Raw genomic sequence first — 72,089 nt, forward strand, 5'->3', positions numbered from 1 at the left:
CTATTAATAGATATTTAGATTATTATAGGATTTTTTTGATTACTAAAAACCATTACACAAATAATTATTTCACATGAGCTGTGTAATCACATATAAACAGCTGATCGCTTCAATAAATGGAGTAAAAAAGATATTTTAAAAGTAGCAAATAGAATCTAAACTTCCAATAAGAATAGGTGTCCAATCTTTTTCTTTTTCTACTACTCATTGGAAGGACAAGAATTTTGGGGGGCCACACATTAAACACACAAACACTAAGGGAATCTAATGAGCAAGAAAAAGATCCATGTGAATAATCTTCTCGATATCCAACACCAAAGATAAGCAAAATAGATCTCAAGTAATTTGCATGTGGCCCACTGGCTACAAGTTGGACATGCTGGAAGTAGATCACTTTTATTTTTCTGCTTCAGTGAAATTGTCAAAGTATTTACTCAGACTTTGTCCCCTGAAGAAAAAGTCCCCTGAACTTTTTCAGTTCAATTTAGAATAAATAATTTTTTAAAAAAGGGATAATTGTGAATTGGGGGGCTGTATCATGTGCAGTGATCCAAAGATGAGATGGTTTTCGTCAGATGGCAACCAGCTCCTTGTTCTGCCTCTGAGTAGTTGAGAGACTTCAGCCAGTGTACTTAGCCACTTTGAATATCAGTTCTTTATAAGTAAAAATGGGGTAACTATTACACCCATTGTACTGCATTGTTGTAAATGAGATGTAACTGCATGAAAACTAAGGATATGCTATACACTAAGGAAGCACCAATAAACAGCCAGAAATTTGAGACTCTATTTTTAGGCATATACATATTTTAAATTTCAGTAATTTAACTAAGCCTTTTTTTTTCATTTCAAGTTTTTATGTGCTATTCACTCTTTTTTTTTTTTTATTGTTGGAGATTCATCGAGGGTACAAAGAACCAGGTTACATTGATTTCATTTGTTAGATAAAGACCTTCTTATAATTGCGTCCTGCTCCCAAAAGGTGAGTTACACACCATGACCCCCGCCCCTCCCTCCCTCCTTCCCTTTCACTGCTCTCCCCTTCCCCACCCCCCACCTTCTAACTAGGTCATTAATTGTCCTCATATCAAAATTGAATGCACAGGATTCATGCTTCTCCATTCTTGTGATGCTTTACTAAGAATAATGTATTCCACTTCCATCCAGGTTAATACAAAAGATGTAAAGTCTCCATCTTTTTAAATGGCTGAATAGTATTCCATGGTGTACATATACCACAGCTTGTGAATCCATTCCTGGGTTGGTGAGCATTTAGGCTGTTTCCACATTTTGGCGATTGTAAATTGAGCTTCAGTAAACAGCCTAGTGCAAGTGTCCCTGTGGTACAGGATCAAAAGGGAGGTCTAGTTTGAGTTCTCTGAGGGTTTTCCATACTTTCTTTCAAAAAGGTTGTATTAGTTTGCAGTCCCACCTGCAGTGTAAAAGTGTTCCCTTCTCTCCACATCCATATCGGCATCTGCAGTTTTGAGATTTTATGATGTGGGCCATTCTTGCTGGGATTAGGTGGTATCTCAGGGTGGTTTTGATTTGCATTTCTCTAATAATTCGAGACAATGAGCATTTTTTAATGTTTGTTATTCATTATCAGTCTTCTTTAGAAAAGGTTCCATTCATCTCTTTTGCCTAGTGATCTAAGGGATTATTGGCTCTTAATATGATCATTAATTAGAGTTCTCTGTAGATTTTAGTTATTAAGCTTTTGTCTGATTCAAACTATGCAAATATCTTTACCCATTGTGTAGGTTGTTTATTTGCTTTGGTTGTTGTCTCCTTAGCTTTACAGAAGCTTTTCAGTTTAATTGTTAGTCATGAATAACTGTTATTAGAACAGTAACTTCTGAAAGTGTATCTGGTTTTTATTTTTCTTTCTTTTTTTTTTTTTTTTCCGTGCTTACTCATTTTCTTTCCTCCACAGCAGGTGTATTTAGGTAGAAATGGGTCCCTAATTTCCATTTCCTACCGAATGACTTCAGAGAAGATGCATCAACACTTCCCCGTTGCCTGTGCAGGCTCCGCCAGGGCCGGTCCGCTCCGCCACCAGAGCGTGCGCAGTTAGGTAGCGTGTTGCATGCTCGGCGGTCTGGGATGGAGCACCATGTTATTTTCTAGTCTTCTATTCATTTTTCAGTAAAAAGAATATCCAAGGAATGTGCCAGAAAACCCGGCAAGAAAATGTGTAGAAAAGGAGGTATGTATAAAAGTGGATATAAAAAATGGGGGGAAAAGCTTGCAGAGGAAGAATAAGATACTCTCCCCAAGGATGATTTGCTGGTGCTGGAAAGTGAATGGTTAGGTGATACTGGGAATAATGAAGTCTCTCAAGGGATAGAAAGACGAGTAAGGAGAGCTCTAGCTGAGTAGATAACTTTGGCGAAAGTCATTGGTGGTGCCCTGTGTTCTGGTGCTAGCGGAATTGGTAAGACCTGAATCTCTGTTCGGATATAGAGGGAAAGTTATTTAGGCTGTTAGGATTCCTAGGAGAAACCAAACAAGGCTGTCTTACCAACTGGTTGCTCTGATCTCTGAACTCTTTTCTACAGATAGAGAGTTGTGTTTCTCATAAAACTGATTACATCAGTCAGAAACCTAGTTTTTTGGTGTATTCTTGACTCCTGTAAACCATATGAATTTTTCATCATAAGGGTAAATTTGTTACAACTATTGGGGAAGTATCATTATTAAGCAACAGGATTTTTTTCTAGTCTATTCGTTTTCAGTGACTCTTCCAGAAGAGAATGAGATTTTGCAGATTTTATACTGAATATTTACAGTCTTAAAGTTACTTTAACATTTTTATATTTATGTTAAACAATTTAAAACATAGGGAAGTGCATGATTCAGAAGCTACAATTAAATCAACCTTCAAATCATCTTCTAGTCAGATTGAGCACATGTAGACACTGACAGCTGCAAGCTTGCCTCTGAATGCAGCTTGTCCACACTTCAGTAAATCACTCATAGCAGAGTATGATTTTCTAAGGCAGTAAATCATCTAAGTGTTATTTTGACCTTATTCATAACATTGTGGAATTTCTGGTCTTCATACAGAAGTCATATTAATATTCTAGTGCTGCATATTCTCTCTCAATGCACATCTGATCTCCTGGCGGGAACGAAGTCAGTTTTCATTACAGCATCCTTGTGTAACCTCCTGGCAAGGGGTGTCTAAATTGTTCTGATTTACCAGGATTATGCTGCAAGGAAGACACTCCATACGACAAAATTCTTAATCATTGATCAGAAGTATTTGAAGTAAATTGAGTTTTGTTTTGTTTTCCTCTCTTTTCTCAAACAATACTGGTAGAATGAGATTTAACCTTGATTTTTTTATTGATGCCATGATTTGAGTTAAAAGCATAATATACTTAAGATGAGTATGGAGGTAACAAAGATGTTTTACACAACTTTAAAAAAGTCTCTTATTTTTCCCCAAAAGAAAACAACTGCAATAATTTACATGCCTTCAACTAGTGTAAGATACTGCAGTAGTTATTGCTATGCACCTTTCAAGTACGTATAATTAGCTAAATTTCTTTTGACTCTTATCACAAAGATGTTGATTCACAAAATCATAAATAAAGATGCTATAGAATAATGTGTAAGTAGAGCATAGTATGTTAAAATAAGTATGATCAAGAAAAAGATAAATACACAAAAAGGTAAGCTCTTAAATGAGAAAGTGACCTTTCTTCTTATACAACTGTACAGGGAAAAGAACTTCCTAGAAAAATCCTTTTTGTTGTTCTTTGCATTGCTTGTTCTGTGTGCTTTATAAGCGAGTTGGCAGACAGCATGGGCTGTGCTGCTTGCCCTCTCAAGCTCTGCACTTACTCATAATTTGACTGGGGCCAACATCTGTAGACATCCATTTGAGACTTCCTGGACTACGATTCAAATCTACTGTGCTTATGCATTATAAATTAAGCATTCTAAAATGTTATTTGGCCTCGGGAATTTAACATATCCTATTATTATTAAATAAGTTCTGCTTATATATTAACTTTTTGTATATTATCCCAAAGTCTAAATAACAAAAAAATCAAATTTAATTTTTTATATCAATAGTATTTTTAATTTAAAGAAAAACTGTAGCTTAGCCTTTAAGTAAAGTAGAAGAATTTTTTCCCCCAACTTTCAACTTTTTTTTCTTTTTTACTATGAAGTGTCTATTTTGGCCATTTTAGGAAATCATATTATCTTGGCCAAGAAATTGTTAGTCATTTTATACCTGTTTACACACTAATGTACATTTCGTATATACTACGAGTTCTCCATAATTCTAGTTTGTAAATAATGATTCAGAACTGTGAGAATAGTTGCTTTACCTTTTGTCTAGATGCTAATAAAATTCTGCCCTACTGTTATTTAACCTACTTTTTTTAAAGTGTGTACGGTCCCCTGCAGAGGATGGATTTGCATTTCTGTACCAAACATACTGCAATCTGTGCACACTGTATTCATTTAGAACTACCTTCTATTTGCCAATTATAAACCATGTACTATTCAAGGGGATCGGTAATGAAAGAAACAAAGAACGCTCTTTCCATAGATCTTACAATCAAGTAACTAAGAATTTTCTGTATTTTGGTCTGTATAAAAAAAGAGAAAGTCAGGTGGTACCTCTGGCTCAAGGAGTAGGGCACCAGCCCCGTATACCAGGGGTGGCGGTTTCAAACCCGGCCTTGGCCAAAAACTGTAAAAAAAAAAAAAAAGTCTGTCCCTTATCCAGGAAATGCTGTGTTATGATTTTTTAAATAAGAGCTTTTTACAGTATTTTCCTTTGCAATTGAAGTGGGAAACTCATTTTTATCAATAGGGTGATAAAGCAGGTCCCAGTTGCACGTTTTAATCTAGCTTTTTATATTTTCCATGATAGTTTTAAGCAGATGTTAATTACCCTCTAGATATTTCCTCAGGATTTCATCGTGACAAAATAGAAAAAAAAGGAATGAATTCTTAGAACAAGATGACTACCAACACGTGAACAAGTAGGCAGATACTGTGATAGAGACTGGAATTTTCATCTGGAGGATAGGCGTCTGCTTTTATATAATAGATGTTTTGCATAATTGATCCATTTAATCATCACAGCAACTTTATGAGCAAGGGATATTGCTATCTCTATTTTACAAGTAAGAAAGTAGGCTCTGAGAAATTGGGTATTCTGACCCCATTTCTGCAGCTTGTAGGTGGTGGAGGTAGGTTTGGCCTCAGTTCCTGCCTCTGTTGGACGTGTCCCATTATGCTGAATTACCTTCTGTGATGGTTTCTGTAGGAGAGAGTCGGGTCTCTCCACTCTTTCTGTACTCTTTCTTTTGCACATTCAAAGATGTCATGATTTTTTTCGATTCTATCAGTTGACCATATTTTAGACTAAGTCCATGCTCATCTTACTTGAGTTGAACTAAGTCAATGATAGCAATCAATTCCCCCTAATGTGCTTGATGCTCATTTTAGTGAAGACTTTAATAGTGCCGCACCTGCTTTCCCACTATCCAGACCAACATCTGGGCATGCTCCTCCCAGCTGTTATCCAAGAGGAGCTTTTACTTGTTTAGATTCCCTCTGTTTTTCTAGGTTGCTCTCTTGTGAGAGTTGCTAACAAACAGTGGAGTGGTCAAATATTAGGCAGTAAACAGCAGTAGTAGGAACAAGGGACCTAGAGAGTCCACAAACAAATCGATTGGCTCTGGATACTCTGGGGTTATATAGTCTTATATTTTTCCAGCACTTTGACTCTTATTTACATAACTCTTCTGAGATGAATATAGAATTAACTTTTATTTCTGTGGTTGTGAGACATTATTCACCTGTTTTTTGCTTAACCTCAATTTTTGTTATACAGAAATTTAAATCTTTATAGATGTCTCTGGTACAATTCTTTGTTCCTTGAGCCTTTCTTTTCTAGTTTTCAAAAGTATTTTACCTTTGCATCCTCTAGGTAAAAGCCTCTATCTGAGGTGATGTTGAATTCATTCCAGAGCCTTTTCCACAAATTTGGGGTAGGTTTATTTGGTTGGTTGTTTACATTTCACAGAGGGAGTGATTTTTTTTCCCTAATTAAACATGTATAGTAATGACTTGGATCGCCATCAATGGATTAAGACTTTTAAAGGGGATTACATTGCAGTACATTCATTCTTTCTACTCGATTATACATTTCTAACTTACTTATCCATTTGACAAATATTTATTGAGTGCTTACTTGAGCCGATTAAATGGTCTTGGCTCAAGGGAGACATCAATGAGCAAAAGAGGACCATGGAACCTCGCCGGCCCTCCTGAAGACATCCTAGCGTGTAGAGACAGCATGTAAATGAGTAGCACAATAAACAGCTAAATTAAAAATGTGCACAAAGGTGAAAAATAACCAGGGGATACAGGGAGGATCGAGAGCATCCTTTGTAGAGAGCAAAGATAATTTAAAATAAGATGCTCATGGTCATCTCATTTAAACAAAAACTTGAAGGGTATTAGCTGGATATCTGGAAAAACCGTGAAGCAAAGACTTAGTGCAAAGGCATTAATGTGGGAGTCTGCCTAGAATATTTAAAGAGCAGGTGGAGGTACAGCATATCTGGAAAGGGGGACAGAGAGGTAGACAAGGAGATTCCAAATGATCTGACTTCGTTCTTTACAAAACACTCTGGTGGGCATATTGAGAGCAGCTTGTCAGAGTTTGGAGAAATGAGGAGAGCAACAGGAAGCTGCCGTGCTCCGTGCAAGACCCACGCATGGTTCAGGCTCAGACTGGGGTGGTGACGATGTGCATGGTAGATTCTCTGTGTATTTTGAAAAATCACATTTTTCAGTGAATTTGTTGTTGTGTGAAAAAGAGGAGCCAAAGAAGATACCTAGACTTTTCATCTGAATACCTAGAAGAACAGAATTGCCACAAATTAAGTGGAAAAGGAGGGATGTGCAAGGGTTTGAGGAGAAGCAGAGTGCAAAGATGGTAAGTGTCAAATATGGGGCATGTCAAATTCAAGGTGACCCATAGGCATTCAAAGGTAGATATCAGGGAACCAGGTTCCTGACCAACACCTGAATTAAGTTCAGGAGAGAGGTCTAGGTGAAGATATAAATGGGGGAGTCACGTTGATATAGAAGGTAAGGATTTAAAATCTTGAGGTTGAATAAAAGTAGGAAGTGAATGAAAATAGAGAAGTAAGACACTAAGCATTAGTCCATGGGCCATTTCAACATTATGCAGTTGGGAAGAAAAGGAAATGAAGTGGAGACAGAGAAAGAGTGACATATGGGACTGGAGGAGAACCAAGATGTGTGTATTATCTGTAAATTAAGAAAATGCCTGCGAGTAGACACAGTAATCAACTCTGCCAAATTCTTTTGTGGGTGGTGTGGCCTTTACACAGTGGAATTGGTCTAATGGAGATTTGGAGTTGCTTAGCAAGGAGCTTTTCTCTTTTAAAAGAAGAGAATATGAGAGAAAGAGATCCCGCCTTCTCTTTTAAAAGAAAAATATGAGAGAGGACAATAGATGTTGATTTTGTTACTGTAGGGTAAACGAAAGAAAGAAGGAAATATTTGCACATAGTTAAAAGGGAACAATATAAAATATAGGCACAGAATGGTAGAACTGCTGGAACGTCGTCCTCGAGTGCATGAGAACCATGGGATTTAACACAACATTGCAGGGTTGGTATTCAAAATGATATGGGTAGATGACTTAAGTTTACATGTACATGGGGAGAAGCAGAGGTGGGACGCTATTTCTGGTCCCATGGTTTCTTTTTAATTGACGTGTAATATTAAGGGAAATTGAGACAGAATTAACACTGCTGAGCTCTTCCTATGGTGTAGGCATTGGCCTTATTAATTTATTTGATAACACAACAAGCCTGTGAGATTTTTATCCTCATGTAACAGGTGTAGAAATGGAGGACCAAAGTAGTTAAAGTATCTTACACAAATATTCATAATTTTTCGGTGATCAACAAACTGTTTCCTTTCAGAGGACTGTTTGGAATGGAGGAACTAAAACAAAACCAAAAACAGCACAAGAGCAACAATAACAGTCCTGCATATGTGGTATTCCACATAAATAGGTAATAAACTTGGTGGCCAATTTGCTAGTAGAAGAACCGCTGCACACTGAAATAATTAGAATGTGTGGTTTGTTTATGCAGTTTGAAGATGAGCAGGGAACTAGATTGAACCAGACATTTGGCTTCCTATTTGAATTAGTAGCCATCAACAGGATAGAGATAAATCTTTTAAAAGCTAGCCAGCTTAAGTGAGAGCTCTGAAATGAAGTAGAAGTAAAGGATTGTAAAGTTTTAAAAGAATAACATCAATTGTTCCATTGTTTATTGACAGGCAGGGAGAGTGTCCCTAAGCAGATGATTAAAAGACCATTATAGCTATCCAGTTCAATTGCTCTGGAGAATAGATACTTTTTTTCTTATAGAAACTGAGGTTGAAGTAGAAAACATTTAAGAGTTATGCTATACAGTAAATTCTTTGTAATTTTCTCCCATCCTTGTCGGGGGTGACTTTTCCTTAGGTGTTGTTTCCGCACATAGACCATCTTATGAGGTTAACATGCTTGCTTTAATTGACTTCTGTGTTACTTACCATTGTGGATTTCATTGGTAGTATCCTGGACTTACTATTTCTCCTATGAAAACTCTTCTCCCTCTGATCCCCACAGCAGTAGTTTAGGACATGACCAAATTCAAAAATCACACTCTGCGGTTATCAATATCCTAGTAGCAATTACACAAGCTCATTCAGGGTTTGGTAATCTTAAACTCTGGCCTGGAGGTGGAAGCATAATTTCTAATCATAAATCTTCACACAGTCCTTTCTAAGTGGACTAAGTACTTACAGTGTGACCCTTTCCACGTGAGTTGCCTCGGGCTGCAGTAACAGATGACCACAAACTGGCTAACAACAACAGAGACTCATCCTCTCAAAGTCTGGAGAACAGAAATTTAAAATCAAGGGCTGGAGGCCCTGCAGGAGCATGGACTCGTGTTGCTGACGGGCTGTGTGCTCTGTGTCCTGGAGTCCCATCACTCTCTCTCTGCCTGTTGTCACCTAGCTTCGTCCTGTGCGTGGGTGCCTGTGAGTGTCTGCGGCTTCACGTGGTCTGCTTGAGTACTCAGGCCCACCGCAGCCCAGTATGATCTCACCTTCATTACACTTGCAGAAATATTCTTCCAGATTAGATCATCATGTTAGTTTTCTGGGTTTTCAGAACAAGGGACCACAGATTGCTTGGCTTAAACAACAGAAATTTTTTGTTTCACAGTTCTGGAGACCGCAAGCTTGAAATCAAGGTGTGGGCAGCCCTGCTTCTTTCTGAGGGCTGTGAGGAAGAATTGCGTCTCCCTCCACGGCTTATACACGGCTGTGTTCTCCAAGTCTCTCCATACAACTTTCCCCCTGTGTGTGTGTCTGTGCTCAAAAGCTCTCTTCTTTATAAGAATACCAGTTACAGTGGATTGGGGCCCAACCCGATGACCTTGCCTGAACTGATTACATCTGTTACAAACCTGTTTCCAAATAAGGTCACATTCTCAGGTGCTCAGTTAGGAAGCTAATGTATGAATTTGGGGCAGACATAATTCAGCCTGTAAAGGTCACATTTTGAAATTCCTAATAAATATAAATTCTTTTTTAAATTTATTTTTTATTTCAAATTAATATAAGGGTACACATTTTTAGGTTAATTGTTCTCACTTCCAGAGTGAAGTTCTATTTGTAGAAGAGCCCTTCACCCAGGGGGCGTGTTATATACAATGTGCACATTGGGTGAGATCCCGCCTCATGCCCTCCCTCCTGTTGCCAATTGTCCAATAAACATAAATTCATGAGGGATACAGAAGACAGGTCCACTTTTTTCAAACTGAATCCTCAGAATGATCTTACCATGGTGCCATCCTTATGCCTATTGTATGGGTTGACAAAATGATTACTTATTGGGGTTAAATAATTTGCCCAGGTAACCGGACTGTCAGGAGTTTTGGGACCCCCATTCCTGTGGCACCTGCCTCCACCACGATGGCCCCTCCTACAAATGTGGATTCTCCCTCCTCTTTTGAGAAGTTTCTTCAATTTGCTTTTCTGTATTTTTCTGTTGATATAGGGTACTAGGCATTAGTCTAGAAGCTTTTAAATTTCCAAGTGTTTGACTTTGTGTCAACAAAAATGATTCCTTTTTAAAATAGATTTATTGAATTTAAACATTTTATCCAGATGGTTGCTTATATGCATACATGGTTTTATTTAAAATTAAGATGCTAGCAATTTAAAACTGTAGTACTATTGTTTTTCATTTCTGCTTCATTTGTCATATTTAGGCAATTGAAGGAAGTTTTTTGTTAAGAATAATTTTGAAGACCTAATAGTTTACTGTAATCCTATTCATCTGGAATCTATATAATGATAACATTAGAGAAATTTAATTATAATGTGTTTTTCACTAAAAAAAAGCATTGTAAAATGTTGCAAAAAACAGATTTAAACATTGAGCAAAAGCAATCTTAATAAAAGAGTCTGAAGTTATTGCAATCTTAATTATAACTTTGAAAAGTAGAAAAATATCTGATTTATCAACAGTGGTCTTAATTTTCTGCTCCTCATTTCAGGATTGAGGAAGAAGTATTCAGTATTCTCTCCCTCTCCCCCCCTTTTATTGAGGTAAATATCTTTGCAGTAGTTATGTCAAAATTAGGATATATTGTCTTCTAGTTTTATTTGTATTTATTTATTTATTTTGAGACAGAGCCTCAAGCTGTCACCCTGGGTAGAGTGGTGTGGCATCACAGCTCACAGCAACTTCCAACTCCTGGCCTCAAGCGATTCTCCTGCCTCTGGCTCCCAAGTAGCTGGGACTATAGGCCCGTGCCACAATGCCTGGCTTTTTTTTTTTTTTTTGCAGTTTTTGAACCCACCACCTCTGGTGTATGGGGCCGACACCCTACTCTTTTGAGTCAGAGGCATAGCCCCAGCCTGGCTATTTATTATTTGCAGCCATCATTGTTGTTTGGCGGGTCCAAGCTGGATTTGAACCCACCAGTTCAAGTGTATGTGGCTGGCGCCTTAGCCGTTTGAATCACAGGCACCGAGCCTGTCTTCTAGTTTTAGAAAAATGATACTAAACCTTTCCTTTCTTCTTTTTCTCTCACAAAGAGCTCACATTGTCTTTTCCCCTAAAAGCTTTGGGGCTTTTCTTATAAATCTTCTTTTCAGCATCTGACTTCAATTGGGAAGTGACTGGTGGAGGAGAGGGGCAGGGTATAAGTATGGACAGAATGAGCCCTGGACAAATGTCCTAATCTTACCCAGGACTTACAAATAAAGCTGCTCCCAGGAAAGCAGGAGGGAGCCCTGGGTAAAATGATTAAGAACATACATATACTTTGTGACTTGGACTTCTAGGGCCCCCTGGAGCAGATCTGTCCCATGGGGGTCTCTGGAGAGAGGAATGCCTGCAGCCTGCTCTAACTCTCCATTCCTACTGAGTTCCCACTCACCATCCTCCTCAGCTAACCACCTTCCCTGGCCATGAGCAGGCCAGGCCTTCCTTTGCAGCTCTAACTTCTCATCTAAAAGAACTGACATGCTTCTCTACGCAGTAACTTACAAGCCAGGCAGATCCTGAGGACTCCGGACCGCTCTATTCTGGGTGGTCTGGTAGCCCCTCAGTGGCTCTGTTTCCCCACGCTGACTCCCACCAGCCCAGCCACCCAGGCCCCCACCCCTGGGCAGCGCAGGGACCAGGTAACTTCCGTCCCTCACCCTCTCCCTTCTTCCTCCCTCTCCTCCCCCTTCTAGTTTTCCCCTGCCCCTCCCTCACTCCCTTCCTCCCTCAAAGGCAAAAGGGATGCTGTTGTTAAAAAAAAAGGAAGTGTTTTATATAGGAAATTATCTTCATTTCAGTGAAAACTGAAATAGTCATAAATTTGGATTCTGAGGAGGACATTTTTTCTCTAATGAACACTTACAGTATTTTGTAGTCCAAATGACTCGGAAAGGCCAGGGAGGAGATTTTTTTTCTGAGGTTCCCCCATCCCCCACCCCCCACCCCATGGTTTACCAAAAGGGCAAGGAAAGAAAACATAAAACTTCATGAAATGTTTGTTGGGGCTTCAGACTGTCACTAGGTGAAAATTTTGACTGTGACGATTAGTGCTTTTCCTATTTTTTCTTACTAATGCTGATTTTGGTGTTGATGTTGCTATACCTGCTTTTGTTTTCTGAGTGCGGAGGGCACTGCCTCCGTTTTCCCTGTGTTACTGTCCCTTCTGTCAGAGAAAGTGCCCGTCTGGGGGAAACATGTGCCTGTCTCGAGCTTGTCTTGCAATAATGCCCTTCTAATAACAGGAAACAGGACATTTTTGTTGATGACCATATTGATATTACCAAGTAAAAGTAAGCTTGATATGTATTCAAATCTCAAAACAAAATGAGGAAATAGCTGCTTCTGTTAAAGAAAAGGTAGTGATGCCGATTTTGGGCACTGTGGTTCCCTATAATAAAACATTTAATTAAATCTTTAAATGTGTATGGAACAAAAAATATGCCTGTACACCAGGCATAACCAAGGTTATAATTACATCAGACCTTATGCCTGAGCCCATTTTAGTATCTCTGCCAAGAGTCAATGGTTTAAAACTTTCTGTCCATCTGTTTATCTGTTTTTTTTTTTTTTTTTTAAGCCTATAGTGTACCTGTAGAAATGGAATCCTTTGGCTGCTGACACAACAGCTGCTGGAGTACAGGCTGCTGCTCTGGGCCCCGTCTCCTCCTGTTGAAGGTCTGCTCTGCGGGGCCCAGCAGGCCCTGGGGATGCTGAAATGGAGAGAGCATCCAGGAGCTGCCGGTAGGGATCCCACTGCCTCCTGTGGGAGGCGGCACCAACGAAATCGCAGCGGTGAGTGCCGGACTGGGGAATGCGCAGGGAAGGTATCTGTCTGTGGCTAAGAGATTTTCTGAAGTAGAAAGGGACCCTGACAGTGAGTCCTCAAGGACGAGCACTGTAGCCTCTCTGTGCCTTCGAAGGCTGGTGTAGTGTGTGAGGCCACCTTACTGAATTACTCCAGATGAACATCCCTTCAAATGCTCACTTGAAATGTTTGTTTGCTTGTGTGCATGTGTATAAGTCTCCTCTTACGTTTTTATTTGTGGATATTTTTACCTAGGTGGCAGTTGTTTCCTCATAATAACCTCACTGGGCCAGGCTTCAGAGACACTCCCTGCTCACTCACGAGGGACCGTATCTGCCACAGGGGAAGCTGAGTGCCCGCACTTTGAAAGAAACACGAATCTTGCTCACAAAATAAAAGATGTAGGCTGGAAATAAGAATCCCCACTGTGACAACCCATGGCAACTTAAATATATAGACTTGGTTCGAAAGTAACTTTTTCAGTGTTCCGTTCTGAACACTGAAGGTGCCGAGGGAGAAGGTTTCAAACAGACGAGGTGTTTCCTCTTTGGGAAGCTGGGTTGCCACCCTCCTCTCAGGACGTGACCCCCCAGGGCTGCACAGACACAGCATTGCTTCCTTCTGAGTCCGGACACCTCCTGTCCTCTTCCCACTGCCCCCCAGACATCCTACGCCCAGTCTATGTTCTTCACCCATCTGGCCGAACCACTCGACAGCCTCACAACAGGGCTTCTATTCCCTATCTTGCTCCTGAAATCTATACTACACATAGAAGCTTGGATTTTACTTTAAAGTCTGAAATCAGATTATATCACCCCTTTTGTAATCCCCGCAGAGATTCCCTGTTGCCTTTAAAATAAATGATAAATGTAGAACCCCTTACTGTGGCCTACAACTCCCTACATGACTTCTCTCTGCTGGTACCACCCCCTTCCATATATTTCTCCTTTCTTTCCCCTTTCTAGGCTTGCTGATTTCTTTTTGGTTACCAGAATGACAATCTCTGTCTAGCCTCAGGACCTTTGCACATGCAGTTCCCACTACATTTAATGTGTGATATTTGCCTCTTTGCCTGTCTTTTATAATTCAGCTCTTGGCAAGCTACCACCTTGTCAGAGCAGCCTTTGCTGACCACTCTATTAATGTAATATAGTCCTTTCCCAGCAGTCATTCAATTACTTCTCCCCATTTTCCTTTTTTAAATCACATTTTTATCTCCATTTGAAATTATCTAGTTCAGTTATGCGCTTAGTTATTTACTCTCCAACTGCCTAGGAAGAGCGTTTCTCTTGTTCACGGCTATGTGCCCAGCACTCACAAGACATTCAATAAATGGTCATTGAAAACATAAATAGCCTAAGAGACAATGCAATTTGTTTGCAAGAGCCTTCATCGCCCACCACCAGCATTTGTTTGAGTAATACTACACTCGCTATCATCCCTCGCCACACATAGTAAATCCTGTTCCTTTCTACTCTGCAATCACCATTGGCTTATGGCACAGTGCTCCTCAAACGACGAAGATTTCAAAGCCAACATCAGGATCCTTAACTAAGAAATAGCAGCGTTCAGTGGCTCAGTGTCTGACAGATATAACCTGGACTCTGTCGCAGGGGCCCTGGAGGCCAAGTGGCTGCTAACAGCCGAGCCTCTTGGCTCTCTGCCTGTGTGCATTACCTCCAGGCTTACTGCCTCCACACTGAGCTTCTATTTTAATGCATCTGTGTAACAGAAACACTGAGAGTGATTCTCTTTTTCCAGGCCAGAAGCTTCATTGTCCCTTCCCACCTTCTATTTTAATTTCCTTTTTCTCTTGCTCAACCCCAATTTACTTCCCCTAACAAATATATCCTCCTTTCTAATTATTTTCTTTTTTTCCCATTTGTCTACCACTTACCTCTGTGGTATGTGTAGGATGTCTTGTACCATTTTCTCTAAGGCAGTGTAGTTACGGTTCTGGAGGGGCAGATCAGGAGTACTAGATGATCTGAGAAGCTGTCTAATGGGATTTATTTCAAGAGTTTCTTATGTAGCATGAAACAGCTCCTCCAGTGGCCAGTGCTGGGGATTCATCCCTCACGATTTGCCCTTGTTGGTTCCTATCACCATTAGCATACACATGTGCGGTCACACTATTATTTTGCTCTTTTTTCTTTTATTAGATATTAACAACTATGGGCTTCCCTGAGAAAATCCAGAAATCCCAATTGTATGGACAGCATCTTAGGCAGAGTTTGGTTGATAAATGAACAACTTTTTCTTTTTTTTTATTGTTGGGGATTCATTGAGGGTACACAGAACTAGATTGCATTGATTACTTTTGTTAGATAAGGACCCTCTTATAATTGTACCCCCCAAAAGGTGAACCACACTCCTTGTCCCCGCACTGCCTCCTTCTCTTTCTTAGCTCTCTCCACCCCCACCCCCTACCGTGTATTAGGACCTTAATTGTCCTCATATCAGAATTGAGTACATAAGATTCTTGCTTCTCCATTCTTGTGCTGCTTTACTAAGAATAATGTGTTCCACATCCATCCAGGTTAATACAAAAGATGTAAAAGTCTCCATCTTTTTTAGTGGCTGAATGGTATTCCATGGTATACACATACCACAGCTTGTTAATCCATTCTGGGGTTGGTGGGCATCTAGGTTGTTTCCACATCTTGGCCATTGTAAATTGAGCCGCGATAAACAGTGCAAGTGTCCCTGTGGTAAAAGTATTTTTTTTCTTCTGGGTAGATGCTCAGCAATGGGATTGCAAAGTAGGCAGCTCAGATCCCAGAGATTTTCTAGTGGATGGGACAGGCTGAATCTTGGATAGTTGGGGATGGAAAGCCATAGTCTGAGCCTCAGAGACCTAGAACTTCTTGGTAAATCTGGCAGTGAGCTGCCCTGAATCTGTGTCTCCAAACACTGCAGAGGCGATATGGGCACAGACTCCCCCGGGCAGGGCTGCCTTCCTGGGATGGAAACCTGTGCAGTCAAACCAACCCCCACACCTCCCACCCCCGGCCTCAGAATGGCTCCACCCTTGATCACGTGGTCTACAATCTAGACATTCACAGCGATTTTTGAATAAGGGGTCCTGCGTTTTCATTTTTCACTGGGCCCCACAAATTCTGCAGCCAGTCTTGCTTCCTGGATTTGCTGGCATTTTCTTCAGACTGCATGCCTTGCTGGGGCTCATAAAATTCTGAGAGATAGTGGAATAAAAACTCCCCACTTACTCCGCACTGTGCACTTTGGATAGTTGGATGAAAGCTCTCAAGTAAAACACTGCCAACGTTTGTGTTTGTACCTTGCCAGTTCCTTTCGCATCTCAGGGGAACAATAAGAAAGGCACATGTTGTCACTTGGGGAAATAAAAGGTCTTTTATTCTCTTATTCTTGTTTTAATGTTTCTTTTCATCCTATCACCAAAGTTACTGTGGGCCTGATAAATTCTGGAACCTGTGCTGGACATGGAAGGTAAAAACATGGAGCCTACCCATAGGACAATCCAGCCAGGGAAATAGAAATAATTACTGCAGTAGCTACTCCTTGTGCAGTGCCCACTGCAGGCAGGCATTGTTTTATAAACTTACTTATGTAGTTGAAATAAACCCTGGAAATAGTTACTATTTGTGTTTCCACTTTACTGAGGGGAATGCACAAAGTTCCACAGTTACAAAGAAGCAGAGGCAGAATTCAAAGTTCAGCAGTTAAGCTCCACTGACCGTGCCCTTGGCTGCCAAGTGCAACAGATGCCAGAGGGGATATGAGGGGAATAAGTTTGTGTGTGCAGTAGGATGCTGCCCAGGGAGGGAATGGCCAGCTCTTTCTTGGGTAGGAGCTGGTGAGAGACACTTTTATCCTAGTCATCATGCTTGACAGAGACTGTGAATCAAGCAGGAGAGGTTCCCCCCCCCCAAGGAGGAGGTGTCTAAGAACCAGTTGGAGAGGGGTAGGTAGCAAACACCCTGTGAATCAGAGAATTCACTTCACAGGTGAGCCTGGAGCGCTAGCACCACCATACAGATCTTTGTGTGTGAGGAGCTGGGACTTTTTCTCTAGGTGACAGGAAGTCATTGAATATTTAAGTAAAGACCTGGCATGATCAGACAAGCACTGTAGAATATTCTTTCTGATAGCAATATAAATGATTAGCTCTAAGAATGGTGATAAAGCATGGTAAGGACTAATCAGAAGTTTTCTACAAGGATGTGTGCCAGTGACAATGAGGGCCTTCCCCACGGCAACAGCTGTGCGGTGGAAAGGGGACGTGAAGGTGAGAGATGGCTGTGCAGGTGGATAGTGTTTGAAGATTGCTTGGCTGTGGGGAGGGCTGGGCAAAGGGTGGACCCCAGCACAGAGCAGCGGTTCTCAACCTTCCAATGCCACAATGTATTTTCATTGTTATAAAGGGGTCGCGCCCCACAAGTTGAGAACCACTTCTCCAAGGGGTCTCTGCCCAGCACCTTCCTTCTTCCTTGCCAACCTGCTTCCTTTACTTTCCCTAACCAACCTTTTTAAACATGACTCAGGATAATAAAAAATTAAGCTGGAGAAAAGGCAAAACGTGTTGACAGCAGAGGGAAAAAGTCTCCAGAAAGCACAAGGGCTGGATAAACTATGAACAAGTTGTTAATCTCCCACCTGCCAGATTTAAGACAAATTCTTGAAAATAATACCACAAATATTAATGCATTTTACTGAGTCATCTTTTAAAAATAGAACTTGAGGGTGGTGCCTGTGGCTCAAAGAAGCAGGGCACTGGCTCCATATACTGGAGGTGGCGGGTTCAAACCCAGCCCCATCCAAAAACTGCGCAAAAAAATAGAACTTGGGAGAGGGATAACTATGTCAGAACAAGACAGAGGCAGGTCCCAGGGAAGCGGGGCAGCGACAGCATAACGGCTCTGCAGCCCACCCAGGGCTGGGCCAGCTGGAGACGAGAAGTATGTGCACAGACAGCAAAATCAAAACTGCCGGCTGTGAAGAAGCAGAAGCATTTAGTTAAATGTGCACTGCTAGAAAGAGCAGGCAGGGGCGTAATCCACGTAGATTTTTATTAATGACTAGGCACATGAACATAATTTTTGAGAACACTTCTAAGTCAGAACATACATATTGATGGAATTCGATGTGTTTTCTGAGCAGGTACTGTGTGGCAGGCTCCATACTAGGTACTGAACTACAAATGAAGTCTTTACAAATTAGAGACACACAGATGTGCAAATACTACACTCCCATGTGCAAGCGAACTACAAATAATCAAATATGTATCCTACAAGACTAGAGAGATCATTGAGGGGAGAGAAATGTCATAGATCTTCATAAGAATGCAATAACTCATCAGCTTGGGGGGATAAGATTTCTTAAAAGAGAAATGTTTAGATCAGTTGTATCTAAAGGAGGAGTAGACTTTCACCAGGTAGAGATGTAGAGCTTTTGTTCAGCAAAGTTTTGTACTAAACTTTTGTGGCTAGTAAAGTCTGGGAACAGTAAATGTCCAGTTGCTTGGATTATAGAAAATATTGAATTTGGAGGAAACACTAATTGTGGTAAAACGTTAAAGGGTCTAGAAGACCAAAATGAGGGGTTTTACTATCAACAAGTGTGAATTAATGATTTGGGGGCAAACCGTTATGATAACAAGAAGTATGGTGAGGAGGAATGGGAAAGGTGGAGAAATGGAAGGAGAATGGACAAGAGGGAGTGATGCTACAGCTCATATGCAAGGGGGCTGACAGGAGGGATGAAAGACGGAAAAGATGATAGATTGAGAGACATTTCAAAGCAGAAATGAGCAGATTGAAAGTGACTGCATAAGGGATGGACAATGAGCAAGGAGACATTGGTGAGGCTGAAAACAGATTGGAGCCAGGATGGCTGGGAGGAAAACTATGCTGTTAATAAATCGTATTTCCAAATCTACTCCACAGATAGACAAGCTTGTGAAATTTACAGAAAAAAATTGATCATATGAATGAATTTACCTTTATTTTCTTTATTCATATCAGTATAAAGCTATAAAACCTATGTATGCCTTTGTAGGATGTTCAAATAAAATATTAACCTCATCAATTCAAAGAAATGCATTGAAAAATTCTACTTTCATTTTATTATTAAAGAAGGGAAAAAGGTAAGGCATCTTCTACACTAAAATTTCTCTATTATTGTCATTTCTGAATTGTGTGTAGTAGTAGTTTTCCAAAAGGGAAAGTGATAGGATGTATAATACTCCTTGGAAAAAAAAAAAAAAGTAACAAAAAATAAAAGGCTACTCACTGCCGTAGGCAGTGTGAGTATAATTCTCTGTGACATGCCAAGATTGGGGAACATATACAAAGGCAATTACACAGACTCAGCCTGTTTTTCCAGCTATTTAACTGTTCCCAGCAAGTGCTGTGTTTCTCTGCATGGAAGTGGAATGGACCAAAGAATTTGAAAGCAGCAAAACCACAAGTCGTACTAGAGAATTACAGATGGGATTGGTGAGGACTTTTCCAGAGACTCACACATGTAGATCATTGAAACCACATAAACCTCAGAGAAAGACTGAGAAGACAGAGGTGGGACATGAAGCAGAGAATTATCTAAAGCAGTAACAGAAGCGTCTGGGAATATTTGGGCATGACAGAAGGCCCAGATTGTGCTCCATGCTGGAAGGAAAAAAATAATCTCAGGAAAAAAGGGAGGGAAACCTAAAACTAATTGTGAGAGCCTAGGAAGATGGATACGAGTATATGCTTGTCAGCTGGTCATGCTAAAGCCAGGATTGCATCAGAAACGTGTTATTTCACCTTATGTAGTCTAATGGGGCAGATACCACACCCACGGCATTTAGCATTTTGAAGAAGTATCTTTGAGGCACAAATTGTGAAAATAAATCACAATATGATTCAAGTGGAGTAATTGTTGTTTTGTCATTTATGAAAAATAAAAAAGAGAACAAAATTACTAACTGACCCAATTAGTAAATACAACAAGTTGCTGTATTTCCTGCCCAGTAACAGATGTGGGCCTTAGGGACGCGCTCACGGCCTTCCAGATCATTGAACAAATGACTTCTTCACTGCACTGATGATGCCGAAAGAGTTAACAGAGCTTCTAAATGTGTCCCCTTCCTTGAGGGAGTGTTGAGTCCCGGAGAACCTAAACTTAATGGAAAACCGGGCTATCACGATTCCTGAAACAAATAAACAAACAAAAAAGAGAGAGCAAAGAAAAAACAAGTCAGTGCCCTTCCTCTGCCCCTTCAGCCCTCTTCAGCAGCATGTGCACCATGCGGGATTTGCACCTGGCTGTTGACCTTGCGCGCTGTTTCCATGTTGCTCAGCTGCCTGTAAGATGGCCTCTACCTGAATCTCAGTGAAGGTTCATCTTAGGAAAGTTTAAATCATTCTCGCATTCCTGTGTGTTCTGTCTTAACTCCTTCTGGCATGCCGGGCAACAGTACTGCTGGATGCCGGCAGAAGTAGAGCCTCTGACTATCCTCAAGGAGCTCAGTCTAACGGAAAAGGGTGTTGGAACAGGCACATAGATAATGTAAATTAAGGCAGCGTGACTCATCCACGAACAAGAAAAACAAAACTTGGAGAGTTAAAGAGAGGAGGGATGACATCTCACATACATTTGCATGAAGTTAGAGTGGCCAGGTGCTGGGGCTCACGCCTGTAATCCTAGCACTCTGGGAGGCCAAGGCAAGATGATCTCTTAAGCTCAGGAATTGGAAGACCAGCCTGAGCAAGAGAGAGATCCCCGTCTCTACTAAACATAGAAAAACTAGCCAGGCATGGTGGAGCATACCCGCTTTCCCAGCTACTAGGGAGGCTGAAGCAACAGAATTGCTTTTGAGGTTGCCGTGAGCTATGATGTCACGCACTGTATCCAGGCTGACAAGAGTTATATTCTATCAAAAAAAAGAAAAAGAAAGAAAGACAAGATAGAGTGAAAATCAGAAAACACTAGGATTTAAGATGATCTGAATAATATAGACTTTGAGAGGTGAATGTGGGGAAAGAGAATGTGTGTCAACAAGAGAAAAGGGAAGTGTGGAGGCGGGAAAGAGCTGTGACAGTCACGTGGTTGAGGCTGAGCCTGTGAAGGAAGGACTGCCCGGGTGATATCAGGAAGGGCTCTCACACCAGTGAGGACTTTACATTTAATTTGGTAGGCAAAGGAGGCTACCAGACATTTGTGCATAAGACAGTGGCATGATTAAAACTGTTTTACGAAGATGAATCTGGCAGTTTTTAAACTGATATTGTAAGAAGCCAGAGCTTTGAACAAAATCGTGGGCTTTTGCAATTGTGTCATCTGACAAGTTGATCAGTAATTTTAAAAATCTTATAAATATTTAAATTTTCTTGAAGTCCCATTGATATCTATTTAAAAGGCTCCAAAGGATTGGCAATAATGATTAGTAATAGCTTTTGTTCTTTTTTTTTCTTTTTCAGTGAAGGACTTGCTTACAGTTCAGAGGCGGTCCTCTGGGCAAGGGGCAGGGCCCTGGCTCTCTGACAGGGGACGGCTGTGGCCAACATTTTCAAGTTTTTTTATAGGAAAAAAGGAAATTGTAATATGTAACCAGTTTAAGGTTTGTCTGCATTTCTCCTGCCTATTTCACTGACTGGGCAAGAATTCTAGTGAGGAGGATGAGTATTCTTCATGCATGGATTTAATGTAGCATGAGCTTGTTTCATTTGTTGCCACAGTTTAAATGCCGTCTTTAATGTTTTCTTGTCATGCCACTGTTGCTGTTTTCCCCTATTTCCAAGAAGCCAAACTCATGCAGATGCCTGCTCCCACGTCCTGCAGTGAGTTAAGGAGACATTAAAGAGACATTTTCTTCTTTATGTTTAAGAACACATAGAATGCCCATTTAAATAAATTAGCTGTGGTGTAATATTGCTGTATCTTAGTTTTATCTGTCAGAGAATAATTTAAAACAACCAGCTGTACTGTGTAGGGTTTAAAAAACACTAATGCAAGGCAGTTACTACATACAGTAAGAAAAAGTAGAAGCTATTTCAATTAACTTGATAAATTCTAATAGAATGTAGAGGATTTTAAGCAACCAATGATAGTATGCCAAAGACTAACGTATAGCTCACAGGTTGTTTGCTATATTTTTTTAAATAAGAAGATGATAATGCTTCACCATTTCTTTTCACATTTAATTCTATCTTTATTTATTTATATTTTTCATGGGGGCTTCTAGATAGTTTATAGGAGGATGATGGGACTTGAACTTTCCATTAATTGTCAATGATTTCATCCATGTCAGTTTGGTCAGACAGACATAGATAAGGAGTGAGTAAAATACTTTTAATTCTACCAACTTGCCATTTCCCTAGTTGTGATTAGGGAGTCATCAACTCTTTCTGGATTTACTGCACTGTGTTTAAATAGTATTTAGCAGGCAGAGTTCGAGTCATCAGGCAATTGGCATACCCCTGACAGATGTACCACTCTTCTTAAATTTACAGGAAAAATGGGCAGTAATATAAGGTGAAGAAGGAAAAGGGAAGGGATTTTATAATTTTGGGAAAATGCCTTCAGTCTGAATTAAAATTCATATGATGTGTTTTGATATGTGTGTAAGAGTTTTGTGATTGTCCCACTGCCCTGGTATTTTTGCTCAGATGGCAGTTGAATAAACGCATTTGAGCTTTCTAACTGATTTAAGTAAATTTGGCTAAATGGAGCTACATGGACATTTAATCATCATGTCTCTGCATCCTTTCCCGTGTAAGTGCCAAAGGAGTGTGGTATGGTTGGGAACTTGCAGACTCTCCCTTCTCTCAAGTACATGGAGTGTGGCACGGTTGGGAACTTTCAGACTCTCCCTTCTCTCAAGTACATGGAGTGTGGCACAACTGGGAACTTTCAGATTCTCCCTTCTCTCAAGTACATGTTTGCTCCAACAGTGCTTTGACATTCAATAAACAGTGTTTATTAAATCCCTGCTATGCACTGTTAATAGAGTAAGGAATAAATTTATGTATTGGTTACTGACAAAACATTGAGAAATTATTAACTAAGAAAATGATAAGGGGAAGGGGTATTTATTCAACTTGCCTGAACTATTCATTTGAATCTACTAGAGAAATCCCCGCATGCTTAATGCAACAAAAGAAATCTTTAAGGAATCTATAGATACAAATCAATTGACTTGTGCCATATTTCTGGCAATCAGTACAAAATAGAAATAAACTTACTCTTAGAGCCTTGCACTTCTTTATTCTAGAAAGGATGATAGAAACATCTTTGAAATTTAGTATATTTAATTTTTCATGTAACTAGCAGCGTAGATTTGGTGATTAAAATTTTATAAGCAACTATATCATAATATATTCAAATGTATAATGTTCATGAACCCATTCTAGAAAAATTGCTACATACCTTATTGCTACATATCACTAGGGTCAGCTTCAAAGTACTCCCCTTGGGAGGCTATGCTCTGATGCCAGCATCTAGTCCTCCCTTCAAAGCACTTTTTCCTAGCATAAGTTTACAAACTTAATTGTCAGACCTACGTGATGATGCCTCTGATGGCCACTCTAGGAAAGAGTTGCAAATTGCTGTGATGGGTGGACTAGGTCCTGGCATCGGGGTGCAGCGTCCTAAGGGGAGCACTTTGGAGGGGACCATAAGGATATTAGGCAATGACGTATGCAGCACTTTTTCTAGGGTGGGTTCATGAACTTAGTTCGCAGACCTTATGTGCATAAAATCTTAGTCTCTGTATTTTGACAATTTTTGGATTTAAAAGATAATAGCTAGAAACGGTCGTAGGAAAGGTGCTTGTTCAAGAGGAATATGTCAAGCGCAGTTTATTTTTATTTTCAGGCCTTTGTAGAATAGGACAATATAAAATTTGTTTCATCTGGCTCTTTGAATTTTCTTTCTTTTTGGCTGAAATCTTATCATCAATGTTTCAAAATTATACCAAAAAGCCTTTAAAATAGTCTGTTCTCTAAAGGCTTATTCTCATATAAGGCACTTTTGCAAATATTTTTTCATAGGTAACACTCATTTTTTTATTATTTCTGGAACTCATATTTGCCATATTTTCCTCCACAGTTATACTGGTGTGTGCCATATATCCCAGATAATCTAGAACAGGTCCTTAAAAAATGATTTCACTATTCAAAGATATTTCATTAGTTGCTTTTGTGATTCTTGGTTTATAAATTTGTCATATCTTTTTTTTTTTTGAGATTTAAAATCGACTATTATAACTATCAGCTTTTCGAATAATTTTCAAAGACTGTACTGATGATTCATAATCTGTTCTTTATTTTAAAAATTATCTGTTACTGGAAATAGCAACACTATCCTAGCAGGAGAGAAATGTAAATTTCACTTAGGGTCTCTTAAACATTGCTGACTGGGAAACAAAAACATTTTCATAGGGCTGGTTCACAAGTAGACTCATGTCTTTTTTCTTGTCCTATATCCTTTACAGGGATCTACCATGGGTTCTGGGTTCGATTGTTTTATTTTTCCAGAAATAGTGAGGTATAATTGACAAAACTTATACATACAGGGGCTGTCGAGAAAGTATCCAGCCATGTAATATGAAAAATAAGAGACATACGTGGCTGGCTGGGTACATGGCCTGTACCTTGTACAGTGTGATGTTCTGATGTACCTCCATGCATGTGAAATGATTACCACCGTCATGTTACCTAAACTTGTCCATCCCTTATAGTTACCTCTTCATTAGTATGGAAGGGCATCTAAGAACATTGAAGGTTTGCTCTCAGATGAGCCTGAGCATGAGTGAGACCTCATCTCTACCAAAAACAGAAAAATTAGCTGGGAGTAGTGGTGGTTCCTGTAGTCCCAGCTTAATGGGGAGGCTGAGGCAGGATAATCACTTGAGCCCAGGAGTCTGAGGTTGCTGTGAGCTGTGACGCCACAGCATTCTAGCTTGGGTGACAGAGCGAGAATTGGTCTCAACATAAAAATCTCTCCTGGAAAATTTTAGATCGGTTATAGTGTATTACGAACTGTAGGCACCAAGCTTCACAGTAGATCTCCAGAACGATCCCTCAAAATAACTGAAGGGCTGTGCTCTTGGACCAGCACCTTCCCTCCTCTAGCTCCCAGCCCTGGCAAGCACCATCCCACCCCTTCTTCTGTGAGCTTGACGTCTTGAGATTACATATGTGAGTGATATTATGTCGTATTTGTCTTTCTGTGCCTGGCTGATTATTTCACTTAGTATAATATTTGCCAGTTTCATTTATGTTGTTGCAAATGTCAAAAGGACAGGATTTCTTTCTTTTTTTTAAAGGCTAAATGGTATTCCATGGCGTGTGTTTATGTGTGTGTGTGTGAGTGTGTACATGACACACTTTCTTTACCCATCATTCATCAGCAGCACTTGGGCTGATTCCTGTCTGTGCTGCAGTGAGCTTGGCCGTGCGCACGTCTCCTTGAGAGTGACTTCATTTCCTTTGGGGATATATATACATATATATCCAGAAGTGGTATGCTGGATCATATGGTAGTTTTATGTTTAATTTTTTGCGGAATCTGGCGTGGTTTTCTGCTGAACATGTCATACAGAAACATTTGAGATGTGTAGTTTTCCAGGTTATCAGCCCGAGGGCCAGAGTTCTGCTTGCTGTGTGCATCTTCTCTCCCGCTGCTGGTGTTTGTTTGTTTGTAGCAAATGAGTTCATTTCAGCCTTTGGTGGGAAACCTCTTACTTTTAAAGCCATTATTATTTTACCCATGATCTTCTGAGTAATAGTCTGAGTTTTTCCTAATCTTTAGGAAGGAACATTTATTTGGCATGCTTTTTTCTGTTATTCAAACAGCTAACTGTATATTTCATCCAGGTGAGACTTTCCTGTTTTATGTGTCACCCATTCAGCAAAATAAGTCATTCCTGGAAATCTGTATGTATTATCTGAATTCTTTTGCTGTTTTCCCACAAGCTTATGTTGACCTTGCATCTGATGCCAGGATTTGCACATTGAACTTTTCCCCTCCGCATCTCCTCTCTGGTGTGGATGCTGGATCCTCTCCTGTCCGTTCCTGTACTCCCCTTCTATCACATACACCTGGTCCCGGCCTGCCATGATTCCCAAGTTTCATGGAGCCCTGCAGTCCTTTGTAAGGTCTCGGCTTCCTCCCTCTGGGACGACCTTGCTGTATAACATGCTGTTCTTACTGGAGACAGTTTTCTGTGCTTGTTTATAGATGTGAAAATGTCTTTTGTCATTAACCTCAGGTTCATCTCACTTAGGTGGTGGGGAGAAGGGAGGCTGGAGGTAGAAAAATCCCTACCTCTTATTTTGTGTTTATTACTGACATTTCTGCCTGTAATGCGTGCACAAATGCTGTAGGCTTTGCCTTTCATACTAACCATAGCACCCAACTGCATGCAGGTAAGACAGGGTTAGATGGCACCCAGCTCACGTGCCCCGGGGCTGGTGGGTTCCAACTGGCCTGGGCCAGCTAAACAAACAAACAAAAAAAAAAAAATAGCCGGGTGTTGTGGCGGATGACTGTAGTCCCAACTACTAGGGAGGCTGTGGCAAGAGAATCACTTGAGCCCAAGAGTTGGAGGTTGTTGTGAGCTGTGATGCTACAGCACGCTACCAAGGGCAACATAATGAGACTCCGTCTCAATTAAAAAAAAGAAGAAGGGTTAGAGAATAGTGCAAATTAAAGTTTTAAATATATAGTCAATCAATATATAAAACATTGTTAGTTACTGTCTTAAAACTGGGAAGAATCTTAGAGATAGATTAAACTGCACCTTCATTTTCTTTGGTACAGTAACTTTTGGAGATCTGAAACAACTTTAAATTTTATTCTAAAAAGTCAAATGTAATATTTTAATTTCTTCTCTCAGTGAGGTCATAGTACTTTTTTTTTTTCTTGAGTCTCAGTATGTTGTTCTGGGTAGAGGGCTGTGGCATCACAGCTCACAGCAACCTCAAACTCTTGGGCTTAAGTGATTCTCTTGCCTCAACCTCCCAAGTAGCTGGGACTATAGGCGCCCACCACAACACCTGGCTACTTTTTTCTTGCAGTTGTTGGTGTTGTTTAGCTGGCCTGGGCCAGGTTTGAACCCGCCAGCCTTGGTGTATGTGGCCGGGGCCGTAACTACTGTGCTATGAGCGCCAAGTCAGGTCATAGTACTTTCTATATTACGCAGCACTATACAAATAACTGTAATTACTGTATAAACAATTCTATAGATAAGGGATACCCACAATCCTTATCTTTTTCCTTATTCTTCCATTTAATCATAACACTGAAGGGACATACCTGAGCTTTAGAATACCTTGTTGGTTTTATTTGATCTGGTTTCTAGACAGAAGGCTCCAATTATTTCCTTGTACATGGACCATATTCCCACACAAGGGTTGATTCATTCTTAGTTAGATTAGCCAACACCATTTCTAATTTCTTAAAAATTAAATATTAAGAATAGCAAAGACGATCAAAGACTATTAACTTAATTATTTAACAGATACTTTTAAAATTAAAAAGGCACATTCCCTATTCAGAGATTTAGTTTTAGTTACCATTAAAAAAGGAAAATAAGAAGTTAGGTTTAAATGAAGAGCCAGGTAACCACAAAGTCATTTGAAACTTAGGAATCCTGTAAAAAGTGTTTAGCAAGTTGAATATCAAGTTTCTACTACACAACTCCCTTTGAATCATGTATGCATAACTAATCCCTCTATCTCAGTTGTTCTTAACCTTCCTAATGCCTCCTACTGCCATGACCCTTTAATACAGTTCCTCATGTTGTGGAGACCCCCAATCATAAAATTATTTTCATTGCTACTTCATAACTGTAATTTTGCTACTGTTATGAATCTTAACGTCAATATCTGATATGCAGGATGTATTTTCATTGTTACAAATTGAACATAATTAGAGCATAGTGATTAATCACAAAAACAGTATGTAATTAAATTTGTGAAATATTTATTTCTAATTAAAAATAAATGAAATTTTGTCTTGAAGCATGGTGTAGCATGGGTAACAGTCTTAATATAACAACAGTAAACTACACTGCTACATTTTGCAACAGTATGCATAAAAAGCCAACATCACTGCAAAGGTTCAGATTGCATCTTTCTCACCAGATCAGAAATTCTCGGGGCAGTCTTTGTAAGAGCACAACGATGATCATCTTCCACAAGTTTACTTCTGTATTTAGACTTGATAACCAACAACCTGGAAAACCCTGTTTGACAAAGATATGTTGTTGGAAATAGAAGAAGGCAGCGCAACACAGTCTCAAACAGAACAGGATATGACTGCAAACACCTGATCCAGAATTTTGTAACTGGCATTGTAGAGAAATCAGTTCTCACTGCATCACTGTTAATAAGTTCAATGAACTCCTCTTGTGCTGTCTCAGGAACATCTTCAACTTTGTGAATGAGCTTCTGGCAAGTACAAATTGGGTGTCAAGTAGATTTGGAAAGTACAATGAAATTTTGTTTGCAAGCATGTGCAAGTGTTCTTTCACAGAAATTATCATCATAATCCATTTGTCTGGTTCAATGTCATGTTCCTCAAAGGAAGCATATCAGGTAGGCATCATGTAAATTGTATTTTCATCCAATTTTTTTTTTTGCCAAAGCTGAAGTTTCATTTGGAATGATCGGATCTTTTCAGACAAATCGAGGCATGTTGCATTTGGTCCTTACAGTGATAAATTTAACTCGTTCAAGATGGCAAAGATGTCAACCAAGTAAGCTATTTTCTGCAGTTCACTTTTATCACTGAAAAGTGCTTCAAACTGTGGTCTTGCTTTCTGATTAAAAAACGTTTTGAGTTCATCACGAAGCTCAAAAACACATTTTAAAACTTTTCCTCTCGACAACCATCTCACTTCAGTTTGAAATAGCAGAGCATTGTTTGTTGCATCCAACTCGTTGCACAGTTGTGAAAACAGTCAACTGTTTAAAGTGCTTGTCTTAAAAAATTGACAGAACTTCTGACGCTTTTCATTGCTTCTTGTAACAATTGTGGCAGTGTCTTTGTTGCTAATATTGCCAATGAATCATACAGTGAATTCCGATGACTTTTGGTGACTCATTTCATACCAAACGTTGAAATCCAGATCAATATCCTAGCATAGCTGGAGCACCATCTGTGCAAATACCTCAAACCTTTTTCCAAGAGATAGTATGCTCTTTCAGAAATGAACCAACTGTGTCAAATACATCACGTGCAGTAGTTGTGGTTTCAAGAGGTTTGCAAAAAAGAAACTCATCTTTAAAGTCGCCATCATTAATACACCTCATGTAAACCAGTAACTGTGAACAGTTTGCAATGTCTGTAGATTCATCAAGCTGGATACTAAATATTGGAAGTGGAGCAGATTTAATTTCTGGGATTACCTGATCAAGAATATGAGCAGACATGTCATCTATTCTGCAGACAGTGTTGCAGAATCGCAGTGTAGACTGGCGATTCTGAGTGCCACCAAATATGAAGCCTCAATGGCTGCTACATTTTGTTTGTGGTACTTGCGACCAGTGTCAAGTCTGGCTTTCTTGAGTCTATCAACTTTTCTTCTAAAATAGTTGGTATCCTTGCTGGCAAAGCTCAGATGCTTGCTATCAAAATGGCGTTTTAGTTTGGTCTCATAGATTTGGCTGATAGAACTTCACAACCAATAACACATTGCTGTTTCTCAATTCCTGCTGTAATTATTGAGGTAAAACCATACTGTAAAAAATCCTCACTATATTTTCTTTTCTTAACATTCTTCTCTACACGATCCATTGTCACGGGATGTTTTGCTAGTGAAAATAATATATAACAATAGCTTTAATAATACAAAAGATGACACATGGCATAGTTCAGTCAATACAGTTAATTAAAGTTTCCTATGATTTACCATTCTGCGTTGTTTTCTTACATACCTGTTACTATCACAAGGGGGCAGTATTCATATCAACCACAGCTGAATATACAAAGACCAATCAGCATCCAGATTAAGTTCCCATGGTACATATATATATATATTTTTTTTTTTTTGCAGTAGTTGATGATTTTACAGTACATGATTTTACATCTACTCAGTAATTATAATTCATGAAGTGTGGTTTTTCTTCCAATACTGCTGCTTTCAACACAGTAGCTGCTCTCTACACATGTGTGACTGGTCCACATAAGTACATTATGGCTCCAACCCTGTCACATACACCTGTATTTGTAAGGGGTGTATGTGATGGGGTTGGTGTGATGATGTCATCAGGCCAGGAACTCATATGTGAGCGTATCTGCATGTGGGTGGACCCACCTGGAGACGGATGGAGGAGCAATGTCTCCGTTCCTAAGACCATCAGAAATATGTGTTTTCTGATGGTCTTAGGCAATCCCTGTGAAAGAGTCATTCGACCCCAAACGGGACGTGAACCACAGTTTGAAAACTGCTCTATCTCCTAGCTATCTTGTTTAAAATTACTGGTGTAAATATATGTCCTTGCTTCAATAACAAAAAGAGAGACATCACTGTATTAAAACATGGAAAAAATCAATTTCCACTTCAGACTTTTTCAGATTGTACAATTTTAGTTGAAAAAGCCCTTCAAAATTCAATGAATTCTATCCCCAACATTTATAGAAAAGGGTGTTATAAATAGTATATACCAAAAATTTAGGAGAATTTAAAATGCTGAAGATTATCAAAGGAAAGAGTTGTTGGAGAAGGAGTCTATCATTTACAGACAAGAAAGAAAGCATGCTGTCCTTAGAATAAACTGTCTTTCCTGGTTACTGATGAGAAACACCCGGGGAAGCAAACAAAGGCAGACACAGTCAGGTGTGACCAGGTAACAACTCAGTCCTTGGTGAGGCCTATTTATCACCTCTGCAAAGACATCTCTTATTAAGTACTAGTATTCCCTAAATTTCCCCTTTATATATTTTCTTCATGTTGTTCTGGCATGTCTTACTTAAATTACCTTCCAAATTCTGTAAACCTCCTGAGTCTGTCACTCCAGTTAGCATTGGCATTGTAGGCAAATGGTAGAGTCAACTGAAGTTTGGGTGGGGAGAGAGAGAATCTTGGGAGAGAAAAGACTTCAGGGAAAGGAGGTAAAGAGGCCTGGTTTGGGGTAAATTGGTCTGGGTTGAGTTCTTCAGAGAAAGACCCAAGATGAGAGCCAGAAGGTAAATTGTTTGCTCTGGGCAAGAAGTTCCGCCTTCTGAGTGATCTTTTCTGGTTAGTAATTAGGTAGCTGGTTTTACATTCAAATGATTGAGGAAGAACAAGCCCACTCTGAAAGTGATTATTTTGAATCAAATCTGTGTTTGAAATCATTGTCTGTAGCAACTATTTGTTAAATGACTACTGAGTAAGGAATAGTCTGCTGAATATTCAGGTGGTGGGGGGATTATTGTAGAGTGGAGAATACAGATTTATTGTTTTGAGAAAGATTGTTTATGATACTAATTACCCATTTTTCTAAGTGTAGATAATTTTTTTTTAATCATTTGGGCTTGACATTCTTCTTTCTTCCTTTCCTATTTATTTAAAGACTTAACTTTCTTTTTACTCCTGAATAGCAAAAACAACAGATAGCTTTGCACTTGGTGTGTACACGTAAGCACACACATGTGCTAAAGGGAGAGCCAGTGTTTGTGTGAATTTATTTCTATATGTTAGAGAGAGAGATGTTCCCAGGAGCACGGGTATAACTTCTATCTTTGTATGTTTCTGCCCCAGAGTTATTTTTGAAGTATAAAATCCTTTGACAACTCGGTATATTTAGATACCCATAATCACCTATAACCATGCTTGTAAGAATAAATCAAGTCTCCTAAAGGAAAATTTACTTCTGAATGGTATGGTTAATTTGCTCAAAGTTATTTTCCAACATGCATTCAAAATAGGTGAAAATAGGTTTTCATTCCATAAATTTCTGGTCATATTTTTCTTGTATTATTTATTAAGATTTATTTTAGTGAGTAAAATTAATTCAACCGAATTATGTTTTGGCGCAAAATTCTTGAAAATCATGTTCTGTAATTTACAAAGAAGAAGTTTAAAATGTTCTTTGTTTCATAATGAACGTTAGTATTTTTCTTCTTTCTTAAATCTACCAAACTTGATCCTGGAGCACATTTTTTTTTCAACTGAGTGATATCTTAAAAAATGATATTTATAGTAGAAATGGTGCCATAACTTTGAAGCTAACAGTGCTGGGAGGCAGCTTTCAATCTTCGTGATTTGCTGACAACATAGAAGTTTGTTTTCAGAGGCATCTGCAGTGTCTATCTTGAGTGTTTCAGATTGTAGGGAATGAGTGTTTTCTACTCTTAGAGGAAAAGGAACATATTCATTTTGCTGAGGGCAGCATCAGCAGTGATGAGTTTTGTTTGCTGTGGTTAACACTTAGAGCTTCTTAAATTTGTGATTCATGTTTTTTTTGTTGCTATTTTTGTTGTGACACGGGCCTTCCCAAATGGTGGTTGTACAAACATTTGTTGTGCTTAATTTTTCCCCAGAGTGTCTGGGGAAAGTGGTATGAAATTTCTAGGAATAAAGGATTTCATCTTGCTTCCTTTTCAAAATGTTGGTTCACCCAAGTCTTGTGGAAGATGCCTGGAGTCACGGTGAGGGTTGTTTTTTTCCTCTCTGAACTGAAGCTTATATTGATGGCCTATGTATACACACTCAATGAATGGCCATAAATTAAGTGCAGCAGAAGAAAAATAGCCTTAGTTGATTTTCAGCTCTGTTAATTTATGCCTATGTTCAGGTGAAGTTCACAGAATCGAGTCAGCAGTTATTAGACACTTGAGAATCAGTGGGGTGTTTCTGTGTCTCCATCCCTGGAGCCCCTCAGAGGGGCAGAGCTTCAAGAGGCTGACTGGATGCCCACCTTCCAGTCTTTTCTGCTTGAGATTAAGAGCCAAGGAAAATGGCCAGGCATTTTTGCATTTGTGTTTCTCTAATAGCATGGATCCCGTATATATATATATATATATACCCACATACATAGATGTATGATTTTAGGTAAGTCCTCCCCAAGTGGTGGGTTTTTAGAATAGTCTTATGAAAAAGGATGGGATAGGATTAATTTAGTATCTACTTTCTAAGAGCAATTTAAGTGTAACTGGTTCAAGAAAAGCAAACATTTGTAGTTTACTCTTAACATAATTTTGATTTTTGATACCATAAAATGTTTGTTCTTTTAAAAAAATGGTGAAAACTAAAATCTGATAAATGGGAGCTCAAATCATAAATTTTTTTGTTTGTTTGTTTGTTTTTTGGCCAGGGATGGGTTTGAACCAGCTACCTCCAGCATATGGGCCAGTGCCCTACTCCTTTGAGCCACAGGTGCCACCCCATAAAAGTTTTGAAGGGTACTCTAAATACTTCAGCTTGTACTCTGAGACAAGGAGCGTCTGAAGAGTTGTGAGCCAAGGAATGCGTGAGCTGACCTATGGTGACCCCCCTTTCTCTGTTCTTAACAGCACAGCCAGGATTGACATGTTTACATCTTGGTTCAGATAATTTCCCCATCTTTTTTTTTTAATTTATTTATTTTTATTAAACCATAGCTGTGTACATTAGTATGATCGTGGGACACCATACACTTGGTTCATAGATCGTTTGACACATTTTCATCACATTAGTTAACATAGCTTTTGTAGCATTTTCTTAGTTATTTTGCTAAGGTATTTCCCCATCTTTTCAAACCCCATACCCAGTCAAAAGCCCTTCTGTAATGTTCAGTCACTCTTCATAGAAGATCCTTGGTAGTTCTTCCTCTGCCAACTTTTCTAGCTTTATCTGGGTCTATGCTGGCCTTTGCTTCTCAAGGTCCTGTCAGGATCTTTCTTTTACTGTTTCTGAGATATTCCTCCCTAGGGAAGGTTCCCTGTTGTGTGTGTTCTTATACACAAATGGCTACCTTTCATATCAGTAAGCAACAAGATGGGTGTTTAAAACTAATCTGCTGAGAAAGGGGAGATTGTGTAAGTTCCTGAAAAGAAGCATTTTGTGGCCTAGAACATCTCACATAGAAATACCCACAAAGTTATATAATTCAGACATTTTACGTAATATTCAAAAATGGTCACATGGATTTGGTGTGGACACCTTCAGAGATAGACAGGGGACTGGAACCCCGTGAGCCTCTCTGAGAAACGATTGCTGGTGAAGTCTTCCTGGGGAAGATTGTTAGATTTCTAGGCCCATTGACAGAACAAAACAGCCCACCCTAAAAACTTCCTTATTCTCCGTATCTTCTGATTATCATTTAGTAGTGTGGGATTTATAGGAAAAGAGACTACATCTAACTAGATTCTTTTACACTTTCTGATCCCCATAGACTGTTAAACCTCTTACGTATAATCCACTTACATTAGCTTATACTCACAAAACTGCAAGGCATTGTTCTGGTGCCCAATTTAATAGAATTTTGAGATGATGTGATAAATGACAACTTGCTTAATTCTCTACTAGAATAAAAATAATCTACTCAAGGCTGTATCTGCCAAAAAAGTAATCTTGGTCAATTCACATTTTTAATTAAAAACATTATGGCCTTTTAAATTTTGCAGATTTCTAAAGAAATACATGTTCTTTGTTAAGCAAAGAGCAAACAGTACAGTATGGGATATAATAAGTGAAAACCTCTCATTGACATCAAACTTACTGGATAATTAGTTGCTGGTATATATGAAAATATGGCTAAAGCATTAAAAAAGAAAACTAAGCAAAATGTCCATTATATTCCCCATGAGGGAAATAAATAAGTAAATAAAATCTCCTCCATGTTCCTCCAATCTCGTCCAAAATATATTGTCACTGTGAACAAATTTATAATCTTATGCATTTCTGTGCCTCTGGTTACATAGTTTTACTTACATATTTTAAAAACTTAACATACAAGGTCAAAATTTACTCTTTTAAAAACAAAGTGAGATGACATAATACATATTTTTTCTGAAATTTACTTCTTTGTAATTAACAATAAATTACAGCCCTCTTCCCACATCACTAATGCATTATCTTTTTAAACTGATTTTTATTTTTGTTTTATTTGTTTGTTTTGAGACAGAGTCTTACTATGTCACCCTCAGTAGAGTGCTGTGGTGTGTCAGCTCACAGCAACCTCTAACTCTTGGGCTCAAGTGATTCTCTGGCCTTAGCCTCCCAAGTAGTTGGGACCACAGGTGCCAGCTACAATGCCTGGATATCTTTTGTTGTTGTTGTAGTTGTCATTGTTGTTTGGCAGGCCTGGGCCAGGTTCAAACACACCAGGCCTGGTGTATATGGCTGGCCCCCTAGCCGCGAAGCTACAGGTGGTGAGCCTTAAACTGATTTTTAATACAAGTGTTGGGAGTAGGAGGAACACATCATGGTTTACTTAATCATTCTCACCTTGAAATATATTTTTAAGATTCATTTTCTAAGGCTGGGTGAAGTGGCTCATGCCTGCATTCATATCCCTGTGGGAGGCTGAGGCAGGTGCCCAGCGTGGTGACATGTGCCTATAGTCCCTGCTACTCAGAAGGTTGAAGCAAGAGGATCACTAGAGCCCAAGAGTTTGAGGTTGCTGTGAGCTTTGACAATGCCACAGCACTCAAGCCCAGGGTGACAGAGTGAGACTGTCTCAAAAAAATAAAATAAAATAAAATAAAAATAATAAAAAAATAAAGCATTTGAAGCATTATTTTATTTATTGCACTTATAATTGAGTTTACTTTATATCGTACTGAGAACTATGATTTAGGGAACACTTTCTGTCATCAGCACACAGGAACAACTGGAACCGAGAAGAACAGCCAGATATTTGTCCTCTGTAGTGATCCAGATCTGAGAGGGAGGGAAACGGACCCAGGAGGAGCGGAGGAAGGGCTGAGGCTGAGGGATGCAGGAAACCCAGAGGAGCCCTTGCCATGATGATAGAACACCTACCATGTAAAAGACAGGGTAGGGCCTTCTGCTCCACAGTGCAGGAATTTTACCATTATGGCACATGGATAGGTTAATTTAATTTTGAGTCTTTTCTAAAATACACTATACTTAAAAACAAAGTTGTTAATAATAAATCTCTTCTGCATGTTTTATATATCTCTAAACATAAAAACAATAATAGTTATAGTGATAACATGAATAATAACAAAAATAGCTACAGGTCATTTTGTGCGCCACCCCCCACCCCATTTCCTTTGCTTTTTTCTCACTTATACACACACCGTCATTCCCTATAATCCCTAAGGTAGAAGCATTGTTATCTCTGTTTAATTTCACTAATGTGACTCTGAGATGCTAAGCAATTTCAGTTTATAAAGAGTTAACTCCGGAGCAATAGTGCTTCTGCAAATAAGGACAAAGGAACTCCTGTTTGCTGTACTAATTCTCACTGGTTCTCAAACAAATATGAATTAATGTATAATGGCAATAAAACTAGAGCCTTCCCTCTGTCTTTGAAAAAAATTATTACTGTATTCTGCTTTGAATTGAAAGTTGGAGTTCATTTTCTCTGCTTGTCAGAAGAGGAAAACATAGCTACATAGGCAAATATCTGTAGTGTCTTAACTATATTTCTAATAGAAATACAATTATTTTTCCACCCGCTGCCCCCCACCCACTGCCCTTTGTTGTCCAGAAATACAATTTTTTGAAGAGAAGGATTTTAGGAAACACTTTTTTAGGAAATAAATACTCACTAGACCATTTAAGGAACTGAAAAAAATTAGATTTCTATTTCTTTCTTTGAGTATTTTCTATACTTTGAAATAATCTACCTCTATTATCTTAATTTTCCTATTAGTGTTATTAATTAGAAAGCATATTTTATATAAATAAAATGCTTGAAGAATCATTCCTCCTTCGTCAAAATGATTAAAAAAATATGTCTTTTAGGATTAAAGTTAATTGGATAAAACATTTCTGGAAAGAGTGAGTTTTATACCTAATAAAATGAGACTCATTTCTGTTAATTGGGCCTGTTAATAAATGTACACGAAAGAAAATAGTGGCTGAGAGCACCACGTGGACTCCTGATTAGTAGTTCCACAGCAGAGGAGGACTGCAGTATATTTGTGGTCCATGCTATCAAAGGTGACAATTTCTTTTTAGCTTTCAATGTAAGATTTTTTTAAATTTCTTATTAATATGAGAATACATACAATTAGGCCAATATTTTATTTCCAGCTTTGAAATTAATGTAATTTCTTATTTAGTAAATAGTCTTCTCCAGTTTTTCTGATTCTACTAGAAAGTAAGAAAAGAACTCACCAGAGGTACTTAGGGACTTGACCGCTGTGAGGCCTGGCCCAGACTCCGGCCACCCCTGCTGCCTTCCTGCACACCACATCTGGGCTTTTGCTTTTGGTACTTCACCAATGCCAGAAACAAATAAAAAGAAAAAGGAAAATGTTTCTATCGATGGCCTTTTCCACTATATAACTAATAAAGCAGTAATTGCAAGGAAGTTATCAATATTGTACCGATTAAGAAACTGAGGTTCAGGAGTTGGGTATTTTCCCTTGGAGATGACTGTTGGTGACATTTCTCGCTCTTTCTTTTCCTTATTTATTTTATTATTTTACTTTTTGTTTTAGTTTATTGACTGGAGCACTCCTCATTCTACCCTTAGCATATCTATTTTTTTTTTTTTTTTGCTCTTCATACTGGAACATTCTTTGGTAAGTTTTTCCAAGCCTCCCACACACAAAAAAAATTTGTTTTCACAGTCTGGAATTTAGGAACACAATTATTTTAAACTTTTTGTCTGTTCTTGGGATTAGCTGGAAAATACTTCTATAGGGATTTAATGTTAACTTGATAAAACTTGAAGGTTAGGTTGTTTTCCAAATAACACAGTGACTGTCACATTTCTCTTGGACTCATACACTACTAGGGCCATGAATACACACAATGTAAAAGACTAATTATAAATAGAATTATATATTTAACATAAAGAATTTGGAAGCAAATCGCTTGCAGTGAAAAGAGATCAAAAGAGGGCAGTGGGGTATGTGCTATGCTTCAACCAGTATGAGAAATAGATACATTCTCTTTGGTTAACTTTGTTGTGAAAAGTGCAAATAGAAATAAGATAAATTCTGGGTATTACTTTTGTCTCATTATACTAGTCTAATAGTGAATAATATAATACTGGATGTATTGTTATAAATTCATAAGAAAAATTGTTATATTGGCTGAAGAGCCAAACACTGAGTGTTACAAAATGTTCCTTATTCTCAACAGAACTTGGTTGTGTAGGATTTAATCTGTCTTCAGAATCTAAAAGTCAAGGAAAATATTTAAGGAGGCGTAGGAAGACTTCTTATCATATTCTACATGGGTAGGTAACCATATCTAAGAGACAGTTTATGATAAAATATCTTTGGAAACACGCACAATATAAAATATTGAGAATAATGTTAGTTTTCCCTTGCTTTTTTATCTGTGATGCGGTTATGGTATGTAAAGGAAATAATGGATAGAATGTTCCATTAATGGCGTTTAAATAGCATTTGAATTTAATGACCTACCCTTGGTGTGAATCTTATAGAAAGTTATTTTTGCCACTGTTTCTTCATAGGTAAACTTTTTATATAGTTTTGTTTTCGTTGCTATAAAATGATGAAAGGAAACTTTTAAAAAGCTAGTCAAACAACAGGATATCTATTTAAGGCCTTTTGTATAATCAGAATTTGATTTGTATACCCTTAGTCGCTTTCATAGGCATTATTTTATGGTTAGACTATTGAGATACTGGACTCTGATGAGGCATGCATATGTAGTATGAATATTTCTTCTCTGAAAGTTGAACTTAGATAAGCTTCTGTGATGCCTTGAAGTACAGAATTCATTTATGGGTAAAAGACCAATGGGCAGTTTACATGGGCCAGGCGTGCTATTGTGCAGAATAAAGAAAATGGGTCTTTTTTGCCTGGGTCACCACAGTATGCCAGAGGCCACACAGGATATAAGCTTCAGTAAGTATCTGTGTTTTGGATATGGTCTTCTGGATCCAGATGAAAGTCACCAAGGATGCTATTTCATTCCTTACCTTTCAACATTCAGAAGTGGAATGTTGGAAACTTTAATAGTGAACCATTCACTGAAATTGATGGTATATGCTAAAACATACATTAGTAGATTTTAACAGAAGTATTTGCTTTTCCGACAACCCCTAGAGATGTAAAACTTGAGATATGATATTTTTTGATTATGACAAAACTCTAGTTTTATGCCACTTCACTTATGTCAGTACAGGTTTTGTGGGATTTTTTGTTTGTTTGTTTTGTTTTGTTTTTGTTTTTGCCAATGAATAGACAGGGGAATGCATTTGCTAGAATATTTCTTTTATGTAACCATAAAGGTGAAAAAGCTTGGCTGTGCCTCTGTTTTGATGTTCCAGGCTGAGAAAGTGTAATTGTAGCTGTGAAATGAAGTGGGTGTAAAAATGAGTTTGATGGTTCAGTCGATTTCAATAGACAGATGTTGATTTTATCCTTTAATGAGAAAAGGTTCGGCAAAAATCATTATAAAATGAAAAAAACCAATAAAGTGCAAGTGTGTAAGCATTATTAAAAGAAGTATACATGGAGAATCTTAAAATAAAATTTCAGATCATATTCTTACAAACATTTTATTTTAATTTTTAACAGTTCCCTCCCATCACCCACTATGTATATGAAGTTAGGTCTCTTAGTTCTTCTGGTATTTTTATTCCTCGTCGGGAGAAAAATGAAGATAATACCTACTATACAAGTATTCATGTGCAATTCAATGATGAATATGACAGGGTTTTAACTGTAAGACCCCTTGCAATGTAATCGGTTATTTTATCAGAGATGGAATCTCCCAAGGCAATCTTTATGAAAATATCAATTTTTAAAAATGTGGTTTATAATCTCATGATTATATAAATTTTTTCCTGTGAGAGCATTTGTGAGGTCTATCCAGAGTAACTGAAAAGAAACATTCTTTTCATGTATTTTTATGTTCTGAATGTAGGTATTAGTTATTTCCAAGGTGAAAGAATATAAGAACATAGTTCAGAATGATATCAATATACACTGATGAAAATGTTACACGAATTGAAAAAGATATTGTAGTATTAAAAACTCAAAGTGAGAATTGAAGGAAAAAATCAAATGTAGCTCTAGGTTTCATGTAGAGCGCGAATTACAAGATTTTATTTATTTTTTTTAATAAATAAGGGGGAGGTGCTTACAAAAATAGAAAAAATGAAACTATAAAAGGATTGTCACGCCTTTGTGTTATTTCCAGTGCGTTCGTTGGCTAAATAGAAATGCTGGAAGGACGGTAGGCGCGGGCGGGGAAATAGGCCTGTTCACCTAGAAGATCTGGTAGGAGATGCTTCCCGGTTGGAATTTCATTTCACCATGTTGCTTTCTCACTCCGACGTGAGCAGAACAAGCGGTTAAGAATGAAATACACACTCAGCCGACAGTTCCTTGTGCTTGTCAGGCCACTTGGCAGGGAAATGACCCGATCAGCGGGAGAAGGCGCCACCTGCGACCCCGGGTCCCGGAAGTCCAGGCAGGCGGCTCCTTGGATCGGGCGCGGGGGCGGGTTCAGGCCGCGTCTGGCCGCTGCGGGGTTCTGAGGGCTGCGGGACCTGCGCGGCCTCCGTCGCTGGGCCGCCTTCTAGTTCTTGAGAATGGGCAAGGCCAGTGTCCAGCGCGTGGGGCGGGTGGAGAAGGTCCTCGGGGGTAAGTGGGACGGAATGTCTAGGGACTTGTTTAGTGAAAATGTGGTATGGGTGCAGAAGTGCAAGTATTAGACCAGTTTAGAGTGCTTAGCAGGTGCTCTGACCTGACAGCGCTTCTCCCGGGTCCGGCGAAGAAACGCCGAGGCTGACGCGGAACTCCACGCCCTGAAGGAGGCGGGGCTGGGAGCCCAGGGCCGGCCTGGAAGGTGATGCGCGTGTCACCACGTGGACCTGGGGACTCTGCCGCTTTCATTCTCTGGTTTGTATTTTCTTCTTCCTTTTTTCTTGCATCCTCTTCTCTTTCCATCTCTTCCTTTCTCTTTCCCACTCTTCTTCTGCCTCTTTTCTGACCTTTTCTCCTTCCATCTTTCGCTTTCAACAGTGCTCTAAACTGCAATAGTCTAATTCGTCCTTGAAAAAGCAACTTTTTTTTTTAATTTTTTTTTTTTATTGTTGCAGTTTGGCGGGGGTTGGGTTTGAACTCACCACCCTCAGTAGATGGGACCAGCACCCTACTCACAGAGCCACAGGCACCACCCGAAAAAGCAACTTTTTAAGTCACCTATGTGCCTGATGCTTAATATGTCGTCTTTTAAGGAAAAGAGTGCGCATAATGCAGTGACGTGTAATGCACCCAGGACATTACATATAAAAGACAAATTGCAAATTATTTCTAAAATTGTTTCTCAGAAAATTTATTCAGTGAAACAATCTGGTGATCAGACTCTGAAGTCAGTCATTTAAAGCCTGTTTTTTAATGAGCAGAGAAATAGTACATCTTAGAAGAAAAGTCTGCATTTCTTCAAAAATTTAATTTTTGGTATTTTGAAATCTATAGAAGAATAAAATAAACACACTTTGTCTTCACTTAAATTAACTTTAATTCAATATGCTAATCTAATATGTAGTATTGGATATATACGTTAAAATTCTCCCAGGCTTTTTATAACTTCAGTGTTTGAATTTTTCACTGAGCAGCCAATCAAAATTCACAAATAGTCTATTTACTATGTCTTAATCTAGATGGACCACTTGCTAATTTTCAGAGTTTATGTTTTTATTTTTGCATGACCTGGTGTCTTTTAATGGCCCGCTCCATATGTTATTGATCACAACCTACATTTTGGGTTTATTTGATTATCTTCTCATAGTGGTGTTACTTCCTTTTATTAGGAAGCAGATAATTTCAGCCTTTCCTGTTATTTATATGATACTATTTGAACATGAGTATTTGAACACTTGATTAAGACAATGTCCATCATGTCTTACCATGTAAAAAGTATATTTTTCTCATAATTAGTAAATGATCTGTGATATGATATATTGAGGGTTTTGAGATACTTTAAGCTCCTAGTGTGAGTATTCTGTTTCCTAGTATCCTTGCTAATCCTTAAGTGAGTAAATTACTACTTTAGTGGACACAAAATTTCGATTTTCTAATCCCTTTGTACTTATGATTTTTATTGAAAACTCTTCATTTCTTTGTAGTAAATTGCAATCATTATTCTTTCTTAAACTCTAATTTCCAGAATTGGCCACTGCTCTGATCTGTCCTTTTTATCCCACTAACTTCTGAGTCCTTCTTGCCTTCTATTTTCTTTCTTTCTTGCTTGCTTTTTCCTTTTATTAAGTCATATACATAGATCATGAATACATTTAAGCGTATGTGGGGTACAATGTTTTTTTTATACAATTTGGAGTGCTTACATCAAACTAATTAATATAGCTTTTGCTTCATTTGCTTGATTATTGTATTAAGACATCTGCACTTGACAGATTTGACTTGTACCCTAGCAATATGCTCCATTAGGTGTGGTCCCACTATTTACTCTCCCTCTATCAAACCTCCCCCCTTCTCTCCCTTCCCACTCCATTTCTTTCCTTTATCCTGGGCTGTAGTTGTGATCTACCTTACATAAGAAAGTGTGAGTAAATATAAATTGGTTTCATAAAAGTACTGAGTACATTGGATACGTTTTCTTCCATTCTTGAGATCCTTCACTTCGGAGAATGTGTTCCACCTCCATCTATGTAAACATAAAATATGTAAAGTCCCATATTTTTTAAGGCTGCTAGTATTCCATGGCATACATATACTACAATTTATTAATCCATTCGTGGGTCAGTGGGCACTTGGGCTTCTTCTATGACTTGACAATTATGAATTGAGCTGTAATGAATAAAGTGGTGCAAATATCTTTGTTGCAAAGTGATGTTTGGTCTTTTGGATAAACTCCTAGTAGAGGAAATGCAGGATCAAACAGTAGGTCTATTTTTAGATCCCTGATGTTCTCCAAACTTCTTTCCAAAAGGAATGCATTAGCTTGCATTCCTACCAGCAATGCACAGGTGTTCCCTTTTCTCCACATCCATGCCAACATCTGTACCTATGGGATTTTTGTTATGTGGGCTACTTTACTGGAGTTACATGGGATCTCAAAGTGGTTTTGATTTACATTTATCTAATGATTAGAGATGATGAGCATTTTTTTCATGTGCCTGTATACCATGCGCCTGTCTTCTTCAGAGAAGCTTCTATTCAAGTCTCTTGCCCACAATGACATGGGATCACTTGTTCTTTTCTTATTAATAAGTTTGAGTTCCCTATGGATTCTGGTTATCAGACCTCTGTCAGAAAGGTAACCTACGAATATCCTCTCCCATACTGAGGGCTGTCTACTTGCTTTACTTACTGTGTTCTTGGCAGTGCAGAAGCTTTTTAGTTTGATCAGATGTCCATAATGTATTTTTGGTGTTGCTTCAATTGCCTGGGGGTGCCCCTCATAAAGTTTTCTCCCAGGCTAATTTCTTCAAGTGTTTCTCCTGCATTCTCTCCAAGAATGTCTAGTTTCATGTCTTCAGTTTAAGACTTTTATCCAGTGAGAGTCAATTTTTGTTAGAGGTGAAAGGTGTGGGTCCAGTTTGAGTCTTCTACAAGATGCCAGCCAATTCATGCAGCACCATTTATTAAATAGGGAGTCTTTTTCCCAATTTATATTTTTGATAGACTTATCAAAGATCAAATGATGGTAAGTGTCTGGTTTCATCTCTTGGTTCTCAGTTCTGTTCCATACATCTACCTCAATATTTTTGTGCTAGTACCATGCTGTTTTGATAACTATAAATTTCTAGTATAGTCTCAAGTCTGGTAGTGTGATTCCACCTGATTTGTTTTTATTTCTGAGCAATGTCTTAGCTATTTGAGGTTTTTATGTTTCTGTATAAAATGAAATACTAGTTTTTCCAGATCTTTGAAATATAACAGAGGTGCTTTAATAGGGATTGCATTAAATCTGTAGATTGCTTTGAGTAATATGGACATTTTAACAATGTTGATTCTTCCCTGCCATGAGCATGGTATGTTTTTCCATTTGTTGACATCTTCAGCTATTTCTTTTCTCAGAGTTTCATAGTTCTCTTTATAGAGATCTTTCACGTCCTTTGTTAGGTACACTCCCAGATATTTCATTTTCTTTGGCACTACTGAAAAGGGAATAGAGTCCTTGACCGTTTTTTTCAGCTTGACTGTTGTTGATATATATGAATGCTAGTGATTTGTGAGTATTGATTTTGTAACCTGAGATGCTGCTGTATTCCTTGGTCACTTCTAAGAGTTTTGCAGTTGAGCCCCTGGGTTTTTCCAGGTATCCAATCATATCATATGCAAAGAGTGAAAGTTTGATGTCCTCTGATCCTATATGGATACCCTTGATCGGCTTCTCTTGCCTGATTGCAATGGCTGAGACTTCCATTATAATGTTGAATAGCAGTGGAGATGTTGGGTATCCTGGCCTCATTCCTGATCTGAGTGGAAATATTTTCAATTTTACACTGTTCAATACAATATTGGCTGTGGTTTGCTGTAGATGGCCTCTATCAGTTTAAGAAATATCCTTTCTATGCCTATTTTCTTAAGCATTCTGATCATGAAAGGATGCTGGATATTATCAAAGGCTTTTTCTACATCAATTGAGAGAATCATATGGTCTTTGTATTTTAATTTGTTTATGTGATGCATTGTATTTATAGATTTATGTATATTGAACCAGTCTTGAGACCCTGGGATAAAACCCACTTGGTCGTGGTGTATAATTTGTTTGATGTGTTGCTGGATTCTGTTTGCTAGGATCTTATTGAATATTTTGTCATCAATATTCATTAGAGATATTGGTCTATAATTTTCTTTTCTTGTTGGGTGTTTTCCTGGTTTTGGGATCAGGGTTATATCTGCTTCATAGAATGTGTTAGAAAGTACTCCTTCTTTTTCTATGTTTTGGAAAAGGTTAAGTAATATAGGTGCTAGTTCTGCTTTAAAGGTTTGGTAGAATTCTGATATGAAGCCATCTGGTCTGGGACTCTTCTTTTTGGGGAGATTTTGTATAGTTGATGCTATTTTGGAGCTCGATATAGGCCTGTTCAACATTTCCACTTTATTTTGGCTAAGTCTAGAAGGGTGGCGTGCTTCCCAGTATTGGTCAATTTCCTTCAGATTTTCATATTTCTGAAAATAGAGTTTTTGTAATATTCAGTAAGTATTTTTTGAATTTCTGAGGAGTCTATGCTTATCTTGTCTCTGTCATTTCTGATTGATGAAATTAGAGATTTTACTCTTTTATTTCTGGTTAGGTTAGCCAAAGGCTTATCTATTTTATTGACCTTTTCAAAAAACCAACATTTTGATTCATTGATCTGTTGTATAATTCTTTTGTTTTCAGTTTCATTTAATTCTGCTCTAGTTTTGGTTATTTCTTTTCTTCTGCTGGGTTTAGGGTTGGAATGTTCTTCCTTTTCCTGTTGCTTGTGATATCCCATTAAGTTGTTGATTTTCTCTTTCCGTTTGTTGAGGAAGGCTTATGACACTATAAATTTCCCTCTTAGGACTACCTTTGCAGTCTCCCACAGGTTCTGGTAGTTAGTGTCTTCATTATTGTTTTGTTCCAAAAATTTGGCAATTTCCTTCTTAATCTCATCTCTGACCCAGCTATCATTTAGCATAAGATTATTTCCATGTCTTTGTGTGAGTTTGGAGGTTCCTGTTGTTAGTAAGTTCGACTTCTATTCCATGATGGTCTGAGAAGATAAAAGGAATAATTTCTATTTTTTTTAATTTGCTGAGGTTAGACTTGTGACCTAAGGTATGATCAATTTTGGAGGTTGTTCCATGGGCTGATGAGAAAAATGTGTATTCAGTTTTGTTAGGATGAAATGTTCTGTAGATGTCTGTTAAATCCAATTGTTGCATGGTTAATTTTAGGTCTAAAATTTCTTCAGTTTCTTATTGGAGAATCTATGGAACACTGTCAAAGGGGTGTTAAAGTCCCCGACTCTTATAGTGCTGGAAGAATAAAGTTGCTTATGTCGGTTAGAGTCTCTCTTATAAATTGAGGAGCATTCGGGTTGAGTGCATAAATATTCATCATTGAAATCTCATCATGTTGAGTGTTTCCCTTAACAAATATGAAGTGACCATCCTTATCTTTCCTCACTTTTGTTGGTTTAAAGCATATTGTATCTGCAAACAAAATTGCAACACCTGCTTTTTTCTGATTTGCATTTGCCTGAATTATAGATGACCATCCCTTCATCCTGAGTCTATATTTATCTCTTAAGGTAAGATAAGATTCTTGTATGCAGCAGATATCTGGCCTGAGTTTTTGTATACAATTAATCTGTGCCTCTTTAGAAAACAATTTAAGCCATTCACATTAATTGAGAGTATTGATAAGCTTGGTAGTATTTTGGGTGTCGAGTTTTTCAATAGTCCAGTGAACATTTTTAATACTTTAGCCACTGTGGAAGCAGGGATTTGATCAAAAGTTTTGAATGATCTTACTTTGGTGGTAGAGGATTTTGTTGGTCATTGTGTAGGATGGGAGTGAGAATATCCTGGAGAGGTGGTTTAGCTATGGCAAATTTCTTCAATATGTGAATGTCACTAAAGTATTTAATTTCTCCATCATAAATGAAACACAGTTTAGCTAGATACAGGATCCTGGGTTGAAAATTGTTTTGTTTTAGGAGGTTGAAAGTAGATGACTATCCTATGGCTTGAAAGGTTTCAGCAGAGAAATCTGCAGTCATTCTAATATTCTTCCTCTTGTAGGTTATGGTTTTCTTAACATTCTGCTGCTTGCAGTATTTTCTCCTTCATATTAACTTTGGAAAAGTTAATTATAATGTGTCTGGGAGATGGTTTATTTGGATTGAGTCATGCTGGGGTTCTGAAACTGGTATTTGAATTTCAGAATCTCTTGCGATGTTTGGGAAGTTCTCCTCAATTATCTCTTTCAGTAGAGCATCTGGGCCTTTCAAAGTAACCTTATCACCTTCAGGAATTCCTATAAGGCAAATGTTTGCTTTTTTGCAATGATCCCACAGCTCTGTGAGAGAATGATCCATTTTGGCTTTCCACTTCTCTTCCTCTTTGAACATTTGGGAGTGTTCAAAAGCTTTGTCTTCAATGTCAGAAATCCTTTTTTCTGCCTGCTCCATTCTGTTAGTGAAGGATTCTACTGTATTTTTCATATCTTCAAGGGCTGCAACTTCTTTTCTCAATGTGTCAAAATCTTTGGTGATTTTGTCTTTGAATTCATTGAATTGTTGAGACAACTTTTGAATTATTCCTAGAATTCATAATTCCAAATTTACTTCCATTCTGTTAATCTTATTTGCCATCCAAATTCTAAACTGGATTTCTGACATCTCAGCCATTTGTTTATGAATGGGATCTTCTGGTGAGGCCGCTTTGTCATTCCTTGGGGGAGTTGATCTACACTGATTATTCATGTTGCCAGAGTTTTTCCATTGATTCTGTCCCATGATTCTTTTTCACCATTTGGCTACATGAGTATGTAAGGTGTAATTGCATTGGGGGCTCTTGGGGTTGTGGTTAACCAGCCCTTTGCCAAAGAGCTGGGACTAGTGACTGCAGCTTTCCCCCGACAGCTTTGCAAATTACCCATACAGTAATTCTGCCTGAGATTCTGGGGACCTGCTTGGTGTGGTGGGGCTAAGAGGCTCTGTCTTGTATTCAACTGATCTCTGTCCAATCCTAGTGAATCAGTGAGTCTGAGTTGAAGTCTCAGTTGTGGAAAAATACAAGCAACTATGACATCCAATCTCCCATAGGCAACAACTGGAAGAGCAAAATAAAACCTTCCCACTCCAACAGAAGCAGGTACCACATTGGAAGGTCCTTGGGTGATTTTCCCAATTCAAGAGATCCAAACCAATTGTCCCAGTCAGCACCAACTCTCTAGTGGGAGAATTCAAAAGGTCTCTAGCAACTAGATATCAGAGGACTACCGGAAGCTCAAGTGTGGCTTGCTCCAGTGCTCTGTGAAGTCACACAGGCCCACCACATAGAAGAGTTGGATCAATGGGGTTGATGCCTCTTTCCTCACCTTGCACCTCCTTCACCACTGGTCTCTGGTAACCCCAGTCTCTGCCAGTTTCTGGTAACCCAGTATCTGTGGCCCAGTTCTGTCCAATAAGCAAATGTGCCAGGGATTTGTTCCTTCCGGAGTCAAAGGAAAGTCGATGCCTCGTTGACCTAGCCACCACCCTCTGCCACCAGCCGGCAAGGGGAGCTGAAGTCTGTCTGCCTCAGGTACTCAATGGCAGCTGGGGAGTATTCTACCTGAGCTCAGTCTAAACCTGAAATTTGTTTCCTTGGAGTTGCAACTTGCCTTGGCAGAGAAGATGTGCAATTATCTCTCTCTTCTCTCAGTTCACCTCCCACTCTTCAGCTTTATTGGGTTCTTTTTGGCCATTATCTCTCCCTCTGGACTGGAGCTTTGATTAAAAGCTGGCTCCAGTCAGCCATCATCCCCTATACCCCCTTTTTCTTGTGGAATATAAAAATTGGAGTTAGGGAAAATAGCCAACTCAAGAATTTAGCAAAAGACAAGACACGTCCAAACAAAAAGAACAAATAAACAAACAAAAAGGCAACCAGACACACAAACACACAATCAGAAACAAACAGACAAAAAAAAAAAAGAAGTTAAAAAAAAAAAACCTCAAGTAGCCTAATGTAAGTTCTCTCAGCCACCATAAGAAGGAAAGAAGAGAAAATCATAATTTAAAAAAATTAACAATAACTCCTATAAGAAAGAGAAAAGGACAAAATGCAAAAAAGCAAAAAGAATGTGCAAAGAAAAAAGAAAAAAGCACCAATGACAAAAATATTATATATATATATGTATGTGTATATGTGCACACATATGACTACATATATGCCGTAGGGGTCAACTTTAGGAGGAATGTATTTATGTTGCAATATACTTTCTGGATACCAGGTGACGCTGTGAGTGGTTCCCAGGCTTATACCTGATTCTGACTTACATTACTCTTGGTGGTTCCCTGGCTACCCACTTAGCGCTTAGACCCTGCTAAACTTGTTGATTCCACCAATCTCAAAAAACCTTCACAGGCAGGTTTCACAAATTCTCCCTGCAACAGTTTCCGTGAAGTGCAAGATGTCCTGGGCCTGCTTCAGGTACAGGATGACTGACTGCAGATGAGACTCAAATTATCGCACCTGGCCCGCATGGAAAGATGCCTATGGCAGTCAGCATTTCCCAAATTTCAAAACAATGTCTACTTCTTACAAGGGATTTCGATTTCAATGGGGTCTTTCCCATTGAGTGTCTCCCCGCTGCCTAATCATGGCAGTGCCGCACCAGACAGCGCTCAAATCTGGCTGCCAATTTCTGCTTGGAATTCCACACTTCACCAATCTTTCCACCTAACACCGAGTTTCTCCATAAACTGGTAATTGTAATCCTCCGTGGAGGGTGGGGGGCTGGTTACTGCCACCAGCTGCCCACCCACTGCAGCCACAGCACAGAAACTTTCCTGGCAATCTCAAGCAGTTCTGGATTACACTCCAAGTCCAGCAATCCGCCACTTCACTGCACACCCCAAACTGCCACTCCACACCAATATTCCACACTGGGAATGATCTAGCCAACTCACTCTCACCTGTTGTTCCAGGAGAGCTGAGCTAAACGTCTATTCCAACTGCCATCATGCTTTGCCTGCCCCCTTTTGCCTTCTGATGCAACAGGAAGATGTCCCGAGCTCACTTGTACTCTTGATTCAGACTGAAAGTAAAGCATTTCTGATAAAGTCCTCATTTCTTTTAACAGAATATATTTTGAAAGGAAGAGGTGGATGCTAGGTTTTATCCTTCCTATTGAGGTGGCATTGGTCTAGATTAGAACAGGGTAAACTACAGCTTGTGGGCTAAATCCAGTCTGGCTCCTGGTTGTATGATGATGTCCTGTTGGAGCAGGTGTCCTCTGATGTTTACATGCTGGCTGGTGCTATTTTCACACTACAGTGGCAAAGTTGAGTGGTTGCAACAGAGACCATATAGCTTACGATAATATGTATTATCTCACCTTTTACAGAAAAAAAATTTGTTAATCTCTTACCTACATGCTTTTAGTGGACTGTTAATAATATACATATTTTTAAATGTTATGAGATCACTTGTAATCTGGCCATATTGAAGTAATAGAGCCTGGATTTATCTTCTGCCTTAATTAACTTAGAAACAAAATAAAACTTAACTAAACTAAAAATTATATGAAACAAGGGATTTCAAGACAATGGGTGTCAAACAATTTAAGATAAAGGGAAGCAACCCTGATAAACATAAAGAAAAAAAGTGAGCCTTACAGCTGTCTCAGCTTTTTGCTTTGAGGTTCCAGGCCACAGAACAGGGAAGAGAAACCGAGATGGAACCCAGCAGACTCGGAGCTGGGGAGGTGAGGGTGCCACAAGGGAAAGAGGTCAGAGAGCTATGCACAGAAGGAATCCCAGAGATTAGCAAGGTCCTGCCTTAAATATTAACTACAATGATTAAAACATACATGTGAAGAAACTAACAGTGTCTAGGGAGGAATTTATCCAAAAGCATTAAAGTAGATGGTGTATGATGTGCACACAGCACTGGAACAGTGCAGCACCTTCCTAATCAGCTAAGCTGGTAAACTGTTAATTCATGGGGTGTGGTGCATGGCTAGTGTACGTAAGTTCTTGCCTTCATGGTGGGAAACAATTAGCCCTAAACCGAGCACTTTTCTGTGCATTCCTAATGCTTCTTGATTCCAAGACCCAAAGTTTCCAAACTGCTTCGTGTACCTGCACAGAGGTTCAGAGCAAAGTTCAAGAATGCAAACACATCTAGCACCCAATAATATAAAATTTAAAATGTTTGGCATCTAATAAAAGGTTGCCAAGTATGCAAGTATGTATATATGTAGGACCCTTGAAGAGAAAATAGTAACTCAATTGGTATTGAACTAGAACTAACCCTGATGTTAGAATTAGCAAAAACATTAAAATGCTTATAACTGTATTCAAGAGGCTTAAAAAGTAAATAGAAACATAGATAATATGAAAGAAGACTTTAACTGCTAAACATAAAACTTTAATATGTAAAATGAAAAACATATTGAGTGATTAGGCCAAATTAGCATAGCAAAAGAAAAGAAGTGAACTTGAAGACATAGAAATAGAGACTATTCAAAAATGAAATAGAGAGAGAAAAGAGAATTTAGAAAAGATAATTCACAATGATGATCTGTGGGAAAACTGTAAGAAGCCTAACATGCACATAATTGAATTCTCCAAGGTAGAGAAGAGATAAGGGATTGTAGAAAAATACTTGAAGAAACAACTGTTGATTTTTTCTAAATGTGATGAATATGGATCTAAGAAGCTGAATAAGCGCCAGTGACAATAAACATAAATAACACCAAGTGGTAACTAGGAATTATAAAACCATACGAGGAAGAAAAGCATACATGACATACAGAAGATAACAATGGTGACAGCAGGATTTTCATCAGACACAGTGTGAGATGATGGTGAGAAAGTACTTCAAAGTATAGTACTAAAGAATGTCTCTGATAATATCCTTCTGCTCTTTGCATCCATGAGATAAATTGTTTCCACATTCAATTGAATATTACTTCCCATATTAGGGAACTTAATGCTCTCCAGTTCCATCCATGCTGGGAAGTGCAGCAGGGGAGGAGGTGATAAAGTGGGGATGGCTAATTGGTGCAAAAATAGAGTAGGATGAACAATATTTGATAGCACAACAAAGTAACTATAGTCAATAATAAGTTAAAATAACTAGGAGAGTGGAACTGGAATGTTCCTAACACAAGGAAGTGATAAATGCGAGATGATGGACACCCCAGTTACCCTGGTCTGACTTATACACATTACATGTCTATATCAAAACATCACATATACTCTATAAATACATACAACTATTATGTACCCATAATAACTAAAAAATAACTGCCAACCTAAAATTCTCTATATAAAACTAAATGTCTTTCAAAAACTATAGTCAAAACTAATTTCTCTATGAGAGATGATAACAGTCCTTGAAACATTAGAAAGATGCCAATTAGAAATATGAGTCTACAAAAAATATGAAGAGCTTTGGAAATAGTAACCACATCAGTAAATATGTAAATTTGTTGTCATTTTTTAAATCTCTCCCTTTCTCCTCCTTTTTTAACCTAACAAAATAAGTGGAGGATAGCTACAAAGAGAATTATGAAACCCTAAGAAAAGACGAAATAGCAGAAGATATTAACAAATGGAAGAACAGACCATGATCATGGCTGGGAAGAATCTACATTGTTAAAATGTCTATGTTACAAAAAACAATCTACAGATTTAATGCAATCCCCATTAAATTACCAACAGCATACTTTGAAGAACTGGAAAAAATAGTTCTTCATTTTGTATGGAAGCAGGAAAAACCCTATAGACCAAGGCAATATCTTAGTAGTAAAAACAAAGCTGGCAGCATCATTCTACCAGACTTCAGGTAATATTTCCAATCCATAGTGATAAAATCAGCATGGTATTGGCAAAAAAACAGCAACATAGACATGGAACAGAATAGAAAACCAAGACATGAAACCAGCCTCATTTCATCTTTTGCTTTTAGATAAACCAAACAAAAGCATGCAGTGGGGAAAAGAATTCCTATTCACTAAGTGGTGCTTGGAGAACTGGATAACTACATGAAAAAGACAGAAACTAGACCCACACCTTTCACAGCTTAGTAAACTTGACTTGGACTTGAGATGGATAAAAGATGTAAATCTAAGACATGAAATGATAAAAATACTAGAATAAAATGTGGGAAAAACTCTTACTTGCATCTCTTGAAAAGAAAATAAGAAAACTGACTGTTTAAGTGTAACACCCAAGAGATGTATAATTTATGTATGAATAAAGTATATAAAAACAATAACAAGAGTCCAGGAAGGGAGAAATGAAAGCATAAGATTCTTATCCTATAGTGAAAATAGCATAACATCGTTGGAAAATAGATTGCGATACATTTATTAATGGATACAAAGATATAATTAGAAGAAATAAGTTCTAGTGCTTGATAGCATAGTAAGTTACTATAGTTAAGAATTTATCATGTGGTATAAATTGGCTAGAAGATTTTTAGTGTCTCCATCACAAACAAATTATAAATGTTTGTGCTTATGAATGTTCCAATTAACCATGATATGATAATAACATATCATTTATGTGTATCAAAGTATAACATGTACCCCTTAAATGTGTATGGCTATTATGTATCAGTAAAAAAACTTGTATACTACAAACTCTAAATTGAAGACTAAAATGATAAAACAAAGAGATCTAATAAACCAATGAAATATATAAAATGAAATTTTAAAAATGTTCAATTAATCCAAAGGTAGTTTAAAAAAAGAGAAAAAAAGGGAACACAGAACAGATAGGACAAATAGAAAATATATCCTAAGGTAGAGTCAGACCCATACCAATAATCACATTAAAGGTGAATGGTCTAAACACTTCCAATGAAAAGGCAGAGATTATCAGAACAGATAAAAAGAAAAATTAAATATTTTTTGCTAGAAAGTATATGAAAACACCCTTTAATATAAACGTATGGAGGTTAAAGCACTGGCTCTAGTTTGGCACTGAACACATGTGATGCTTCTTTCATTCTTGTGATGCTTTGTCTAGGAGAATGCTCTCCTAAACCATCTGAGTTGTTACCAAAAATACAAAGTCTCCATCTTTTTATGGCTGAATAGTATTCCATGGCATATGTATACCACAATTAATTAAGGCATTCATGTGTTGAAGGGCACCTGGGCTGTTTCCACATCTTTGTGATTATGAATTGTGCTCCTATAAACATTCCAGTGCAAATTTTCTTATGGTAAAATGTCTTTTTTTTTTTCTTTTGGGTAGATACCTAGTAATGAAATTGAAGGATCAAATGGTAGGTCTACTTCCTCCCACAGCAGCTGTTCTAGTTTGCATTCTCACATGAGAAAATAACTCAATTTAATTCACATAGGTAATTTAATTTTCCCACATGAGAAAATAACTCAATTAAATTCAAGCGAAAGGAAAGGTGTTGGGTAAACTCCCACTCAACAGGTACATTGCACATGTAGATGGCAAACATCCTGGGTGAAGGAAACAACTACAACTCAGACTTTAACCTACGAAAACAAACTATGTACCCTAATCATACATACCTCCACATCACTCTGCAATAAAACAAAAAAGAAATCTAAAAGAAAGAAAACTAGACATACGTATTACTCACAGCTATATTTATGAATTTGAACTGTAGTTAATAGTGGATAAAGGATGACAAGTAACAAACAAATTAAAAGCTTTAAATTTACAATTATAGTTTGAGAATTAAGATTAAAAAAAGTAGAAGGGTGGAAAATAGATGCTTGTGAAACCAATAGTCAAAAGAAAGTTGGAAGGCAGAACATGTAGCTCATTGGTTATGGCGTCGGACACATACACCCAGGCTGGTTGGTTGGAACCCAGCCCGGGCCTGCTAAACAACAATGACAATTGCAACAAAAAATAGCTGGGCTTTGTGGTGGGTGCCTGTAATCCCAGCTACTTGGGAGGCTGAGGCAAGAGAATTGCTTAACCTCAAGAGTTTGAGGTTGCTGTGAGCTGTGACTCCATAGCACTCTACCCAGGTGACTTAGTGAGATTCGGTCTAAAAAAAGGAAAAATATAAAAAGAAAGCTGCAGTGACTATACTAATGTCAGCTTTGTATAATATGATATAACTACATAGAATTATTTATATGTCATTTGAAACAAATATTTCTTGAATTTTTAAAACTGTTCATTTCAAAATATTAAAAGGGTTAATTAATAATTAAGCCTAAATGCTTTTGTCTGTAATGATAGTCCTTCAAAATACATAAATCAAAACCCTATTGAACATTAAGGAAAAATAGAGAAATCCAAGATTTTAGTCACAATTTATAATTTTCCTCTTTGAATAATTGACAGGCTTATTAATACATAGAAAATTACCAAGAATATAGAATATTTGAGCAATGCTAACCACCAAGCTGACATAATTGATGCATACAGAATGTTCTACCCAACAGGAGCACAGTGAACATTCTTTTCAAGCACACAGAAAACATTTTCCATGATAGACCATATTCTGGATCACAAAGCAAGTCTCAATACATTTAAAAGGATTCATTTATGCAAAGTATGATTTTTTTATGGCATTGAATTAGAAATCAATAAAGAAAAGACTCTGGAAACATCCAAATATTTAGAAACTAAGTAACACATGTATCAAACATAAATGAGAATGTGGTATATGCTCACCATGGAATACTACTCATGAGGAAGAATGACTTAATGGCTTTTGTAACAATTTGGATGGAACTAGAGACCAATATCCTAAGTGAAAGATCTAAAGAAGGGAACGAAAAACACTGCATGCACTCACGATTAAATTAGATGTGATGAGGATCGCACTTATGCATGGAGGGAAGCATAATTAATGGAAACCGAGCAGGGGTGCGAGGGAGGAGGAGATGAGGATAAAACTCCTTATCAGGTACAATGACCACTGGGTCACTGGGTGATCTGGGTCATCTGGGTAATGGACACACTTATAACTGGACTTGAACATTACAAAAGTGATCCCTGTAACCAAAAATATTTATATCTCCATAATACTTTAAAATTAAGAAATTCAGAGTACAAATGTGAAAGTGTATAAACTAAATGAAGATGAAAATACAATATTTCAGAATATATACTCTTCCCCTAAAGCAAAATATAGGGTGAAATTTCTAACATTAAGTCCCTATATTAGAACAGAAGGATGCAGAAATGTAGGAACAATTATTCAGGTTTAACACCGAAATGTGACATGTTTAGCGATAAATCTAAAAAAAGGTGTTAGAGACCTGTATTCTAAAAAACTGAGAAATACTTTTTTCGTTGAGAGAAATCAAGAAAGACCAATATAAATTGAGGTAAGCCTTCACCATTGATCAGAGGAAGTACTATTGCTAAGATGTCAATTCTCTCATTAATAACCTGTAGATTTAATACTATGTCAATAAAAAAATATTAAACATCTTTTATTTGGCCAGGGCTGGGTTTGAACCCACCACTTCCAGCATATGGTGCTGGTGCCCTACCCCTTTAAGCCACAAACATCTTTAAAAAAGAAACTGACAAGCTGAATCTCAAATTCATGGGAAATGTAAAGGACCTAGAATTCTAATATCCCCAGAACAACTTTTGAAAAGGAACAAAAAAGAAGAACTGACATTATTGGATTTCCAAAAAAAAATAATAATAATTAATAAACTGGAGTTCACTAAAATTAAAAACTTCTCATCAAAGGATTTAATTAAGAGAATGAATAGCTATGCCATGAATTGGGAGAACACGTTTGCAAATTATCTCTCTTTAGGATTTATATCTAAAATAGTCAATAAAATCTCAAAACACAAAAATAAGAAACCCAAGTAGAAAATAAAAACCAGTTAAGATGTTTGAATAAGCCCTTCACCAGAGGAAACCGAGGGTGGTGAACAGGCACACGCTGAAATGCCCCGTGTCGTCACTATTAAGGAAATGCACAGTAAAACCTATGCGAGGCTACTCAATGTGTGTCGGAATAGATGAGTCAAAAAACTTGCCCTGCCAAGTCAGTGGGGGATGTGAAGGAATCCACCCTTTCCTCCACAGATTGGCATGTAAAATGGGTCAGCCACTCTGGAAAGCGGGTGGGCACATTCTTAGCAGACATCCGGTGTATGATTGAACCAACCCACTCATCAGCATTGAACCAAGAGTAAAGCATGTACCTATCATAAGATTTGTACATGCGTTTTTATAGAACATTTATTTATATTAGCCAAAAATGTAAAGCAAACTCGATCTCCATCAACAAATGGACAGACACGTTGTGAAATAAACATAATATGAAATCCCACTCAGTAATAAAAACCAATAAATTATTGATACAAGTAGCAGCATGGATGAATCTCAAAATAATTATGCTGAGTAACAGAAGCCAGTCTCTCTGGATAATTTTATTTGTATAAAAATTTAGAAAATTCTTAAACTAAACTGTAGTTACAGAAAGAACGGCAGTAGTTACTGGGAGAGGACATGGGCAGGGTCACAGAGGTTAGAACTAAAACTAATATGAGCAAACTGTTGTCAGTGGTACATGTGTGTGCAGCCTCCATTGTACCGATAGTTACATGGGTATGCACATATGTTAAAACTTACCAAATAGTACATTTTATGTGCAGCTTATTACATTTCAATTATACCTCAGCAAATAAGTTAAAAATGTTGAGTTCACATCATAAGTAATTCAAATGAAAAATCACAGGATTCTTTGTCAACTTCCCACATTCCTTATTTGTATTTTCCTTCCAACCACAGTGAAAAGTGGCTCCTAACAAGATCAAAACATGTGCTTGTTATTCTATTTCATTAAAGAGCTAGAGAGGGAGAGAAAGAGGAGTTTTAGGATCCTATGTATACTACTATACTGAAAGGATGCCACAAAAGGAAAATTAAAGATCTCCTGTAGCTCTTTTGGTCTTTATGACACACAGCGTTAAAGATGAAGGTTTTCAGTAGAAACGTGTTACATTCACGCATATCATTTTCTCTTTGTGTGGTCGTGTTACACATTTGATATTAGGTACAGCACATTTCTTTTTTTTTCTTTTTTTTTTTGTAGAGACAGAGTCTCGCTGTACCGCCCTCGGGTAGAGTGCCGTGGCATCACACGGCTCACAGCAACCTCTAACTCTTGCGCTTACGCGATTCTCTTGCCTCAGCCTCCCGAGCAGCTGGGACTAAAGGCGCCCGCCACAACGCCCGGCTATTTTTTTTTTTTTTATTGCAGTTTGGCCGGGGCTGGGTTTGAACCTGCCACCCTCGGCATATGGGGCCAGTGCCCTACTCACTGAGCCACAGGCGCCGCCTGCAGCACATTTCTTTATGTCTAGATTGAGCTTTAGGATTGGCCTCTTTTCATCATCTTCAATTTTTTTTTTTTTTTTTTGAGACAGAGTCTCACTTGTTACCCTTGGTTGAGTGCTGTGGCATCACAGCTCACAGAAACCTCAAACTCTTGGGCTTAAACAATTCTCTTGCCTCAGCCTCCCAACTAGCTGGGGCTAAAGGTACCACAACAGCCGGCTATTTTGTTGTTGTTGTTGTAGTTGTCATTGTTGTTTACCGTGCTTAGGCCGGGTTCCAACTGGCCAGCCCTGGTATATGTGGCCAGCGCTCTAACCATTGAACTACAGGTGCTGAGCCCACTTTAATTTTTTGTAAAATATTTATATGCCCCCCAAAAAACTATGTGAAAACATATATTCAAATCTTCATCCCATAATAATCTCCTTCATGCTCCATTTTCACTTACCTGCATAGAAAGAAAATAATTTTTAAAATTTCTTTTTGCAAAAAAGAAGCAAATTTTTATTTGCATGCATATGTACAGGTGTATATATACAACTCATTTCTTCTCTTTTCTTACATAAGCTGTGGCATAGTGTGCAGTACCTGTCTCTCTGTTTATCTGCACTCTTGCAGCTTGCATATTTTACTTAACAATACATCTTGGGTGTAACACAGTTTACAGACTCTTCTTCATTCATTTTCAGCTACATACTTCTCTTCCATCATTCTTTATTCAAATCAGTTTCCTATAGATGGCATCCTATAGATTGTTCTCACTAGTCTGATTTTGCAAACAATGGTACATGAATAAACTTGCATATGCATACATACATGCATAAAAGTTTATATACCCCTTATATACTAAGACATATAAACGTGTGTGTGTGTGCATGTGTATATGTGTGTGTGTGTGTGTTTTATCTTTAGGGCAAATTTCTAGAAGGAGGGAATCTCTTTTGTCATGGAAGGTCTTTCCAGTCTCACCTCTGTGACATTGCACACTCTGCACTCCCTCTAGCCGTCTGTACCTGTTTTCCCACAGCCTTGCCTATGTATATGTTGTCAAACTAAAAATTTGCAAATGTGACAGATGAGGAATGGCATCACGTTGTGAGGTGGATCTGAATCTGTGCGGTAATGAAGGTGATCACCTTTTACTGTGTCTAAAGACTTGGGACCTCTTCTCTGTGCTGATGTTTAGGATCACTTTACATATCTGGGAGACAGTGTATTTTGTGACATAAATTGAAAGCATTTTATAGTAGAATTTTCCTTTTTCTTTGCTTTTGGTATATCCTAGAACACGAAGTGGTTTTTATGGTTGTATTTAAATTTATGAAGTTTCATTGTTTCCAAATGTTATAATTTAGAAAACTTTCCCCACACTCAGGTTATAAAGGAATCCACTCACCTACTGTATTTCCTTCTAGTGCTTATATGGTTTACTTTTCATCTTCATTAAATTCCCATTGCATTTGGAATGTATTGTGGTCAGTGATTTTAGGTGCAGAGCCAGTTTGATTGTTTTCGAAATGTCCATCCAGTTGATTGAGTTGAATTTACTACAAAAATCTATCTCTTCCTCTATGATTTGAGATACTTCTTTTACTGTGCATTGAATTGCCACACATCCTTAAATTTATTCCTGTTAATCCATTTTGTCCCAGTAGAGCAACATTATATGGCTTTAGTTACAGAGGCTATAAAGTATGTTTTTCTATTTTGCAGGACCCATAACCACCTCTTGTTTTTATTTTGCTTTTTTCTTTTTTTTTTAATTAATTTTTTTTTTTTTAGACAAGAGTCTCACTTTGTGTCCTCAGTACAATGCTGTGGCGTCATAGCTCATAGCAACCTCAAACTCTTTGGCTCAAAAGATCCTCTTGCCTCAGCCTCCTGACCCCATGTTATTTTTTTTCCTGAGGATTTTCTAGCTATTTTCCCATGTTTATTTCTTTAAATGTAATTTTAACATTAACCTTTGTGCTTAAGAAAATGAAAACTTGGCATTTTTATAAACACTGTGTTTAATTTATGTATTGCTATGCTTGATTAAAATATAGCTACAAATTCTTTGCTGCTTATGCTTTGGGATACTGAGTCTGTTTTCTTTTCCCTAGAATCTGTCCTGGCCATGGCGACTTGCTTATCTCTCACAATGTTGCAGAGGTGACACTTTGGGACTTAGAGGATAGGGCAGAAAATGTCTCACATGTGCTTTCCAGGGCTATTGGAACCTCCTGAGACCCAGACACCACACTGTGAAGAAGTTTAAGTAGCTCCAGAGACAGGCTAGGTGGACAGGAGTCAAAGACCCTGGTCACCAGTGCTGGCTGATTCAGCAGCCACTACCAACTAGGCAGCCTTGTGAGAGAGTGTTCTTAGAGGGAGGTCGATCCTCTAGCCCTAACAGAGTTGCTGCAGCTGATGCTGTATGGAATAAAGATGAATTATCCTTATAAAGTTCTACCCAAATTGCAGATTTTTTTAAAAAAGAAAAGAAAGAAAGGCTCGGCGCTTGTGGCTCAAGCAGCTAAGGCACCGCGACATACACCTGAGCTGTCCGGTTCGAATTCAGCCTGGGCCCACCAAACAACAATGACGGCTGCCAAAAAATAGCCAGGCATTGTGGCAGGTGCCTGTAGTCCCAGTTACTTGGGAGGCGGAGGCAGGAGAATCGCTTGTGCCCAGGAGTTGGGGGTTGCTGTGAGCTATGATGCGACAGCACTCTACCCAGGGTGACAGCTTGAGTCTCTGTCTCAAAAAAAAAAGAAAGAAAGAAAAGAAAAGAAAGAAAAAGAAATTATTATTAAAGGGTTTTTTTTAAGTTAGAAAAGTTTCCCTAGGGAGAATTAAAACTAGACAAGTATGTTTCACATTTCCCACCTTGTGGTAAGATGCCTTTGTAATTTCTTAATACCTTTATTTCCCTACCTTATTCAGTTAAAAAAAAAAAAAAGAACATTGAGAGGATTGCAGTATAATTTATTCAAATAAACATTTTACCTAAAACATATTAATAATACAAGTAACGTCTTATAAAATATTAATCCTGAATAGCCTAGCCTTAGAATTATGTTAAAAGAATGAATAAGTTCTAACAAAATCAACTTGTGTATTACTTTTATCTTATCTTCTTCAAATAAGTAACACAGTTAAAAAGCTATCCATGCATCAATTCCCTTAATTAAATAGAAGGAAAAAAATTCTATAAAAATAAGTAGGGGGCCAGGCTGGTGGCTCACACCTATAATCCTAGCACTCTGGAGTCCAAGGAGTGTGGATTGCTTGAGCTCAGGAGTTCAAGACCAGCTTGAGCTGCAGGTGCATGTGGAATTACTTAAGGAGAGAGTCATATCTTGATGTGCTTGCATTGCTAGTAATAATGATTTTATAAAATTAAAACCAAAATACAAGTATTAGTTGTAAGTAGGCTAGGAATTGAATTAAGAAAATGATTGCAGAGGATGGGCAAAGGAAAAACAGAAACAGTAGAGAAGTGTATTCAAAAGAACCTTGAGCGCAGCCCAACCTGCTACTGGAGGCCTGGCACCTTTAAAGCTTAAGGAGCAGCTTGCTGGACTTTCACCCCTTCCCCAGCGCTCTGGACTGCAGAGGTCTCTAAACAGGCAGACTGGCCCGATAGGTGGGCTATTCTCGATCTGAGAGAGGGAGTGCGTTCGTAAAGTTAGATATGCAGAATGTTTAAACTTTGTTAAAGAAGGCAAGATTTGCTCTGGACCAGAAACGGAGATAAAAATATCTGTTTTCTCTGTCACCTTGATAGAACCAGAAGCCTCCATCTGTCTGAGTAACAAGCTTCTTGAGTATGAATTGTCACTGCTGTGATTTGTGTGCGGCTTAACTGGGGTCTTCGCTGACGTCCTGCTCTCGGATTGCTTTTCACTAGTCCAACTCTGTTTGTGTTAAAGGTCATAAATACCTTAAAGCAATAAAAGTAAAAGATAAATCCATTCAATTAACATAGTTAGTTAAAGAAATAGTTCAGTTAGAGAAATGCAAGCACAGCAAGAGCCAAGCAGGCTCATATCATAATTGTTTGCCTTTCCTTCATGAGATTTAAGATTAAAACCATGGTGTGTGAAACAAAATGGAGCTAGCCTGGGGCTAGAGGCTGCATCTGTGTTAGGCCTCACTAAGAGAGCCGTGCAGTCTCCTGGCCCAGCTCAACTCCTCAGACTTTCCTCCATCTCTCGTTTTTTTCATTTTCTGTGTTCTCTGGTTCGATCAAGCCACTGGGTGGGAATCATAGCGTTGTTGGGGCTGGTACCTGATACTGATCAAAGGGGGACCCTGTCTCTACTAAAAATAGAAAAACCAGCCTGGCATTGGGACAGAAGCCTGTAGTCCCAGCTACTTGGGAGGCTGAAGCAGGAGGATCACTTGAGCCCGAGAGTTTGAGGTTGCTGTGACGCTACAACAGTCTACCCAGGGCAACAAAGTGAGACTCTGTCTAAATAAACAAATAAATAAAAAGTTAGGAACTAATTATTTCTTGGTACTGATTGCATCTTTTTAATACTTTAGTATTTCTCAAACTGGATGCTTCTTATGATTGACATGCATGTTTGATGTAGAGTTTCTCCTATCCCCCAAAGCTCTTATTAAATAAAAAAAAGAATACAGCAGTGAGGAATTATATACACATCTTGAAACATTTTCCTTTTCTTTCCAAACTAAAATTAGCATCTACAGATTGATGTCCCATAACTGCAAGAAGATTCTTTAGGAATTTTGTTTGAAATGGCTGGTACAGTAGATAGATGTCCTAATTTCCAAAGAAGGTAAAAAATTAATGGATGGAGTATTCAGATTTTTCTGCTAAAGCATTGCCCTTTTTAAGCCATATATATATAATCATATAGCATATATAAATATATAATTACATACATATAGACAGATAGATTAGATAGATAGATAGATAGATAGATAGATAGATAGATAGATAGATAGATAGATAGATAGATAGATAGATAGATAGATAGCAGTCAGAAGAGTGGTCATAGATGCTGAAGTCAAACTACTTGGGTTCAGATTCTAGGCTCTTCCATAGCAGAGCCTGGAAAATTTTGGCTTACATTCTCGTTTGCCAGAGTATTCAACAGCTAATACTTATAAGGCACAAGTAATTGCATATACTATGAATCGGGCAATCATGAGTTCAATTAAATGAAGTTAAAAGGCAGGGAAGAACTTGAAAAGGGGGAAAGCTAAATAAGTATTTTAGGGGGGAAAGGACAGAAAAAATAGGGCAGCAACTTTGTCACAGGATTTATTTAACCAGCTGCTGTTCCTTTGCCTCAGCATCTCTGTAGCAGGTCTGAACGGTGCTTCTGCAAAGTTTCCAAGCCTTTAGAAAGTTCCCAAACCCAAATATTACAGCAACTAATTCTGTTACGTACACATGTTGGTACAGTTGGCTATTTTGACAGAGTGTAAGCAAAACTGGTTCTAACAAATGAATTTTGTTTTTCCAAAATGTGTTTCTCTTCCAGTCCATTATCATTTTGAATTACATTTTCGGGTGCATGTATGACAGGTGTACTTACCAACTGTGTCTAAAAAAAACGTGTTTTTAAAAGAAATCTACATTGCGAACATTGAGTTGCCTGTCCTTTCTTCATGTTAAAATTGTTTCTGCTTGAATTTGTTTACTTCATTTTCTTGGGTGTATTTATTTATAATTTATACGCTGCCTATACCCCAAATGACTTTAAGATAAATGATTTTAAGATGTGTGTGTAATAAGATCATTAAAAATAGCTCAAATAAGAATCACTGATTAAAATAAGTGTTCCAGGTTAATCCGAACAGTAACTATCTAGCATGGAAAAAAAACTGGTTACTGTTTTTTTTTTTATATCCTGAACTCTGAAAAGCATTTATTTGATGGTTCCTACCTATGCAAAAACAATACTTTCTACGGAGCCTTTCAAAACATACCATGCACCATGTAAGTACATCGAGGGAAAGTGCAGTTGGTTTTGATTTAGAGTAATTTCACTGCTTGCTTGTTTCTTTTTGGTGACACTCAGCTAATGTGGTCTAGATATCTTGCCTTGTGTTCAGTGACAATTAGATTATTTAATGAAGTATTTTTAAAAAATGGTCCCTGCCACTACCTGCATGAAAATCACCTGAAATTTTGTTAAAATTTATATTCCAGGTCCTCAGCATAGTTTCAATCAGAATTTTCAGGACTGGATTATATTACTTGACATCCTCAAAGGACTGTTATGAACGCCAAAGATGGAAGTCAGTTTCTTAGGAAAGTAGTCCCTGGGGGAAGGGGTCCAGGGGACTCTGAGTCACAAGGTAGTTGACACTTGAAGGCTTTGGATACTCCTATCCCAGGTTTTACAACAGGTAAGTTGATAATTTCACCTCAGTATCTTCCTTATCTAAAAAAAAAAAAAAAAGAAAGAAAAGAAATCAGACTCATGGAGATAAAGAGTAGAATGTTGGTTACCAGAGGCTGCAAAGGGTAGTTGAGGTGAGAAGGAGAGGAAAGAGGGAAAGGTTAACAGGCCCGGAATGCAGCTGGAGGGAAGGGATGAGATCTGCCATCAGCAGCAAAATAGGTGATCATAGTTGACAACATATCATATTTTTTTATTAATATTTGAAAATAAAAAGCGGAAGAAGAATGTTACCAATGCAAAGAAATGATAAATGCTTGAGGTGGTGGATCCCCAGCGACACTGATTTGATCATTTCATGTTGTATCCCTGTCTAAACTCCACGTGTAACCCATAAATAGGCACAGCTATTATGTATCTATGATAATTAAACACTTTTTAAATTTAAAAAGTAAAAATACTTACTAGAGGAAGTCATTTTGTCTTTCTTACCACAAACAATTATGATGAGAAATGAGACGAAAAATGTAAAAATGCTTTGAAAAAATATGCAATAAAAAAAGAGGAGTCCATTTTTATTATTGTCATGGAAAACATGTAGAGTTAAAAGTCCTATGACATCGCAGAGCATTGGGGGTTCATGGTGTATTTGAGTACTGAATACACTCCCTGTGGTATGTAAGATAAGGGGGGCTGAGGGAATCTAGGGATCCTTCTACTTCTCAAATAGAGTTTCAGACAATTCTTCTATCTTTAGATTCGCCTTCCTCATCCTTCCAGCTACTTGTGCTGCCAATTCCTGGGCGTTTGGAGTTCTACTGCCCAAATTGAGTTGGTTTTTGACCTTCTCTCCTGCCAACGTAGGAATCAACTTTCTTAGCAAAGATCTGTTTCTTGTTTTTCTGCATTCTAGCTTTGAAAATAGTGCTATTTTCCTTTCTTTTCTTTGTATGAATTTTTTTCCTCTTTGAAAAGCTTTTTGTTGTCTTTTATAAGGACCACCAGGGAATAGGGGGGCAGTTTTTGGTTTGAAATTATTATTTTAAAAATGTAAGTGCTTTCTCTTTAAAAACAATTAGCTTGGAACTTGATTCACACCCTTGTTTTAGGATGTTTTAAAATATGGTGCATGTATTTTGCCTTCAGCTGAAAAAATCAGAATCATCCCACCCACTCCAAAGCCCCAGTTCTAGTTGCTTCATTCTCAGTAACAAGAAAGCAAGAAAGGAAAAAAGAAAGGAAAGGAAGGGAAGGGAAAAAGAGAGAAAGAAAAAAATGACAAACATTGAGAGCCCTGGAGGAGGGAGCTGTGAATAATGGGTATTAATTTGGAAGAGCATACGGGGCGTGATCCCTGTGTGACTGCTCTGACAGCCATAAACCTAAGTCTGTGAGTGCGGGAAGACTTTCACCAAAACATGGTAATGGATTAGCTTTTAGCAACCCTACCAAGAACACATAGACATTTAAAGGAAAGAAAGGAAGTGTCACAACTTTAACATCTAAGTCGGAAAAACTTAACAGACACGGTTATAATTTATATTATTAGTAGATGGTGTGGTGCGCATTGACACCCTAAGTCCAGGATACCACATAACACAGCTATTCACAATCAGGAGGACGCGGGGCATTTGCAGGCAGAGGTCCCAGCTCTTCCTCCTTTTGCAAAGGTCTGTTGCTACCAGACACATTTCAGGAAGCCATTGAAACCTAAATTACTCTTTCCATTGACACTCTTCTGGTTGTAATTCCATTGCTTTATAAAAGGGACAAATAGCTTGGGACAGATACATTGTGATGAGAAATAAGAGAAGCAGTCTGCCTTAGGGTGGAATCTAGGCTAGAGACATACAAGAAGAATAATCTGAATTCTTATATACGTGAGTAATCCTACTTCTAGTCTATACTGAAGGATTATGAGTACTCTAAACTTAATATGTAAAGGGCATAGAACCATCCTGCTCCTTCAGATGGCTGTGAATCTGTCTAGGAGTAGGCGGAATGTGTAGGCTTTTGCAGAGCTGACAAAAATCAATCAGGGTGAAGTACGCATCAAAGCTCTTTTGCTACTTTGCTTGCGTTCAAAGCTAATGGTACTACTAAAGTAGGACTTGCTTGTGCATTTGGCTCTTGCTAGTGTCTTCCCAGGTCTCTGTTTCAAGGGTATGGAGTTGATTCCTGTGCTGAGGAATTGCATCCTCTAGCACAGATCTCAAATGATCCAATGAGCCAAAATGCCTTTGTGCGATTCAAATGCATGTTGTAACATGTTAGTACAGAACTACATGTATATGGTTTATGCACAGCCATTGAATGGAAATCCATTCTCAAAGCAGAGCTATCCTATAAAAGAAGAAAATTAATCAAAGAGGATGAATCTACCAGGCTGTCTTATTTGAGGTGCCTGTGAAGGAAAACACGCTACTATGGCATCCTCTCCTCTCCAGCACAGAAATCTAACTCCAGGAACTTGAAGGTGAGGGCTGTCTCATTGGGCATGTCCAAGGCCCTTACCTTCCATTGCCTCTATTTGACATTCAAATTGAAGAATCTTGTCTTACCTTCAGCATTAAGTGAACAAAACAAGTAATAAAATATGCAGTGAAAATAAACTATAAGTGTGGAAGGATTTTAAAGTTCAGAAAGGTGTCAAATTCTGAGATGTGCATTCTCATGATACACAATATGTAAGCTAGTAAAAACAAAACTGATTAAAGGGAAACCACACCTATTGTATTTTTTTCCCCAATGAGCAAGTGGTGAGTTCTAGACTGTTCTGCTGGCTGACTCCTCTTTTTGCTGACGTGTCAACTCTATGTGACAGCTGAAATGACAGTCACTGCGTGACATAACCATCCACCTGGACTGCACAAGGACACTTCAGAATATGAACCATGAGGGAGTCATAGAAAAAGCAAGTAAATATGACCAGAATCTCTCAGCACTTAGAACTTCCAGAGCAGCAATTTAAAAAGCAGACTGGGGGCGGTGCCTGTGGCTCAGATGGTAGGGTGCCGGCTCCATATACCGAGGCTGGTGGGTTCAAACCCGGCCCCCACCAAACTGCAACCAAAAAATAGCTGGGCATTGTGGCGGGTGCCTGTAGTCCCAGCTGCTCGGGAGGCTGAGGCAAGAGAATCGCTTAAGCCCAGGAGTTGGAGGTTGCTGTGAGCTGTGTGAGGCCACGGCACTCTACCGAGGGCCATAAAGTGAGACTCTGTCTCTACAAAAAAAAAAATAATAATAATAAAATAAAAAATAAAAATAAAAAGCAGCCTTGGCCCACAGGGTCTTTGTTGCCAGCTAACATATTGAGTTTATCACATTAAAAAAAAAAAAAATCTTGATCCTTGATTCACAATTTTTTTTTTTTTTATTGTTGGTGATTTATTGAGGGTACAATAAGCCAGGTTACACTGATTGCAATTGTTAGGTAAAGTCCCTCTTGCAATCATGTCTTGCCCCCATAAAGTGTGACACACACCAAGGCCCCACCCCTCTCCCTCCGTCCCTCTTAATTTCTCTGATGATTAAAGATGATGAGCATTTTTTCATTTGTCTATAGGCCATGTGCCTATCTTTTTCAGAGAAGCTTCTGTTCAAGTCCCTTGCCCACAATGAAATGAGATTACTTGTTCTTTTCTTATTAATAAGTTTGAGTTCTCTATGGATTCTGGTTATCAAACCTTTGTCAGAAGCATAACCTGTAAATATCCTCTCCCATTCTGAGGGCTGTCTGCTTTACTTACTGTGTTCTTGGCTGTGCAGAAGCTTTTTAGTTTGATCAGATCCCAGTAATGTATTTTTGGTGTTGCTTCAATTGCCGGTCCTCCTCATAAAGTGTTCTCCCAGGCCAGTTTCTTCACCTAAGCACCTTTTTGCTATAATGTAGAAAAAAAACTTGGCATAAAGTCTTGGTGTAAAATAACAAAATGATTTATGTCCTGCTTGATTTACAAAGGCATTTTTCTTTATGATCGATAGCTCAGTCTAAGGGCTATTGAACAGATATTAGGAGCCCTTTTGGTTCTGGGTGGATCAGTTTGTCTTTCTGGGCTTCCCTTTCCTCATCTGTAAAATGAGAAGGTTGTCCTAGCTGAATGTTCTCAAAAGTTCTCTTCTAATTATAACATTATGTATTTTACATTTGATTACATACTGTGTAGTATGTAATGCATCCGACACTTTGCTGGTAAATTTAATCCATGTAGGTGAATAACTTGAATGTCTATCAAACCATAACTGTTAACTTAATTGACGAGAAAGATTACTCTCCAAAATAAAAGGTCAGCTTTCCAGTCAGAAACAATATCAAAGATCGTTATTTTACATGTAAGACTCTAATTCCTTAACTAGTGTTTCTGCCAAATAATAATAATAACGATAATAAAGAAATAATATTAAAATGTACATTCTAAAACATTTATCTTCCAGCAAAGATTATTGCAACCCATTAAACATATTGTCACCCTTCAGTAATTGTTAATGCATATTAATTTAAAGAAGAATGGAGTGTTCCTTCATTATCTGGTTTTCTAGGAATAAATTCTTTCAAACAGGGAGACTATATTGCAATGAAATCTTCATTAACAGTAAGTTGTCCGAGCAGTGGAAATGTTTCTGGCTATTTTGTATATTTTTCATTTATTCATTTTCAGCTGAAGATAAAGAATTCCCAAACCAAGTAAAACTGTGATGAAGTGTGCCCCTAGTGCCCTGCCTCTATACTTTTTTCCTGTTCTGGTCAGATTTCCAGCTGGACAACTGGACTGAATTGACTTTGTCATCCCATCCCAGGCTTCTTCCAGGATGTGAAACCTGCCCTCCCCTGATAGGTCCCGCACAAAAGGAGTTTTTCTTTGCCCTGTGCCTTTCCTCTGTAGCAAACCCATTCTCCCCTCCACTTCTTGCTGCCCTGCTCAATACTTTCCACTTTCTGCTGAATCCTATTTCATGTTGTCCAGGCTATGTGACTTTATTTTGCTCCATATTTAGTGATAACTTATTAGTGCAGCAACACTTTTCTCATCACTAATACCATACCTTTATGCTTCCTGTGTGTTTTTTTTTTAAACTAACATAATGAATTTCCTGGTCAGAGTATGTCACTGGATTGCAGCACCTTTGCAAATTGGAGGTCATTGAACTAAGGTGGAAAGCTCATTTCCTGGGCATAGTCAGAATGTTATATTTTGTACTTAACAAAACTTAACAAAACATTAGCTTGTACTTTGAATGGGATTTGGTGATTTTCTAAGAACTACAGCACAGTACATTATAAGCAATACTGAATATGTACTACAACAATTTTATATATATTGAGAATTCAGAATACACTTCTGTGCCTCAAAGTAATCATTATGCACACTAATTATTGTTGTACACCACAGAAATAGTAGTTAGTAGAGGTTTCTTTGGGTAGAAGAGCAGATAAATCAACCTCCCTGTAGTTAATTCTTTAGATGGTGCATAATCCTTTTATGCAAATGCAGATCTTCCTGCAGTTTACACTGAGGTCTAAACTCTAAAAGTTATGATGTATGGAAAAAAATTCAAATCCAGGAAAGTTCTTTGTAATGTACTTGACCCCGGGATCATTAGAACATTTCAGCTCAACTTAACTGCCAATGGAAAGAACTGTGCTTTAAAAAAGTTAAAAGCAGCTGGAACAAAAATCACATTAAGCATAAAAGTTACAGAAGAACGTATTTCAAAAAACAATTAGAGGGCTAGGTGTTGAGGCACATGCTTCCGTGTCTGTGAGTTCTGGTCACAAACTATAGAAGTATAGCTTCAGGCTTTAAAATATGATTATGGAGTCACTGGAATAGGCACAGGTCTGTAATAGGAGTGTGCCACTTATGAATTTTGTGCAAGGACAAACTATTTGCTTTTTTGAAAAGGAAATAACTGATAAGATCTAGTTTCAAACGGCCTAAATATTCTTCATCTCCACTTGCTGCTTGCCACAAAGGGTCACAACAACATTTAGTGTGTTTATCAATTGCTTAATGCATAAAAGAGATGATCGTAACTTTATTTAATCTAACATTTATTAATTTTATACAACTTCAGAACATAGCTTCATGTCTATATGCCTATATTTGCCACGTTTTTGTACAGGGAAACATGCGAGTGCAGCTCTTATTTCTCCCCAGGTGCAGGCATGTTGCATCCATTTATCCAGCTCACTCAAATAAGGCTTAATTAAGTTACCACAGTGAACAAGGCCTGAGATGTTATGAATTAGACATGAGGAAGACACAGATTTCCAACCAATGTAGGAACAGTCTAGACAAACAGATCAACAATGTTTTTGTATACAAGAAAGAAAGAGCATGTCCTCAAGAGAGAATAATAGCAGGAAAGCCATAGAAACATGAATGTTGAAGAGGATTTGGGGATAAAATATAACAACACTAAACACTGTTCTAGGCATGATGCTAAGGGTTTCACATTTGTTATTTTAGGCTATTCCCAAAACCATCTTTCAAGTAAGATTTCTTTCCCTTTTGTACACATAGGAAGCTGAGGATTAGGGAGTTAATAACTTGACCAAATTTACACATCTAGTAAAACCTCAGAACTGTGATTTCAATCTTTATTATTAATTTCAAATTAATATGAGGGTACAAATTTTTAGCTTATAATGTTCTCACTTCCAAGGTAAAGTTCAAGTTGTAGAAGAGCTCTTCACCCAGAGGTATGCTGAATAAGCTTGCTTGGTGCACATTAGTTGAGAACTCTCCAGATGCCCTCTCTCCTCCATCTAATCACCTTCCCTCTTTCCCTCTCCCTTCTCCTCCTTCCTAAACTATTTTTGTGTTTTATCGTTATTAGAACAAATGGAATTAACAGAGATATACAGAACATTTCATCCTAACAAAACTTAATACACATTCTTCTCATCAGCCCATGGATCATCCTCAAAAATTGATCATATCTTAGGACACAAGTGTAACCTCGACAAATTCAAAAGAATAGACATTATTCCTTGTATCTTCTCATACCATTGTGGGATAAAAGTTGAACTCAATAGCAACAGAAATCTTCATCCTCAGACAAAGTCATGGAAACTAATGGTGAGTGACAGCTGGGCTAAGGATGAGATTAAAAAGAAAATGGAATAAAATGATAATGAAGACACAAACTCTCAAAATCTGTGGGATACTGCAAAGGAGGGGAATTTATACCATTAGAAGCCTTCATCAAGAAAACAGAAAGAGAGCAAGTCAGCAGCCTAATGGGCCATCTCAAACAACTAGACAATGAAGAATAGTCCAAGCCCAAACCCAGCAGAAGAAAAGAAAATTACAAAATCAGAGCAGAATTAAATGAAATTGAAAACAAAAGAATCCTTCAGAAGATCAGCAAAACAAGAACTTGGTTCTTTGAAAAGATTAATAAAATTGATAAACCCTTGGCCAGACTAAACAGAAACAGAAAAATAAGATCTCTAAAACCTAATCAGAAATGAAAAAGGGGAACTAGCAATGGATACCACAGAAATACAAAAGATTCTCAATGATTACTAGAAAAAACTCTATGCCCATAAATTTGAAAATGTAGAGGAAATAGACTAATACCTGGAAACGTATCACCTTCCTAAATTCAACCAGAAAAAAATCAGAATTTTTCAATAGACCTATATCAAGCACTGAAATTGCATCAACAATACAAAATCTCCCAGAAAAGAAAAGCCCTGGACTAGATGGCTTCAGACCAGAATTCTACCAAACCTTCAAAGAGGA

The sequence above is a fragment of the Nycticebus coucang genome, chromosome Y, assembly GCF_027406575.1.
Source record: "Nycticebus coucang isolate mNycCou1 chromosome Y, mNycCou1.pri, whole genome shotgun sequence".
Lineage (NCBI taxonomy): Eukaryota > Metazoa > Chordata > Mammalia > Primates > Lorisidae > Nycticebus > Nycticebus coucang.